General features: G+C 31.2%; 7 protein-coding genes across 19 annotated transcripts; 3 read left to right on the top strand and 4 right to left on the bottom strand.

The window, feature by feature from the left end:
* Positions 1-1,305: 1,305 nt before the first annotated feature.
* Positions 1,306-4,346, top strand: LOC137810033 (ADP-ribosylation factor-like protein 8a). Its single transcript, XM_068611152.1, has 6 exons — positions 1,306-1,721; positions 2,514-2,595; positions 2,684-2,716; positions 2,828-2,949; positions 3,804-3,965; positions 4,114-4,346. The coding sequence occupies exons 1-6, from the start codon at positions 1,684-1,686 to the stop codon at positions 4,229-4,231; spliced, it is 555 nt and encodes a 184-aa protein (XP_068467253.1). The 5' UTR covers positions 1,306-1,683; the 3' UTR covers positions 4,232-4,346.
* A 1,155-nt stretch (positions 4,347-5,501) lies between these two features.
* On the bottom strand, positions 5,502-10,814 carry LOC137810028 (telomere repeat-binding factor 2-like). 4 transcript variants are annotated; one of them, XM_068611146.1, is made up of 7 exons: positions 10,554-10,814; positions 9,586-9,861; positions 9,248-9,477; positions 8,663-8,747; positions 7,178-7,261; positions 6,433-6,782; positions 5,502-5,819 (listed from the first exon to the last, which is right to left on the bottom strand). In XM_068611146.1, coding segments are annotated over exons 2-7 (900 nt in total). In that variant the 5' UTR covers positions 9,736-9,861; positions 10,554-10,814; the 3' UTR covers positions 5,502-5,818. The 4 variants fall into 4 exon arrangements, with proteins under 4 accessions (XP_068467247.1, XP_068467248.1, XP_068467246.1 ...); XM_068611147.1 differs by having other exon boundaries at positions 10,714-10,781; XM_068611145.1 differs by lacking the exon at positions 5,502-5,819 and having other exon boundaries at positions 6,429-6,782; positions 10,714-10,789.
* Positions 10,815-13,464: 2,650 nt separating this feature from the next.
* On the bottom strand, positions 13,465-25,280 carry LOC137810027 (probable amino-acid acetyltransferase NAGS1, chloroplastic). Of its 4 annotated transcripts, XM_068611139.1 has the most exons (11): positions 24,770-25,280; positions 20,364-20,975; positions 20,139-20,226; positions 19,560-19,768; positions 19,290-19,441; positions 18,226-18,646; positions 17,791-17,888; positions 16,866-16,977; positions 16,604-16,763; positions 14,042-14,114; positions 13,465-13,743 (listed from the first exon to the last, which is right to left on the bottom strand). In XM_068611139.1, the coding sequence occupies exons 2-11, from the start codon at positions 20,739-20,741 to the stop codon at positions 13,587-13,589; spliced, it is 1,848 nt and encodes a 615-aa protein (XP_068467240.1). In that variant the 5' UTR covers positions 20,742-20,975; positions 24,770-25,280; the 3' UTR covers positions 13,465-13,586. The 4 variants fall into 4 exon arrangements, with proteins under 4 accessions (XP_068467240.1, XP_068467241.1, XP_068467242.1 ...); XM_068611140.1 differs by lacking the exon at positions 20,364-20,975 and having other exon boundaries at positions 24,770-25,230; XM_068611141.1 differs by lacking the exon at positions 24,770-25,280 and having other exon boundaries at positions 20,108-20,226; positions 20,364-20,843.
* Positions 25,281-28,729: 3,449 nt separating this feature from the next.
* LOC137810025 (uncharacterized) lies at positions 28,730-36,355 on the bottom strand. Of its 2 annotated transcripts, none has more exons than XM_068611138.1 (11): positions 36,194-36,355; positions 35,394-35,616; positions 35,000-35,157; positions 34,627-34,772; positions 33,497-33,559; positions 33,313-33,405; positions 30,374-30,535; positions 30,185-30,288; positions 29,508-29,686; positions 29,111-29,393; positions 28,730-29,034 (listed from the first exon to the last, which is right to left on the bottom strand). In XM_068611138.1, the coding sequence occupies exons 1-10, from the start codon at positions 36,294-36,296 to the stop codon at positions 29,143-29,145; spliced, it is 1,482 nt and encodes a 493-aa protein (XP_068467239.1). In that variant the 5' UTR covers positions 36,297-36,355; the 3' UTR covers positions 28,730-29,034; positions 29,111-29,142. The 2 variants fall into 2 exon arrangements, with proteins under 2 accessions (XP_068467239.1, XP_068467238.1); XM_068611137.1 differs by having other exon boundaries at positions 28,730-29,037; positions 36,194-36,354.
* A 4,948-nt stretch (positions 36,356-41,303) lies between these two features.
* On the top strand, positions 41,304-44,553 carry LOC137810022 (heptahelical transmembrane protein 4). Of its 3 annotated transcripts, none has more exons than XM_068611131.1 (4): positions 41,304-41,604; positions 41,669-41,927; positions 43,039-43,273; positions 43,699-44,553. In XM_068611131.1, exons 2-4 carry the CDS (start codon positions 41,695-41,697, stop codon positions 44,350-44,352), a joined length of 1,122 nt encoding a protein of 373 aa, XP_068467232.1. In that variant the 5' UTR covers positions 41,304-41,604; positions 41,669-41,694; the 3' UTR covers positions 44,353-44,553. The 3 variants fall into 3 exon arrangements, with proteins under 3 accessions (XP_068467232.1, XP_068467231.1, XP_068467233.1); XM_068611130.1 differs by having other exon boundaries at positions 43,039-43,315; XM_068611132.1 differs by lacking the exons at positions 41,304-41,604; positions 43,039-43,273 and having other exon boundaries at positions 41,692-41,927.
* An 11,057-nt stretch (positions 44,554-55,610) lies between these two features.
* On the top strand, positions 55,611-59,341 carry LOC137810019 (galactomannan galactosyltransferase 1-like). 3 transcript variants are annotated; one of them, XR_011080832.1, is made up of 3 exons: positions 55,617-58,569; positions 58,677-58,823; positions 58,918-59,341. XR_011080832.1 is itself a non-coding variant. In XM_068611126.1 (2 exons), the coding sequence occupies exon 1, from the start codon at positions 56,130-56,132 to the stop codon at positions 57,480-57,482; it is 1,353 nt and encodes a 450-aa protein (XP_068467227.1). In that variant the 5' UTR covers positions 55,611-56,129; the 3' UTR covers positions 57,483-57,529; positions 58,918-59,341. The 3 variants fall into 3 exon arrangements, 1 of the variants encoding a protein (XP_068467227.1); XM_068611126.1 differs by lacking the exon at positions 58,677-58,823 and having other exon boundaries at positions 55,611-57,529; XR_011080831.1 differs by having other exon boundaries at positions 55,617-58,823.
* A 147-nt stretch (positions 59,342-59,488) lies between these two features.
* Positions 59,489-60,743, bottom strand: LOC137810021 (uncharacterized). Of its 2 annotated transcripts, XM_068611128.1 has the most exons (4): positions 60,553-60,743; positions 60,419-60,482; positions 60,164-60,346; positions 59,489-60,067 (listed from the first exon to the last, which is right to left on the bottom strand). In XM_068611128.1, the coding sequence occupies exons 1-4, from the start codon at positions 60,622-60,624 to the stop codon at positions 59,910-59,912; spliced, it is 477 nt and encodes a 158-aa protein (XP_068467229.1). In that variant the 5' UTR covers positions 60,625-60,743; the 3' UTR covers positions 59,489-59,909. The 2 variants fall into 2 exon arrangements, with proteins under 2 accessions (XP_068467229.1, XP_068467228.1); XM_068611127.1 differs by having other exon boundaries at positions 59,489-60,346.
* Between the last annotated feature and the right edge of the window lie 205 nt (positions 60,744-60,948).

Here is a 60,948-nt window from a genome sequence, read left to right as displayed (position 1 = left end):
CTATATTTTTTTTTGTTTTGGTGAAGAATTATAATTAAAAATAAATAAAAAACTATTAAAATTTATATTATTAGAGTAATATAAAATATTATATTTTAAAATAAATCTCCATATTGTTTGGAAATAATATTTTTTTATAATGGATAAGGTTTATAAAAAATAATGTGAATTTCGTAAAACGTACATGAATATTAATAAATAAGGAGAATATTGAAAATATGTAAAGTGTATTCTGGATGCTTTTATAGGGGAATTGTTACTATTATAATTTATCTTATATAACCAACCATACTAAGTTAAGAAAGACACTATTTCTAATCTCAATTAGAAAAAAATAACAAATTTTCTATATATAGTGTGAATATCTTTAACTCATCATATATCAATAAGGCAACGAATAAGCGTGCTATTATCCACGTAAAGAAATTTGATATTGACTAATCATTAAAAAACTTTTATAATTTTATATATAAATTACATTTGTAGAAAAGTTTGAGAAAGAGTGGTGATGTAATTCTTTATACTAATTTGGTTTTCTATTGCACCTCTGTAATCACATGGTGTGAAATTAAATAAAATATATTTGATTAAGTGTTTCAAAGTATTTAATAAGTTTTCAATTATTTATAGTAGAAAAATTTATGTTGATCACTCATATATATATATATATATATATATATATTAAATAATGAATAATATTATTAACTAACAGATATTTGGTTGTGTCTCGTAAGAAGTTAATTTGGAATTCAATTCTATTTTATTTGATTTTTTATATTAAAAAGTCATATGAATTAATCATAGAAACTATATTTGGTTTGGATTGGTTAAATTTATTATAAAATTCAAACTAAATAAATAAAAGGATAATATTATTTTTATTAAATTAGTATTATTATTATTTAATATCAGAATAAATTAGTTATTTTACTGAAAAAAATAAAAAAAAATTTGAAGCTTATATAAATATTTTTAACAATATTTTTGATAAATCAAATAACATTGATATTTTTCTTGGAAATAAAATTCTCAGATCATTCTCGTTTTTATTGGATGAAATTGGTTAATATTGTATATGTATATGATAAAGACGTATTAAATTTAAATAACAGTATGTGACTTTGATAGAAAATAAGAATATTATTTGAAAATATAGAGATAACGTTTTGGTATGTATTTTAAGTTGAGACAGTGTCCAGCACACAGTTGTGACGATTGGTTATGATAATTTAAGATAGTTATTATTTGGCATTATCCGAAGATGGGTTTCCTAAGAATTTGGGTATGGTTGATTCGTGGCACTGCAACACAGGGTCTAATTAAGGATATAACTGAGTCACAATCTCCTGCATTGCGTAATTATGGAACTCTCCACAATCAACCGATATGATTGACTGAAATATTTGCATCCGTTAGATCTTGGAAAATACTAAACGATAAAATGAGATTATTAAAGATATTATATTGTTGAAGATTAAAGATAAAGTGCGGTTCGTATATTTGGTATATAAGAGTTGTATAGAGAGTGGAAACGGAGGGAAGAAAAGGTTTGAGGGAGAGAAAGGGTGAATTGGATTGCATTTCTTTCTCTCTCTAAGTGCTCGACGAAGAGGGGAATCGTAGATCTCATTTGTTTCTCTCTTTGCATAATTTTGCGATCAGAATTGTTTTCAACAAAAACCAATGGGATTGTGGGAAGCTTTTCTCAATTGGCTTCGCAGGTAATTCTTTTTAACCAAAGTAGTCAAGTTCTTGTTTTTTATCGCATTCATTGGCTCTTTGCATCACTCATCGCCTTTTCATTTTCAGGGTTCTGGTAATTGTGTGTGTGTTTTTTTTTTTTATAATTTTAGTGCGTTGATAGTTTGTAATGTGTATTCTTTATGAATGGCTCTGAGGTTTTGTTATTGTTCAGAGGGAGGACTTGTTTGTGGTCTTATGTTTTCGACTACTGATTTCCAATATTTTTGTATTCAATGTAAATGTTTATATATCATGTGAGTAGTGTTTTCAAGATTTGTAAATGTTTTCACCTTTCATATGCTTCGGGAATCGTTTTGTTTCAAACGAGATATTTTAAATCCTCTAGTTATTGCCTTCTGAATTTTGGATAAGTGTGGGGAACTGCTGGATAGGAAATTTGTGTTCGTGTGTGTATGTATGTAGGATCCTTTTTTTTCCCCAACTAATTGAGAAGAGTATTTTCTTGACATTGTTGGAATAAAGGTAGATATGGAAATCACTGGTGAAAAAATGATGGAAGGTAATTGGTATGGAAGGCAATCACAGAGCACTTCAAAAATACGTTTTTGTGTGAAGCACAACTTTTTTAAATTGCTTTTGATTGCCCTAATATTGCTTTCTCTTTTTAATGACACAAATTTTTACTTTTAGGTTCACTTGGAAGTTGAATTATATATTTTTAGGTTTAGGGTCTATGCACATGATCTGAACTTCGTGAATTACTTTCTTCAAGAAAACATGAGCTTATTATGTTGTAAATTTGTTTGCAGCCTATTCTTCAAGCAGGAGATGGAGTTATCTCTGATAGGACTTCAAAATGCTGGAAAGACTTCCCTTGTAAATGTAGTCGCTGTAAGTACAATAATCACGTTGGCTTTCACTTAGAAAATTTATCTTTGGGGTTGACTCACTGACAATATCTTTTTTTTTTTGTTTATAGACTGGTGGCTATAGTGAGGACATGATCCCTACTGTAAGTGAACCAAATGCTTTCAGTTCTTGCTATCCATTTATTCAATTTTACGGACATTTTCTATGTATCGTGGGCAAATAACATTCTGATCGATTTGCTCTCTGATTTCAGGTGGGATTCAATATGAGGAAAGTGACAAAAGGGAACGTTACAATAAAGTTATGGGATCTTGGAGGGCAGCCTAGATTCCGCAGCATGTGGGAACGTTACTGTCGTGCAGTTTCTGCTATTGTGTATGTAACAAACTTCTTATCTTTTTCTGAATTCTTCTCTCTCCTTATGTGCTTGCGCCCTTGCATGTGTTTCTCTGAGTATAATTTACATGCCTATACTAATACAAGCAACTGATAAGTGTTTAATTTATAATTTTAGAGCTGTATTGGTAATGAACATGTGTGTGTGTACATACAGTGTTCATGTTGTCTAGTGATCAACATGAGGTCTATTCCTGTTTGTTGCAGTTCATAGTTGTTTGCTAATCACAGTGCATAGTCTTGTTTGATGATAAGTGGTGGTTAAGATTATTTCTTCTTCCTTGAATGCGAACAATGTTCTTCATTTATCTATGGCAGCGATGCAAAACCACTTGTTGCTTAGATGACCTAGTAAAGAGCTCCTCCCTGGCGTATTTGTATATATATAATAATAATATTATCTATCCATGAAGGGGTGTAGTTGATACCATTTGTGCCTTCTACAAGCAATATGTCTTAATCAATGTCTTGTCATTAAATATTTTGGTATAATGATCAAATAAATATGTACAGCAAGCAAGGAAGTGTGTAGATTATACCTTCTTGAGACTCTGCGCAGACTTTGATTATCCTTTAATGATCATAGGTCAAAGAGCTAAAACTTTCATCTGTATGCTCTGCTACTGTCTAGTTCTGAAAAGACTTCGTTATATTTCAATGCAATTTTCATTGGTTGTTTCAAAAACTGCTGCTGCTAAGAATTCTCTCTTATATCCATTGTACTTGTATAATTGGATCGCATGCTCCTTGTTTTAAATTTACACTTTGAGCTAGCAGTCTAATGCTGAATCTATTCAACTTAGCAACTTCTCATAATACGATATTTTCTGCAGTTATGTTGTTGATGCTGCCGATTCAGATAATCTTAGCATATCAAGAAGTGAGCTTCATGATTTGCTGAGCAAACCATCATTGAGTGGCATTCCTCTGTTGGTATTGGGGAACAAGATTGACAAACCGGGCGCTCTGTCTAAGCAAGCGTTGACTGACCAAATGTAAGACCTAATATAAGTATGAAGCAATAAAGGAGTAAACTAATTGTAGAAAGTTACAGAATGAAATTGTTTAAGAATTGATTTTCTACTTCAATTTTCTTTCCTATTTGTTTATACTACTTTAGTGCTGAAAAGGACTGTTGTGCAGGGAATTGAAGTCAATCACTGACAGGGAAGTTTGCTGCTTCATGATCTCGTGCAAAAACTCGACCAATATTGACACTGTTATAGACTGGCTTGTAAAGCATTCCAAATCAAAAAGCTGAAAACCTTCTTTCTATTTTGAACTCTAGTGTAATTTATGGTTGACAAATTTCTGGATTTACTAGAGGCATTTGCATGTCTAACTCAGTTGTTGATTAATTTATTTTTCCTTTGTCAGATGCTTTGTAATATAATATCATTCTTGTCCGATAGGTAATCAAACGGGATGACATACATGTGAAGGATTACATTATGAGCAAATCACACTGTGTCATAGGTTTAGCCACATCATTAAAATTCATTTAACTGCGTTCATTGTGCTGTCAGTCTGTTCACTTATTTGTTTCGAAGGTTTAATTAGTTGGAGATTTATTCATAATTTTCGTTGCTCTAATTTCATATTGAATGATGGCTGAAAATGAAAGGTAGGTTTATGCGTTAGTTTATAAACCCAAGCAAATTTCTAACACATTGGTTGAAAAATAGCTGTAAACATCCAGCTCTCTACATATTCTAAACGAAAGTAACTCGACTTCATGTATCATGTTTGGCGAAAAAGCATGATCAGCAAAATACCTCTCAAATATACATTAACTACTATGCCTGATCATTAAGTAATGCTTATCATAAGTGCATCATTCAATCCTCAACTATCGAAAGGTTGTAAACCTTGCTAATCAAGCACCAATAAAGTCTCCTAGAACTGGAGGGAATTTTAGCGAAAGGGGTCAGCTCTTTTACAATTATTGAATTAGGTAAATATTTTTAAAAAATTACATTTTGAAACCAATATTTTTAGAAGTCGTTTTTTAAATCTTTATTTTAGTAAAGTTTCCATTGGTTCACACCTTCACTGTTGAAGTTTTAAATTAAAATATAATAATTCATTTTGTTTTATTTTAAAAGAAGAAATACTTCAAAATTATATTTTCAAATACGACTTTTTTTAAATTGTATTTTTAATCACTATTCGCGTTATTAAAATATGAATATGGGAGCATATATCCCATTATGTCGCTTTTGCCAGTTATACCACCGATATGCGAAACTAACATGCAAAAAAGCCGGATTTTAAAAGTTGTTTTAATAATTTTAACTTAGAAGTAGTATTTAAAGTAAAATTATAAAAATAAAGCTGATTCACACTTTCGAGTTGAAGCAGTAAATTTAGACCACAAAACCAAGCTCTCTGTAGAATACCACCTATCTAAGTTTCACTTCTAACAAATCTCAAAAAGAAGTATTAGTAGAATATAGTTGAAGTAATGAGGCAACAACTTAAAGAAAAGATTTGTGTACAAATGATGACCTACAAGAAAGTGACACTCAATATTGGCACTGGAAAATTCTAATAAAAGTTGTATTCCATTTACTATTAGAGGATGTCTAGCACCCGTTCCATCATAACACTCAATCACTACTTCCACTCTTCCACTAATACTTTGTATTCTAGCCTCATTGTCTTTCTTTAAAATAAGATAAAAAAATAATAAATAATACGCTAAGGACTCCTGACAAAATGTTTCATGGATCAATCCCCGCATATTCCAATTTACAAACCTAAACTATGTACAGTAATTGAACACATGCAGGAAGTCTAGCAGCAGAATTATGAGCTGGTCATATCAGCAATGCAGAAGCTGACACCATCTGTACACATTTGCAAGATCAAACTGTTAGCTAAAAGAACTGACAGAAACCAATTTTCTGCAGGACAATAATAATGTGGTACTAATGAAAGCGAGGAGAAAACCTTTCACTCGTATCGTTTTACTTAACAAAACTGGGATCTTTTCACAAGACACAGGGTTTTGGTTGGCAATTATTATAAGGAAGATTAAGATCACTAGTAATTAGAAACTGGGTCAAAAGAAGGAAGAGATTTTAACTATTAACTAAGACCTTGTCACATGCTATTCTAAGGACAACCCTGGCACAATAATAAAGTTGCCCTTTGTGACTAGTTCGTTGTGATTTCAAATTTGGAAACAGTCTCTGCATTTACTAGGAGAAGGTTGATTACAGTAATCCTCCCCCATACCTTTGGGATGTGAGGAGCCTTCAGGCACGGGGTTTGTTAATTTGGATAGACAATGAGAAATAATGGACAACTACAATAGACATAATAACCACTGTGGGGTTTGTTAAATTGAATAGACAATGGACAATTACAGTAGACATAGTAACCACTGTCCGCAAGCAGGGGAAATGAATCTGTAATAGGCATTAACTAATTTTTCCTGGTAAGAAAAAGGAGGTTTACCAAATGTGAAGCGTCTTGCATTTTAGTGCCTTTATTGCTGCTTTTGCAAACACTCGTGCAGCTTCTGCCTCGGCTTCTGCAGCATCTGCCTCCCTAGCTGCTGCCTCAGCCTCGGCAATGGCAGCTTCCGCTTCAGCAACTGCTTTTGCAGCAGCTGCTGCTGCCTCTTGTGGTGTCACACCCTTCATTTTTGATAGCTCTGCATCAATTTCGGATTTTGAAAGAATGTTGACACCAGTCTTCTCAGTTTTTGGAGAATCTTTGGGCCTCCCTTCCAGTAGTAACAAGGAAGAACATCTTCTTTTCTCAGACATAGTTAAATTTGTTGCAATCCTGTACTTATGCTTTACCTGTCATTACGCGTTAGATATGTCTCACTCAGATCAACTTACCAAATACTGGTTTTAATCACATACCCAATATTTACCTAACAGTAATTTAGTTAATTAAATGGAAATATTTTATCAATTCAAAATTTGAAATAGATTTTTCACACTTGTCAAAGAACTGCTAGATATGCACAGTTCAACTGCTACAAGAGAACAGAATTCTGTTATAACATTGAGTAAATAACGTCAACATGTTAGTAAAGTATCTCTCATTCAACACCAAAAAATTATCCAGGCTGACTCTGCTTCATTACAAAGTTTTTCAAGTAAAAATGCTGCCTATTGAGAAAATAGATTCCAATAATTCAAACAAAATTCTGTCTTTTTAATAAGGATTTAATTAATAGTAAAATCACCTTCATTAATTTTCCACTTGCTACCATGTGCTTCAGTTTTGTTGACAGTAACTTTCTGAGGGTAGGCGTAGAACAGTATTGATCCTGATGAGCACATAATGAATTTTTTTAATTGATACTATTTACAGCATTTAATAATTCTACAAACAAATCAGGTATGTAAAAAAAGAACAATAAATAACAAATTACTATTGGTTGAACTATGTTAAGAATTTGTGAAACATGGGTGGACAAAATAGTTAGTAACTTTTATTGCTTGCCATGTGAGACCACCTATTTGGACCTGGAGTAAAGAAATATTTACAAGCAAAAATCTTTTGATACCCGCAGAAAGAATTCGGAGTTACATGTCATAGCAAGTTGAGATCATTAATAAACAATGAGTATGTTTGGTAAGACCAATAAGCTAATTACAAGTTTATTTGACTAGCTTATAAGCTAGTTTGACCAACACAAAAAATGTTCAGTGAGATACCTCAAAGTAACTTGTTTTAAGAGCTTCTAGCTTATAAGTTAGAGATTCCTTTAGCTAGTTTGCAAGCTAGTTTGACCAGCACAAAAATGTTCAGTAAGATAGCTCAAAATAACTTATTTTAAGAGCTTCTAACTTCCTTTAACTAGTTTGCAGTTTATTTAATTTTCATCTATTACTATTCCTTATATTTTAATACATTACCTATTTTCAAATTTTACATAGATGATTGATTATTGCACAGTTTTTAGTATTTGTTATGAGTTACCTTCTAAATTTTTCTGTAGTTCAAGTTAAAAAAAATTTAACATTACAATTTGCAATTTGAAGTAACCAACGTTTCTTTACATGACGCTATTGGAAGATCACATGCAATGAAAATTATAAAAAAGAAAATCAATACGACAGTAATTTAAATTAAAAAATAAATACAAAATATTTTAAAAATAAATACAAAAGCACTAAAAAGTTTAATAAGAATTTAATTATTTATTAAAAAATCTAAAGTTATAATTATATAATAATATATTTTTGTCTAAAAAACACAAATCTTATTTATACAATAAAATCAATGTAGTTATGTTCATTTACAAGTTGGCTTATCAGATACTAGTTAGTTTTTGCTAAATACACCCAATATATAACTCTATGGACCACAGAGAGAAATACTTCAAAACTTATTTCATGCATTTTGTGTGTGCTGCAAACTTAATTAAGAAAACACGGGTACTGGTACATACATATCCTTTGTCACATAAGTAATAAATCAATCAATGGAAAAGGTCTCTATGGAAAGAGAGATTATTTGATATCAGAGTAATGAACGAAAACAATTTACTCCCTAATTTGTAAATCTATCCATGAGAAATTAACAGGAAGAATAAGCCAAAAACAGAAGAAATTAAATAGTCTTTTAGCATTGAAGTTTACATGCACTAACACTTTGATCATCATTTGTTCCCCGAGATGTTTAGATTCTATGATCATAAGTGAAGGAATTGAAGTACAAATACCTCTATATATGAAGCAATTGCTGCCCTGTCAGAACCCTTTGGCTCCTTCAACTTGATAATAGACTCTAATATAAGAGTATCCAACCTGACATTATTAAAAAGCAAACAGATGCTGTCATTGAAATGCACAATGTCATGATTAACAGTAGTTTCAATATTTCAGCAAAATTACCACAAAATTTGACGGGATGTTGCCATCAGAAGTAACAACAATAGAAGATAACTATTTACCAATAAGCAACTGAATAGTGAATCATATTTTCAGTGTATCTTTGTCTTACTTGTTTCAAAGTCACACCGTGAAATTAAATAAACAAAAATCAATAGAAAATGAAGAATCAAATTACAAGATTCCTCATGGAACATGGAAAATAGCTAATTTCTAGAAACTTGGTTTAATTTTCTATTCATTAAAAAAGTTATATACTAGTGCACTGCATTATGCAATCTTAGAACTAATTACTTGTAAGGGAAGTATAATATAAAATTATACAAGTTTCTTCATACAGTTTTCAAAAAAAGATTAATGCAACTAAGCCGAGTAGACCATTTATTTGTCAAGAGTAAATGGCAGATATATTTAACTGGAAGTTGTTCTGTGGCCTTGATACTTTTTCCTTTGAATTAGGAGATATTCCACCAGAAACTGCCAAAGGCTTGGAATCTGCAGCTCCTCTGTCGCGTTGAACTACAGTACTCAAGGCCATGTGATTATTGTCAATTTTGGGGGATGGTAGTAGGTTCTTTTTAAGAGCAAGCTTTGCCTTCTGCCTTGATCCCCATATTGCCGTCACATTTATGTTCCTCCATTTGTCCTGTTTCACAGTTTAAAGCACACATAATTATACACTAATACAACCCAGTAGGCTCATATCACATTTGCAGTAGTAGTAGTAACATTCTAGGCCCACAAAAAGATTTACCTTGAGATCAACATTAGAACGCATGCGCAGAATGGAACTGAACTCGGGGTCGGTAAGTATGGTGCGCCATTTTCCAGCCCCATGTTTGACAACTCCAGCTTTCAATGCCGCTTCTTCCTCTGCAGTCCACTTTTGCTTAGGAGCACCCATTAAAATAAGTCCGCGACCTTTCTATGAAGCAAAATCTCTGCTTTTGTTTTAGTGGAAGGCTTGGAAGTTGAGTGCTGCCTTCTTCTGCATGTCCATCCACCAACAAAAAACTCTCCCTTAACTTACCTACAAGGCATAAGAGTAAAAAAAAAGATAAATAAAATAACAAGACAATTTCATACTTAAACGCATTTCCTTCTTCAAACATTTGAAAAAAAAAAACAGAACCCAAGATCTTCCTCATCAAGCATTGACTTCAATTCCCAATTAACTTCAATCTCATCCACAAGACATCCAACTTCTGAAAAATGAACAACTCCGGAACACCCAATAACCAGCACTTCATATTATTTATCAGGAGAAATGTTATAAGTTACAACATTGTCAGAAGCATCTAGACCAGGAAAAAAACTGGGCATATTTGTTGCAATGGCAATACAATTAGAACGGTCCTTGCAAAAATAGCTATGCAGCACTGCATATACCCACACAGAAAGAGTTACACAACCAAATACCACCTTTAGTTACCTCTAATTCTACATCTGATTCCATAATTCTCATAACATTAGCAACAGTACGGAATTACCTCCAAGGGTTATTGCATCGCCGCCTCAAATAAAAACCCAAGTGATGCTATTGTTTCGGTTTCAAATTCATTATGCACGCGTAAATTTTACATTAATTAAAGAAACACAATGACCACGAAAAGTGACAACTCTTCAACTCGCACAGGTCACGATTAATGAAATCCGAGTGAATAAAAGTAACAGAGAAAATAATCCGCGATGCATAAACTATATCCGTGCACACTTACTAACCTGGAAATATAGATGGCACAAAATTTAGTTGACTTGGGAGAAAAAAGGAAGAAAATTAAAGAAGAATCAGCGGAGGAAGATGTAAAGCATCGAAGAATCGCGCAAAGATGTGAATTGGGAGACGTTGGAGTACATACACGCAGATAAATAGAATTGGTACCTGCGAGGAACAGGAGAATAACGAGAGAAAAAATAATTGATGTCTTCTGGTTTATTTGTTTTAAGATTGTTTTTTCTCAGACAAAAAACTTGCATTTCCATATTTTTTTAAATTGCTAAAGGATCCCTTTATTTTATGGAAATTTATTTTGAGCTGTCCCGTTCTTTCCCTCTTTTACTTTCCTTTTGGACTGGATCTGGATCCACCCAACTCTATAAAAGATTAACCACCATGGGTGCTCTACTACTCCAGAGTTTAAGCACATTTTAAAGGTGGTTTTTCAATTAAAAAAATATAATAAAAATTGAAGGTAAAGTAAAATGTATTTCTTTATTATTAGTAATTTATTTTATTTATACTTATTATTTTAATTATTTTATTGTAATGAAAAAATATAAATATTAATAAGTCATGTTATAGTTACTTATAAAAGATACAACCGATTATGTAACTTTCTATAGAAATATTTTCATATTTGTATGCAAAATTCAAACTTGCATTGTAGGAATTATTTCCATAACATGATACGATCATTTTAAAATGAAAAAAAAAATGTTTTATCAAATTTAGTTGGCAAGCCCTACAACCAATCACGTCTTAAAAATGATATCTTGGTGACATGATGATATCGCATTGCTAAAATTAGAAGGTCCAAAATCAATATGATATAGTATTTAGTGACTTTAAAGTAAGAAAAAAAAATCATTTTAAAGGATAAACCATCGATTAGATATATATTTGTAATATATAATTATTTAAACATAATTATAATAGTCATTTATCGATTTATTTTTGTTTGTTTACAACTGCAAAAAAGTATATCGATTAAAAAAAAAGTATACATGTTAGAGTTATCAGATATGAATGCATGAGATCTTCTCCTTTTCAACATATCAGCAATTGAAACTCAATAAGGTGTTTCATACTTGTGATGAAAGTTGAAATTTACTCTACTACAACAATTGCAACTCAATAAAGATTTGAAAAGCATAACGTCAACTTGTCCCTTCACTTGGTATTTTTCTAAGTTTAAATGAGTATTATAGAATTCAGTCTTATTGTTGAGAATTTGTTTCAAACCGTATAGTTACATTTCAAAAAAGAATGGTGTTCATTCATGCTAATAGTTATTAGCCAAATTTATAGGTTCATGAAAGGAAAGAAAATTCAATGTACTATGGAACACGAAATCTAACATTTTACACAATATAATGGCAACTTTATAGTTGATCGAAAATCCTATTGGTTGGATTATATAACTTAGGAGATGTTGATCAGAAAAATTTCGAACTCTAAATCTTAAGATAATGAAGGTGCAAATTTTTTTTCTTATATATTGTTCATCTATGTTCAATGTAAAACTCTTAACCCTATATTTGAATTCCTCACTTGAAGAATCAAAATTATACTATAATAACTTATAATTATCCTTCTAGTTGAAAATCACAATTTTACAAATCACACTTGAGAAAAGAAAGAATTATAAGTATATTATTTTAAAATGAGGAGATTAAAACTAAATAAATTAACAATAGAAGTTTACAAAATAAATTCTATAGAAGAAATGGAGGAAAATGTGAGTTTTAATAAGTCGGAAAGACATAGTGAAGTTTTAAGAGGAGTTTTGAAAAGTTGTATTTTAATGAGTCTTTTTTGAAAAAATGTCTAGATCTTATTATGCTTTGAAGATGAATTTGAAAAGAAAAAGAAAGTAAAAAGTGGGGTTGTTTGAACTAAGGAAATAAGAATGAAAAGTGAGGAAGGATGAAGAGAAAGTTTACTAGTAACGTAATAAGTGATTGATATTTTTTTTTTTTAATTAATGAAATTGTAAGATTACTGTATTGGACAAAGTGCTTAGTGCTCAATATTTCTTAATCTCAGGGTGCATGTTAGGACACGTAATGATTAAGTCACGTGCATTGTGGAAAGATAACGTTGCTCCCAAATGTGATTGATACCATTTTTTTTTGCGAGACTTCTCTTAATGTTTTTGTCATCAAAACCGTGTTGAGATGTTTTGAGTTGTTTTTTTAATAAAAATAGTTACCTTTTAACTTGGTATGTCCTATTGGGGCAAATTAATGAAAAGAGGAGATTTGGGAGTCTATTGTTAGGAAGTTCTCATCAAAGTTGGCAGTGTGAAAACATAAGATGTCTTCATTTGTGGCTAGGGTTTGTCGTTTTAATTTGGTTTTATCCATTTTGTTGAGATTAGAGGAAAAGTTGAACCAAAGTAAAGGGAAATGATGAGTTCTCATGATTGTGTTGTGGAATATTTAGTTATGCAAAATGAATGAGATTTTAATTCAGGAACATCATAGACAAGATCCTTTCTTTTGCGTAGTCTTGGTTGAGAGACTACATGGATTCATTTATTTACACAACTAGTCAATGTTGTCTTCCTTGATATTCTGTTTTATATTTAAATGAGATTAGCCTTGTTTTTGTTGAGCTAGGTGTGGTCACTTGGTTTGCTGTACTCAAGTTGCTATAGCTTTGGACATAGGGGTTTTATGTCTCTTTTTCGCTTACTGTATACAGGGATCAAAGTATATTTGTATGGTTACTTTTTTCTTTTTGTTAAGTGTTTCTTAGTTTTATCCAGGAAAAGTAGGGTTTAGGATTTATGTTTTATGGCAGATATTTCTTTCTTTACATGTAAGTTGGTTGTGTAATTTTGTATAGGTATGTCTTATGCCCTTTATCTAATATATTGTTTCTGCTGATAAAAAAGAAGTAGAAACTTAATGCTACAAATGGACGACCTGCCTGAGATATATACTAATAACCCAGATTCCATATTGTTATGTCTATAAAATTTCCTAATATATTGCATCCAATCAATAAGTTAAAGACAACATAAAGTAGTTCTAACTTGAAGCAGATTTTACACGAACAGTAATTCCACTTTTATTTGGTAGAAGTTTCTTCATATAATACTTAGAATTGCGAGAAAGATTGATCATTCTCCTTTTCTTTTCAGGAATATAATCAATTGAACATTCTGAAAATCCACGCCTCACAAACCTGTCAAAAAGTTAGGAATCAATTGCCATAATTTGTATGCATCACAATTCACAACTAATTCTTTCAGGAATTCCATTAACCTATCAACTTTGTAATTCCACTAAGGTACATTTTTGTCAACACAGTTTTTAGAATTGGTAGAAGAAACATGCAAAGACATGCTAAACATTAAATTACTAAAATAGGATAACAAACAATAAGCAGTGTCTAAGAATCAGTGAGTATGCGACAAGCCAAAGTGAAAAATGACATTTATTACAATCGAGGCTTACATGACATGTATTAGGGAGTTACTTACCAATCTGCTGTACGTGTTGTTAGCAGGAAAAGCATATTCAATCCAAGATGCGATGCTTTCATCTCCATATAATCTGCATATATTTTATAGTATAATTAAATAAATCTTGTGAAAACATGTGGCACGCATGATTACAGAGCACCGCCATCAATGATTAAAATCATACAGCTGCCCAATAATATCAAAATCTGAACCCTACACCACTTAATCTTGACACAAACATGTTTAAAATTTCTAACACTTTACTTGAGAGTCCCGAGAACTTAGTGAGTCATACACTATCCACGGATGTATAAAGGAAGGAAATATTTTTTTTTTTATAAAAGCTGAGCAATAGATAAAAGCACCATTGTTTTAACTCTACCCCTCAAGCTAGAGGGTATAGATGGCATGCAGCAAGCATGGAACACATAAATTGAATTCCAAATCTTCCCAAGGATTTAGTTAAAATATATACCAATTGATCACAAAAAATGATAAATTCAGTCAAAATCTTCTTGGACAGCACCTTCTCTTGAACAAAGTAACATTCAATTTCTATATGTTTAATTTTTTCATGACAGGCTGGATTGGAAGCAATATGAGAAGTTTTCTTTATCATCACATTACAATTTCGTTTGAGTTTGGCAGAATTGCAACTCTCGAAGGAATTGTTTAATCAATATAAGTTCACAAGTAATTAATGTCATAACTCTATATTCAGCTTATGCAATGCAACTCTTGAAGGAATTGTTCAATCAATACAAGTTCACAAGTAATTAATGTCATAACTCTATATTCAGCTTCATCAATAGACCGGACAACAACATTTGTTACTTCCACTTCCAAAAATTAATATTTTCACCTATAAATACACAATATTCAGTAGTAGAGCATCTACCTATAGGATATCCTATCCAATCAACATCACAATATCCATAATCCCTTATCTAGAAACCTAACTGTTTCCCTTGTCCTCATAAAATAATCCTTCTCCAAAAAAGGCTGTTTGATACATCTTAAGAATGCATATAACAAAATTTTGATTCAATGAAGGAGAGAAATTAACACGACAAATTCCTCTAGAAGAAATTTTGGACCCATCTGCTAAGGTAACAAGTACCAGTTAAGTGATCAAAAGCACGTAAGTCAAGGATCCATGGACTTTTAGTGGCCATTGATTGAGAAACATTGGTTGTTGAAACACAAGGAGTAGATAATAACTCTAGAAGAATTTTCAGCCTTGGATAGATTTTGTTGTCTTTTCTAGAAAACCATGAAGAAAGTAGCCTTTTTCTTGAGTATGACTCGGCCTCTTGCAATAAGAACACTAAGGACAACCACTTCTACCTCCTTCGACTCCACAACCACCTCTACCTCTAATAGACATCATTGCAAAAGCTTTAACATTTCCAGCTGAATTTTCAATTTTTATTTTGTGGGAACACGAAGTTTGGTAATCAAGTTGTCCATTAAGGGGACTTCATGACCAGTTAAGAGTTGGCCAAGAGCATTATTAAAATCTGAGTGCAAGGTTCCTAGAATCAACGCCATATACAACCTGCCAAGTTTTTTCTCTAGTGCTTCAGCAATAAAAGAAACCATATCATGATTGGTTTGTTTGAGGAAGACTAATGTTTGGGCTGCATCATTCAAACATGGAATATCATGTGTAAATGATTCAAGTTTTCTTCCAAAAGGAGCAAGAGGTTCTAAAGGACGTTGGGTTTTGTAGATTGTCATAGCAAGGCCCAAGAACCAAAGTTCCATAGAGTCAACCCAAGATAGATAATTTCTTTTGTTAAGTTTCTCAGTTGTAATAGCAGAAGTCGCAAAAATAGCCAAAACAAGGTCTGTGAAAGCCATAAAGAGAAAGACCGCCATTTCCCTTTCCTACGGGAAAGACTAGACACACCTGTTTGAGTAGTAGAATGAGGGAGTTGAGATCAAATTTAAGAACAGAAGTGGCCAGTGAACCTTTCTAGGCAGGTGTGATGGTGTTGCGATGGGTGGATGAGGTAGTGTGGGCTTCATACACTAGACAAGGAACTCAACCTCGTTAGAATGTGACTGTGATTTTGACCATGCAACTTGTTGGGTTAGGTTGCACTGGTCGAGGGGCACAAACAATGTTAAACAATGGTTGATGGAAGAGACAATGGATTGTAACTCCTCTACTATCAACTTAAGATTTATAGAACTTAGTGAGTGTTACACTAGTCACTATGTATATATTTTATAAAAAAAAGTGTACATGAGAAGGAAATATAACACAACCTATGACCCTTCGAGATACAATAAAAAAACTTACAAAAGTCAAGCAACAGATACCAGCATCATTGTTTAAACAACTTTAAATTAAAACGTTGCTCCTGTTATGATTTCATTAGCTATAGTTATTACTACCAATAATACATTTACCTAGGAGTTCTAAGGCCAAATTGTTAATATAAAATAATGATGATTACTGGCAGTCCTGATCATAATTTAGGCATACATAACACGGACTTTACACTTCTACTAACTCATGAGGTCTCAATTTGTGTTTACCATCAAATGAGTATACAAATAGAAACAGCATACCAAGCAATTTGTCACCCTGCCCTTGGCCACGACAATCAGGAGATACTGCAATGCAAGCAACCTCTCCGCACTTCTCCTCAAAGTGAGGAAAAAGGGCAGCACAAGCAATTATGTGACCTTCTCTTTCCACAACAACGAATGAATCCAATGTTTGCAAGAGCTATAAACAGACAATGGTTAAATTGTGAGAAATCTTGATAAATTACCACGGTAATGTAACCCACAGTATCCACGACATAAGAAAAGATATAACTAGGAAAACCTCATTATCAGTCCGCTTAACCAATATGCCAGATGCCTCCAAAGGCTGAATAAGTTGTTTTATTCCAGATATATCTTTCACCTCTGCTGTCCGAGTGCCTTCATAAAGGTCACTGCAAATTTTTTATTGAAATATGAGGGAACGAAATAAATGGAAAGGAAAAAAAAGGCTTTATTTAGCATAATACCTTCATGAACAATATGCTGCAGATAGTCTAATGCTAAGTGCATAGGAAGCGCATGAATATCATAGACTTTGGTATTAATTTAATTTTGTAGTGATACAACATATGTCTGTTTGATGAACTTCTCTATAAACACTTCTAAGAGAACAAAGTAAGAAGTAAAAATTAAATAAACTTCTCCATAACCTAAAATTAACTTATGTGTAAATTGATTTGTAGAACTTCTCTCATATTAGCTTCTCTAAAATCAATTTCTAAACTCATGCATAAGCTTGTTTTAGTTTATGGATAAACTTATTTTACCTTTTTCTTCCTTTTTCCCTAGAATTGCTGATGGGGAACTTTACCCAAATAGACCATATCTACTTATAAATATATCAAGTAACACCTATTTATAACTTGTGTACTCTTTAACATTAACATAGTTATTTCAACTAATCCTCCAATCATTTTTAACGAATGGTTCATAGAAGAGAAAAAGGGAGAATGCTCAGAGATGGAGTTCAGATCCAATCCACGTATTTTCAGCCTTATACAATCAGAATCTCAACAAACAGCAATGTGATAATCAGCTACCCATAAGGGGTTATAAATAAACCTGAATCTCACATATGTGGCCTGTATTGCGGCCTCACCATACCTTACCACCTGTTTCTCTTACCAAACAGTTATCAACCCTAAAAAATAATTCAGTCATAGAATAAAAAACTTAATTCAGAGGATTTCATGAAGATTGCTTACCTAGCCACCATTGTTCCCATCCCGTCTCTTTTAAACAATTCCAACAACAAAACTCCACTAATAGTTCCATCCAGCAAGTGAACTCTTTGAACGCCACCCTGACAAATGGCAGTTGGTATTATTAGCAACATGCATCAACTGCAATTTTCAACCATAATTTACTATTTCAATTCTCAAGAAACGACTTGTCAAAGAATTTTGAAAGTCACTCCAAACCAACCACCTTACAGCAGCAATATTTTAAGAGAGTCAAAGTTCTGAGATCCTTCCATATACGATGTAGTTGACAAACAAATGTACACACAATATGTAACTCCTGGCCTGGTCATGATTTGAGAAATATTTTTATTCTCTCAATTGCCCATATACCAATACAGACTTAAAATAAGCACAAAACAGCACGTGTAATAAAAATAAGGTAATCCGTGAACTCACTCTGCAAACAAAAGCGGCAGCAGCCAACTCTGACAGGTAACCATGCATTCGACTTAACCGCTCTTGACCTCCAATAGCAAAACCTTGCTCACTAGATTCTAAGCCATTTCCAATTTCAAAACCAACACCATTATGGAAGGTTGCATTATGCCATTCTGTAAAACGCCCAATAGGTGGTGATTTGACTATTCCATTCAAATTGTTATATTCAAGAGAGTTGAAACCTTCTTCATCAACAACTTTGACATAGTTAGCAGCTGCTTCACTTTGCTCAGCCCGTTTACGAATTAGCATGTCTGCTTCTTGAAGAGGCAAGAAACGAATTAAGCGTCCATTCTCATCAAGTATTGGACCATCTATCAGGCATATCAACTTGTCTGCTCCTATAGCCAAGGCACAAGCTGTTGCGACTTCATAGGTGCTGGAGGAAAAATAAATAATTAATAAATATCCAGGATTCAAGCTTTTGTCAGATTCAAGCCTAGCAACTCATGTGTCAGCAAGCAAGAGAAGCAGGTGATGCACACATGGTTTTTACTGTCCATTTCTTCTCTTTATTAATATTATATTTTCTGTTTCATTATTAGACCATATCCAAGTACTACAAATTACAAAATAACATACAATAAGGGGGGGAATAGAACTCATTGGTAACACTAGCAGCATTCTGATTGACATACTTGCCAAAAAGTCAGTAGTACCATTAAAAAAAATACTTGCCAAAAAGTCAGTACCATTAATTTCTCAGTATTTGCTCCTCCACATCTCACTTAATAAAACCTTCTATTCAACTCCTCTTACTTTTTCCTTGAGCAACCAAAATACTTTTCTGCTTTTACTTCTATCAAAATCCTCACGAGGCTGCTTTTACAAATCTATTCACAAGTCTAATTCTTAAAAAAAATCCTAGAAGAATTTAATTTTCAGGTGGAATATGGATACTTGAAAGAGACTGAATAATCACAAATTACAATAAACATTAAGATAACAGTTTGTATTTCAGCAAGCAATCGTTTACATTAAATTATAGAAATCAATCATCAGAATAAAGCTTCAAAGCATACTTGCAATTTAATACTTCTCCAGTGCTGGAGTAGCCCAAGTTGGTTAAAATAACTACACAACCACCATCAAGTCTCTCACGCATGCGAGATACGTCTACTTTTTTAACTTCCCCAGTTGACCCAAAATCAATTCCTTTAATCACCCCTCTTCTCTGCCAAAACATAAAAATAACAAGATGTGCTAACACATTAATAAAAACATATAGGGAGGGACAATTTCACAAAGACCACCGTCACTGTATAGCAGTGATCAAATCACAAAACTCAAACCTTGGCTGCAAGAAAGTTACCACTGGCAACACTGACGCCAACTTCATGCCATCGACTATTGTCACCATGTCGACGAATATTGCATATGGAAGGTCCAGGAGAAAGTTTTGCTTCGATCATCAATCGTATTCCCCCAGCGGCTTCCATCGCAGCTTCTAGAGATTCTTCATCAGTTATCCTATATCTACCAACATACTTAGGCTGGCACCCTACGAATACAATAATAAGGTCAATCACTGAGACATTGCTCTAGCTAACAATTTTCCATTTTCTCTTCTTGGGGAAAGGGATAGATTGGGCTTTGCAGGGAACACTACCCAAGGTTAAAATTAACACTGATTTAATCATTTCCACTGGTGTAAGAAAACTAAGCAACCAATTAATTCGACAAAATTTAGCTCCTCTAAAGTAAGGGTAAAGTTAGTATGAGAAAACCACTAAATTATATCCGAACACATTCGTAATTTATGTATGTTCAACATCAAAAGACCGTTTGTTCGTCGACAACTAAGATTACTTAGTTTGCCATTTAAAATGAATTTGCTTACTTTAGAGGAGCCTGATCCTATTTTGACAAACCTCTCTCATTCAGAAGCTTGTCTATCTGCACATGTGTCCCCGGAACAAGAACAAACCGGATTCCTAGGTGATGAAGGAAAGCTATATCCTGCGCCCAGAATTAGAAAACATGCTTTAAGTTTAATGCATACTTACTATATAGGCATAGCTAATAGTTAATGCATCAAAGACAATGCTAACAGTAAACAATCATGGTTCTGTGAAGATAAAATTTGAAATGCGTGCCTTGAGAATAGGATCTAGGAAAGGACTAGAAACAATTTCTCCAGAAATAATGACAACGAAGGTGCTGCCACGATAGGCCCACAAGTAAGGCCAGGCCTCGCGAAAGGATCGCACGAATTGCTTATCTTCCACCGACCCATGATACGCCTCTGCGTCTACACTCCCATAACCATTCGCTCCTTCGCTCAACGCAGTAAGCTTGCTTGAACTTCCCTTCTTTCGGTTACCAAGTGGCCGCGCTTCTGGGTTCCAACGAGCCTTAAATTGCGGGTTTGATTTTGGTGGGTGGAAACATAAATGGTAAGAGGAAGAGTATAGTTTGCAGAAATCAGAGAAGGTGGAAGTGTTCGGAAGGGATGGGCATAAGGAACGTGCCATTGAGAAGAAACTGATTCGACACCGTGCCGGTGATCGCGGTGGCCGTGGCAGAGAAACTCTCAAACTTTAGCCGCCAAGCCACGGAAATTATTGGTCTAGTTCATTCCCATGAAGCGTTTTTTTTTTCTTTATTCCTGTGTCTCGCGACTTTCAAATTTAAACGAATGGAAAACTTACCAGAAGTTTTTCACTCAAATAGTACTTCCTTAGAACGAGGAAATGCAGATATTTACTCTGCAGGAGTGAAACACGAAAAACATAATAATAAATAATAAAAAACACTGAAAACAAAACCATTTACACGTTTAAAACTTTGTTCTCGTTTTAGGTTTTAGGTAAGAATTATTAAGAAAGTTATATATATATATATATATATAATTATTTATAATTTACTTCATTAGTCTTTATTTTAAACTCAAACTATTATTATTTTTATTTAAAATAGGATTACAATTTAAATATAAAGAATATAATTAAAATTATAAAAAAATAATTATTATAAAATAACATAATTAATCATATTATATATATTAAATTATAAATATAAATAATAATAATAAATATACTTTTTAATAATAAAAAATAAAGATAAAAATAAAATTTTTATTTAATATACAAATAATTTTTTATCAAATATTTATAATTATAAATATTTAAATTTAAATATAAATAAATTTATAAATTTATATTTTTATCAATTAAAAAATATAATTTTAATCACACATACATCAATCATAAACTTTTTGTAAATTCGTAAATTTTCTCTACATCTACTACTCTATTTATCTTAATCAAAATAATCTCAATCTCTTTTTATTCAAATCATCTTAAGTTGCTCGTATTCACACCCTAATTCGCACAGCATTAAACTTCCAACAAATTCAAAATGGACTTTCCTTCTTAAATATTAATTTTTTCTTTCTAATTTATGTTTTAACTAATTACTTTCTTTGTTTGAATCAAAACAATACATTTATTAAAAGGTAAGATGAATAAATTTAATAAAACAATTTAAAAGGTAGTATATTTATTATTATTTGTGAAAAAAACTTGCGGAAATGAGAGGGAGTGAGTATGTTTTTAGTCAAAACAACAATGCTAATACTATTAGTCAAGTTAAATATTAAAAATATACTATCTCCTATAATAATAATCTTTAGTCTTTCTTTAAAAAATTTATATGTTGTCATTCTCACAATCCGAAAAAATTATGTAAGAGGTCATATTAGTAAGTTATTATTAATGAGTGAAAAATATTATTTTATATATATATATATATATATATGTTAATGTAACACGATTTATTTCTTTAAAATTGTATTAATGTGGTACGACTTTCTTAAAAATAGTGTAGTTTCTACACGATTTTAATTATAATAATAAGACGTCTAGGGCTAAGACAATTTTGTTTAAAATTTTAATTAAAATCTAGACAATTTTGTTTAAAATTTTAATTTAAGTGGAATCCTTTCAAGGGGAAAAGATTTCAATTGTTTACGTTACTATAAAATAAATTGAAATTCAATTGTTTCGTTCTGTTACAACATTAGTAAAACAATTTCTAAAATGTTTTAAAAACTTTAATTACCACATTCTTTCGAATTTGAAATTCAAATGGTACTGTTTAGTAAATTGTATTTAACATAAAAAGCAAATTTATTATTGATCGAATGCCACGAACTAGATGACAACAAATTTATTGTAGATTCAATACCACTAACTGAGTCAAACATTGGAACATGGTATAGCAATTCATCGAAGTACTTTGTGTTAGGTTATTATATGCAATTGTCACAGCAATCAAAAGAGAAATGTGAAATTCATTTTACCTACATTATTTAATGCCTCCAATATATGTGAAACCTTAACAAACTTTGTCATTCTATATATAGTTTACGAGAAAAAAGGACAGAAAGAGAACGCAATAATAGATATGACATATAGTAATACGATGAAAATTGGAAATACGAAAATAAAATAAAATTGGGATAAGAATAAAAGAAAAAAAATTATGTCACTTTCAGCCGACTTATCTATATACCCTACTTATCTATATAAGTAATACAAAAAATTATCATTTCAATAATAATGGACTAAAATTACTCCCTTTCACATAAATTTTCCTCGCAACCCTCCTTTTTAAAATGATTTAATAATAATACAAAATTATCACTGTTTTATAGTTTCGAACTAATTTATGTAGTATATACTCAATGCTTTCTATTAATGAGAAATAATTAATAACATTAAGTTAAAAAAGACTTTATAATATCTAAAATTGATTGTTAAATATATAAAAGGAAGAATATTATGTTAAAAATTAAAAAAAAAAATTAATATATATTTTAAAGATAGTATTAAAAATTCTATATGAAAAAAAGTAAACCATAACTTATGAAGTCATTGTTTGGATATGAGTTGATTTAGTGTTGAAGCGAATTTGCGAGCAAAAAGTGAATATATCGTTAAAGGTTAGACTTCAAATTTTCCGTTACCTTTCTTATACAACCAACTTTCCCTCTTCCTGCTATTTCTATTTTCTTTTATTAACACTAACATGCATTACCCATTATCAAAGTAATATAATACATTTCACTTTCAAAATAATATGCCTTATCTATTTAATAAAATATTATATTAATAGCAACTTATAAATATCTTATATTAAATAGAGACTTATTTTTTATAAAAACATATTAACCTTAAAAAAATCAGTAAATGATATTTTAATAAATCAATAAATTATATAATTAAATTTTATTTATTTTCCAGTCACATCAATTACATTAACTATCTATAAATTTTTCTTTATTTTCATTTAATTTTAACTCACTTTTCGTACATCCAAAGAATCTCAATTTTATTTTTTTCTACTTTCCTTCACTTTCGTCCAAATGCTAATAAAACATACAAACTCATTCTCGACCACTAATCTGACACCTACATATTAATAGACATTCCTGTTGTATTTGATTTCAATGATTACAATTCATAATTTTATGTGAAAAAATATTACAATTCATTTATTGAAAATAGTAAAGCACACGAATAAAGTTAAAAAAAGGAAATTTTCTATATGAACCTAAACTGAATATAAATTGAAGTTCTCAAAGACATATTTTAAAAAGGAAATTTTGAAAGTGAAAGGAGAATATCAGTGTTGATGATAATAATGGTTTCTCCACATTTATGTTGTCCTGACCTACTTGTATAAATTCAGTTTTAATTTATGTTTATTCAGCTTTAACTGCAAATAAAATGAAAAATAATAATTTTAATAAAGAAAATTTAATACAGGGTGGTAGAGTTGCATCTAAGGGATCGTCATGCATGTAAACTTAAATATATTTTTAAATTAAAATGACATAAAAATAATTTTATATTGTTCTGATTACCTTTTTATTCAAGATCGTATTTACCTCCCTCCTAGTAAAGACACGTCACTTCAACGTGTGATGCCAAATGCGACACGTGGTTCTACCATCTCAGTCTAGGATACAATAATATTTTCTGGAAACTACCTTTTATTTAATAAAGTTTGAGTAATATTTGTTTGCTAACACTAATCTTTTTTATTTTTTAAATTTTCTATAAAAAAGAAGAAGCCAATAATTTAACATATTTGTTTCAAATGGTTACTCATATCTTAACCATGATTAAGACTTTTTAAAAGGAGTTAGATATTTATGCTGCGTCTTCCGAAGAGATTAAAGGGGGATAAAATAAGAGAGAGAGAAATAAAATAATGTCCTTTTTCTTTCATTGATGAGAGAAAAGTGAAAAAATAAACAAGAGTTGACTTCAAGAATCAAAAGTTGAAAAAGAAAACTGTTTTGAACTTGAATTTTTTTTTTCGTTTTTCTGTTTTTTTTCCTATAAAATATCTTACAAAATCAAATATTAATATTTTGTGTGAGCATTGTGGGGGACATTTTCAATAATGAATCAATTGCAGAAAAGAAAAGGGTTTGTTGAGTTGACAGGGATAGAGAGAGAAGAGTGAGAAGAAGAGAGGGGCGATGTGATACCTTGAGAATAGGATCCAAGCAAGGGCTGGCAACAACTTCTGCAGATACGAGCAAAACGAAAACCCTGGCGCTGTGCACCGAAAAGTAGGGCTGAGATTCCCTGAGAACCTTGACGAACTCTTCGTCTTCTTCCGAACTGCCGAAGTCTTCGTCGGCTCGACTCCGGTGACAGCCGCAGCCTCTCCGCGAAAACGCAGTCGTTTTGGTGTTGTGTGGCCGGAAAGTACAAGAACGGCGAGGGAGGGTTGCAGTTGCGAGTGGTGATAGAAGATGGAAGAAGTGGCAGTTAGGAGTGGAGGCATGGGAGAGGAAAGGCACGGATAAGGTTGGCTTGGAAGTGGTGGTGGCCATGGTTGTTGAGCTTCTTCTACCTTTCCCTTTGTATATGATCTCAAGAAGAAGAGACTGAGAATCGATTTTGGTAGTTAGTTAATAATTTATGTGTGTTGTGACGTGACTGTAACCAAGAGCTTTGCCTTTTGAAGCAAATAAAATAAGGACACAGCAGCGCAAAGGTCGACTACGAGCCGCCACGCTACCCTTCCATACAGACTCACACAGGATCAAATACACTAATACTTTAATTTATATATTCGAAATCCACTTTTCATTAATTTTAATTTTAGCTCTTTAATAGTACATATTAATCATATCAAATGAAAAATATATAAATAATGTACTACACATAAACAAAAGGATTCATAATTAATAATTAACGGATGAAAACTGTTAAAACTTATGATGAATATCTTACAAAACTAAGACGTATCGGTGGGGATACATTGGACATCGACACTTGTATGATATTCGTATGATGCGTATTTGTAAAGCGTTTAATTTAAAAAATATTTGTTGAATTTTTTTATAATTCTAGTACGATTTTAACACAATTTTAAAAAAAAATACATTAATTTTTTAAAACTCAAACTTAATTGTATGAATTTTTATTATAATTATAAAAGTAAAAAACAGATCATTTCGAATCAGTCATGAAAAATATTTTTTTCTCCAAAAAAATATTTGTAACATACTTATGCACATAAATCTTTATTATCAATTTATATAATTTATAATTATATAATATATATTTGTGTCTCATGTCTTACCTTTTAGAGATTATACATATTTTCGTATCTGTATTACTATCGTTTGTAGAGATTATACATTTTTTTCGTGTCTACAAGTAGTTTGACACTAATATAAGTTAAAATATTGCAATAAAGTAATTATTTTATTGGAATTTTAATATCTTCATTTTCTTTAAAAAGTATTATTTATTTAATTACATAAAATTGCTTATATTTTTAATGATTTGAAGTTCGAAAATTTGAGTTGTAACATCTGGGTCGTGTATGTTGTGTTTGGGTAGGACCATCAATTATTCTATTGTTCTACTTTTTACATAGCCAGTTATTTCAACAAATTAAAGCATCCATGACATGACAAGTTGAAAGCTATTGGAGTAAAGTACTATTCTTTTTTATAAATAATTATATCACTCGATTCAAATTTTGTTTTATTTTATTTTAATACCTATATGCATTTTAACATGAAAATGGAACGACTGAGTTTCACTATTTCACCTTAACATTTTATCTTTATCTTTATTTTATAAATGTAAACTGTTGTCTCGTTTTTAATTTTATTGGAAAATTGTATACTCGTACATGTTCATTTATTATTTTAAATTATTATTTTATATAAAATAAAAATCACAATAAAAAAATATAATATTATTAAGTATTTAATATCAAAATAATATATATTTTTTTCAATATCAAATATTGAAAATAAAATTACAATTATATAAATATCAGTATGAATAATAATTAGATAAAGATCAAATAATTGTAAAAAAAATAGTGAAAATGATTGAGTATAACACTTAGAAATAAGTTCTATGTTGACTCATTGGACATAAGTTTAGTTCTCTCCGACCGTTTGTTAATAACATTAATAAAAAATATATTAAATATAACACTGAAGTCATAAGGATTTTTTTTATTAAATGAATTGTTTTTCCAAATATACTAAAATAGATAAATTTTTACAAAACTATATATATAGATAAGTCATATTTTTTAACTACAACTTCAAAGTGGAGAATTGGTGATTTCAAAATAAAACTCTATATATAATATATAATGTTCTTCTGTTATAAACATTTATTTTTTCATTTTATCTTTATATCAATATTTTATTTTATTATTTTAGAAATATATATTAAGATTTTTTTTTTTGGTATTCACTCTTATTTTTTTTTATTCTATAATCTGAAAACTAAACGTAACTTTCTTAACAACTTCTCATCTTCCTCCTTATATAAAAAACTTTTCACTTTTCTTTTTATCAAAAACTTTTTACCTCTCTCTTAATCTGTTACAATATTAATGTATCTGAAACCTCACTCCCCCTCCTCTCACATCCTTTTCTCTTGGAGACACACTTTCTCACTATTCTTCTTTTCTCTTTACTATAGATACTTACGTAGTCTCATCCTCATTTTTTTTTTCTCTATTTTGTCTGGTTTGTTCCAATTGTCCATCTTCTTTACATGCATTGTGTTTTTTTATATAGTTTTGTATTGGTTTACCGTCGTTGTCATCCAGTACATGAAGTTTGGTCCCTTTGTTGAATTAAGATGAGTGATTTTTCATCCAACACGCTCTCTTCTCCACTTCCCCTCACTCATTGTTTCCTCCACTCTCAAATGCGTTTCAGATATCCACATGGCGTTGGTTTCTTATTTCTTCACTATTTTTCCCCTAAATCCTTTTTCTTTTTATTAAAGACTCAAATGTTTTTTTTTTTCTTATCAAGAACACTAAAATGATTGTTTTATAAACATTTTGTGTTTGAAGATAATTTTTTTAAGCCTTTAAAATTAAAAAAAGATAAATGTTTTATTAAGCTTATTTACATGTTTCTGTTTTGTTCTTAGACTTATACGAAGGTGTAGAAGTCATTAATCTAAAGAGGTAAAGAAAACCCAGAGGAGAAAGCACAAAAATGAAGATGAAAACAAAAGTGCTGATTTATTTATCCCCATTGATAAGAAGGAGATGATTACTGGAAGATGATGCGATCATACATTTGAGATGTAACATTATCAGTGACACTAAAGTTATTAAAATATTATTTCTCATTTGTATATTTAATTGATGGATTTAGTTTTATTAAATCTTATTAAATATATAATAGATACATATAACCTCTTATATTCAATTTTTAATATTAAACATAACTATATATAAATAATAAAATAAAAAATATGGATACACATACACAATAACAACTGTGTTTCCACTAGTTTAAATAAAAGTTGTGTTTCAAATACACTAACCGTATAACTTTAAATGATGATGATGAACTTCGTAAATTTTATAGTGACTTTGTTATACACTAGTGCAAAAAAGGTTAAAAATGATGGCTATTTTAAATGTAAAACAACGACTTTCTAGTTGTTGTTAATCAACGTGTAGTCTTATGTTTTAAAACAAAGAAGATGGCTATTTAGCCACCTTCTTAGATTCAAACGAGGACAACTTTTAACAAAGCCGCCATTTTACACCTCCCTATAAGATGTATATATAATATATGCATTATCAATAATTTATATTAAGTTAGTTGTTAGGTTAGAATAGAAGTGTATGAAAAGGTAACGGTGGTGGTGAAGAGCGACGGCAACGGCAGGAGCGACGACAACGGTGAAGAACCAACGAAAACACAAAGAACAGTGTGCAAGACAATGAACCAGTAGAAATGAGGAAAAACTTTCACAACAATGAGAGAAAAGAAACAAATAAGAGAAATAAAAAAGAAAAGCATTGGTGAAAAAGATGCAGAGAGTTCGAAAGAAACTTACACAATGGATAGCAGGGTGTGGTCCTACTTTTTATTCACATTGTTATGTATATGAATCAAACAAAAAACATCTATACGTACCGGAAGAAGTAAAAATAAAATAAAAAAATGCAAGGTTAAATACTGAGTCATAGAATCTAAGTTTTACTACAAAACGTATTCTTAAAAGTAAAAACGAAGTGAATACATTCTACCCATTTCAAAATTAAAACTACATTTATGAACCGGTATGGTCACCGTTGGATGCAAATTCAAACATTTCCTAGAAACTTCCCAGTAGACAAGAATTGAGAAACCACCAGCGTGGAATGAATATCTATAGTACACCCTACAAAACATTAGTTATCACAAAAATTTACAATATTTAAGTTTGTTATTCTACATTGCTCTTCTGTTTGAACCTTCTGCAAAGAAAAAACAACCGTTAGCCCAAAGGCAAGAAATCCTGTAGGATTTTATCAAGTACTTCGATCAAACCTGTCATGAATTTGTGAAGAACGTTAGGTGCCTCAAGCCCACAACAGCCATCTACGCCCACGATCAGTTTTCGTGTTGGGCGTTACACTTATCCTATCTGCATTGGTGGACAACCATTTACTGAAATCAGGGGATGCAGCAAGTTCTTCCAAGGCTTTTTCAGTTGACTCCTTTGTGAACGCATCCCATTCCGCAGCTGAATATTTTTTTCGCTCCGGCGTGTTGTGTATGATGGACGGGTATAACGCCTCCTTCTGTGTTTTAGGTAGTGTCCTAATGAAACCTGGAAACGTACATGTTTAGCGTGTTAATCACCACTCATCTCAATGTTTTTCTTTTCTCCATTGATCAATCGCGAGAAAAAAGTTGTCAAAAGGTGACACTTTTAAAAGCAAACCTGCAGCAGAAGATTTGCAAGGCGACAAGGTAGGGCTTTTCAGTTGTGAATGAAAAAGTGGAGAGGCCTCTTTGTTTTGCACCTTGTTATACATATGTTCATCGTGTGAATCATCAAAACGTGATGAGTCAGGAACCTGAGATCTCCTTCTGTTTTTCTTGGGTGATTTAAACAAACGCCTGCAAAAATTTTCCACAATCAATACAAACCAAAACTCGAAGAACGTATTTATTGGATCAATAGTCATAAGAAGAAACTCTCATGACGACAAAGTGTAGCAACTCACAATAGGGTATGGGTAAAAACAATTAGAAAATGTAAATCTGCACATATATTTTTATATTTAACAAAATTTGCAACATCCTACTGAAGATTAAAACACAACACGGTTTTAGAAAGGGAAAATGCAACTGGTAGGCCTTGAATTTAGTCTGTAAAAGGCATTGACCTTAGTAAGCTATTTAGGATAACTTCTGAAAACAAGTTACAACTTCGATGAAAACAGTTTAAACCTTACTTCCGCTTCCATTATAGAAACAACTTGAATTGCCATTGACTGATTTGATATTACTTTCGCACTAATAACTGAAATCACTGCCTAATAATGCTAATGTTATACTAACAAATGAATGTTATATATTTGAATTGTACATATAATTAAGAAATTGTGGACTAACCTGCGTAAATGACGAAGGAATCTCACTCTATGCATCCTCTTCAACAAGGAGAGGAGTGATCCACATAATACAGCAAATGTTCCCAACAGGGGATCCATAGAACACTAGAGACAACATCTTATCTTATGTGCTTATCTTGAGCATCAACAACATAATAGAAATGTTGGGGAAGCAAATAAATAAACAAACCTGAAGAATCATAATCACAGCCGAAATCCGTATAGCCCACGCAACAAATTGAGCAGTGTTTATGTCCACCGATCCATCTTCAGTCAAGACAAGCTTGTGGACCACCCAGAACCCCAACCAAGCTCCAACTATTGCAACAAAAGTCAGCAGAAACAGTGCCAACTGCAGTTGACATTGCATAAGTTAAGCGTTGAAAAGATCCTCATATTTGAGTATTTGTACTTTGGACAAATATAACCAACTACACAACATATACAAGAATAGGCAAAAAAAAAAAAAACTAATAAGCAATGAATACCACAGAAACCAGGAAAGAAATGACAAATTAATGAGAAATTGCAATAAAATATTCATTGCGTACAATGGGATCAACTCTAAAGTTGAAGTTGTTGTTCGATAGCTGAATATCCCAAATTCAGAGCCCATCTTAACCATCTAGTTTTTTTTTCAAGATGGATCCAACTTGTATTGCATACAATAATATATTTACTCCCTCGAGATCATTGTACCCACTATCCATAGCATCTTGAGACTCATGACTAAATTGCATCAGGAGGTATACTAAAATTTAAAAATACAATGTTTAATTAGTGACCACCAAATTTCGCTAAGGAAAGGTTGCAAAAGCCTAAATATTTTGAACTGGTATGCAAATAAAAAACACTATGGTAGAAAGGCTTGCTGCATTGGGTACTGTGCACTCACAAACTAAACCCATTGGAGAAATCAATAGTTCTCCCTTGGTAGAGGCAATTTTACAACTTAGGTTATATACTTAGTATTAAATCCAAGTGTTCAGTATCTTTTGTTTTCCTTAGGATTTGAAGATCCACAGACTACATTTTTTCCACATTGACAAACCATTCTCTTTGTGAAGTCTCACATTAGAAATATAGTGTTCTTTCAACACCCCTTCCATCTCCTTTATAAGGAATCAAATTATATATTAAAGCCCTCACTCTTGACTTCTAATCATTCATATCTTTAGCAAGTCACATGCCATCCTTTACATCCAGCATCTCTTTTTTATTCTCATTAATTTTTCTCTCTTAAATGGGAGAAAAAAATGAGATCAATCTGACTTCAAATTTTAGCAAAAGAGGAGGAATGTCACTTGGAAGTAGAAATGGAAGAAGATTACAAACCATAGGTTTCTATGTTTAGATATCTAAGATAAATATTACAAAATGATGGGATCATTGGTAATAACGTGTGATGAGCATAATTTTATTCACATTTTAAAGCTTTTAATCATAGATTCTTGGACGGTAAAAATGAATAAATTCATTGTTTTACCTGAGATTCATATAATTACGTTTATTTTGACCATAACTGTTATTTCTGTTGATTTTGTGTTTTTAGCCAAAGTAGAGAGTCTGCCTAGACGGTCTAGCGGTTACACGCAGTAGACGGTGTGATAATAGCGTCTGACTAGACAGTCTCAAGAAAGTGTTTACCATTGTGAATGAGCCGAATAACACAAAAGTCCAAGTTGCTTCTTTGATAAATCTGAGAAGAATAATAAGATAATAAAATCTACAAAATCTCATAAATAAAATTGGAAGCAAATGTTCAACAAAGATACGAAAAAATAGAGTTATGGTCTTGTTGATAATTCAATTTTTTTCTTTAAGAGGAATTCTTGATTAATTTTGCTTAGTCTTAATCAATTTGTTGTTTGCTTAATTCAAAAGGTACAAGATAAATATCTCACAAGTAGACGTTGAAACCAGTGAGATACTAAATACATCCGGTGGACGCTTGTTTTGCTCATAAGTTACGTTGAATTTGATTGACGCTTGTTTGATTAAGTTTGACACTGTGTGAAGATTGAAAGAGTGAATATCTTAAGAAAATCAATGATGAATTCATTGTCGAATAAACTTGAGAGTCAACATGTTTTCTTTTACTATTTTTCAATTGTCTACTTTATTTTTTTCTGCACAACAATCTCAACCTCCATTTTATTTTCATTGTTATACTATCATCTTTTTTATGTTAGACGGTCTAGCACTACGCTAGACAGTCTTCACTAAAATCATTTTAATTTGATGGCTACATGACAACTATCAATGTGTTACCCACAAAATACAAGTGAGATGACTAAAATGGAGAAAAGCATTGTGGGTTATCATACTATATGATAGTGTATCTTGAGATTTAGAGTGGCAAGAAAAAAAGGTGGGAGTACAAAAAAAGAGCATGTTAAGATGGATCACGCAAGAAAGGACAAGATACAAAATGAAAGTATACAAGAACACATTAATGTGACACCAATCGAAGAAAAGATGAAAAAAATAGTTTAAGGTAATTTCGGGATTCATGTATGAGTAATAGGGCCTGTAATGGATGTGAATGGTTGCAACCACAATGTACAAGCATAGCGCAATGTACGTTCCAATAGTGGAGGGGGGTTGTAATGGCATGAAAGAGCCACCATCATACCGTTAACAACTATGACTTTAATCACATAACTTTATTCCTCCTGGAGTGCACTTTCTAATTCTTATTCCTTTTGCTGAACTGAACTCGGGCATGTTCCTAACATAGTATTAGCAAATTTAATTTGTCTATTATTCCTGTCATAATATGGTGATATAGTTTTATAGATGGCAGGCAACCAAATGCCAACCTTCCTCTATGACCTAAACTCTGGAGCAGTAGTGAGAAATTAAGTTTTTCATTCTTCCATAACTTTTAATTTTTTGGATGAACTAACAAAATTGCAAAAACTGGAAACCCAGCACAATCATTTGTTATGGAATTTCTTTAAGGTCATACACTCGTCGATAGCTAGCCATTCAAATTTACAGACTAAACAAGTGAGACCAACCAACACTACCATAATTCCGAATACATATGAATAAGTGAAAGATATTTTTAACCAGCAGTCTGATGTCTAAGCAAATCAGCAGAAAACATATAGGTGACTTACATACAGGATTATACATCTCTTCATCAATTCCTAACTCTGTAAGTAGGGAACGAACTAAGCCAGGTATGTAACGAAGGAGAAAAGTCCCAAAACCAACCTGATTTAAAATAATACCTGAAATTGTTAATTACGTGATCCACATTGGTTAGTATAAAGAAGGAAGAGAAGTGCATTGAGGATAAACTTACAGCACTTGAATACATGAATATAGCAAGGGAACTCTTGCGACCAGTTGGAAGAAGTTTCATTCCCTGTCAGGTTATAAGAGGCAAATTCCACGTTAATGTCAACAAGAACTTTTCAATAGATACTTAATACAAAAATTAGTTTGCAACTGAGAAGTCAAATTAATATAGAGAGAACAAGAATTTTCACCTCAACATCCACACCACAATATACTTTTTAATTTAGATAGGTATAATCCTCATTAGTTGTTCTACTCTTTTCTTTTACTTTATACTGAACAGAGTTTCCTTCTAATATGAGTCCAACTTTCTTGAGTTGGGAGGAAAATTTAATCACATGAAAAGATCACATCACTCTCTATCTTTCTTTCTCCTCTTTCTTTCACATATTCCCTATTTCTTCACTAGTGGCTCCACTGTGTCATATCTCTATCTGGAGGTAGCACTTCTGTGCACAGCCTCCTTCAACCACCATGTAGACTACCTCCTATGGATTTGCTGGTAACAGGTCTCACCCCATCTCCTCCATCTTACGTTTTCAGATAAAGGGTCTTTGTATTCTTTTTCATAAGCTCACCCCCTTTTTTTGTGTTTCCCTCTGCTTTTTCAATAAATCTTACAAAAAATATTTTGCTGAATCCATGTATCTTGAGAATTTCATATTTTACTTCAAATGAGGTCCATGAATTGACACTAATCATCACATAGTTTCATCTTATTTTCCATTTAAGCTTTATCTTATATCACTTTATTCTAATGTTAAAACAAAATGCTATTAAAACACTAAAAGAAAAATGTAATAAAAGGAAAGAAAATTGGTTTGCTTTTACATTGTAGTCACTTTCTTGATTTAATTAATTTAGATCGTTTTTTTGGAATCATGTGTGATATTGCTTTATTTAATTAATTATGTTGCTATGGCCACTGAGACCACAGAAGATGAAGAAAAAACAAAAGACAGCATCATATAAGATAATCTACAAACAAGGCAAAAGAATAGTTATCTTGAGAGGAAGAATTGAACTTTGAATGTATGATTCACTACTCAACAAAACAAAAAGATTAATCAGAAACAGAAAATGAGATTGGATATAGAAAATTTCAAATTGAAAATTGAGGAACAGAAATGTTACCTGATAAAGAATAATCAATACAACGAGAATTATTCCAACGGCCATTGCACTGCTATAATAAAATACTAATGACTTGCTTATAAATGACGCCAAGCTCATCAGAGTAATACCCAATATTAATAACACAATTCGATATACAAAAAATTCTGCAAAGGAGGGGAAAAAATATTATTAGTGCTGGATGTTACTGTTCTTAAATGTGATCAACAGAACTTAAAAATACTGAAACTCATCTTCATCAATAACAAATTCAACACGCACACTTGGATTAGATTTTCTTTTCTTTACTTCCCCTTCCTAAAAGAGATTTTGAAAAATAAAACAATTATTTTCCAAAAATAAGATGAAACAAACCCGCACAAAGAAGATTTACCTTCTTTGACAGAAACCTCAAAATTTTCCAGTGTGGAGCCAGCAGTCCTTATGTCTAAGATCTTGTGATCAAAAGGAGACATTGATCGAGTCCAAGAACCCTTAGCAACCTTCTCCCACTGGCCATGCGAGCACATCCCGGCTACAAGAGACACATTCCTGAACAAGACGTATAGAAATGACTTATTCCAATGATTATTTTTACAATTCCAGTTTCATAGATGACAAATAGATATAAAACAAAGTGATAGTCCTTGAATAACCAAATGCACAAAGCATAGAATGAATGACTGTTCATCGGGTTCACTCACCAACTAAATACACAATAAGACCCAAGGTCATAGATAGTCTCATACACCACACACGTGTACAATGTATGATGTATAAATACTCACCTATGGAAACAGACCTCTATGTTTGGCAGGCGAACATTTGAGTATGCAGGCAGTGGCAACACATTCACTTTAAAGGAATGTGCAAATTTCCCCAGGCTTTTAAACCTAGGCAATCCATGTATATAAACTCTTTCAACAACCACAGTAGCACCAGGCTTAGAACCAGGAGAATTTCCCACAGGCAAGCCAGGTGATAGCTGCAGTGAGGCATTTTGTGTAAGAGCTGCAAAAGGACATAAGGAGAAAGATAAGTGGAATTTCAACATTTGCATAATTATGATACCAGATAACATTATATATAACATCAAATCCAAAATTCCAACAATATACAAACAACAATCTACGTTACTTGAACGACAAATTCGTACAGAATATTGATATTGATTTTTATGTTGAAAGGAAAAAAAATAAATGTTGTGATCAGATAATCACCAGGAGTTTACAGGTTATCGTAACATAAGAAAGCTTAACCACATAAAATAACTGTGTAGAACGTGTTTTATAGTTTTGTTGGAAAGGGAAACATAGAACAGATATTATTGGCTTGTAGCAGTTCCAAATACAACGTTTCAACATTTTAAACAAATTTAGGGCATCTTTCTTTCCACCTTTCGTTCCCCATCAGTAATGGAGATATTATCCTATGCTATCCAGCCAATATGCTTCAAGTTCAACAATCAAAAGTGTAACCAAACTCTCGGGGAAGAAAAAGCACAACCAAACCAAACCCTATATTCGAATCCATAAAACAAAATAAATATAACAAAATTAATCACGGAGGAAGGAGAAGAATGGCATACACAAGGAATGTTGATCGGCGAATACCAGAACTGCAGAAGCCCAAAGACAAAGCAAGTGAAGAATCCAAGCAGACTGCGGAGTGTGAGAGCCCGCCATTACCATGTCAGGGTTGGCAATTGAGAGAAAAGGAGAATACAAGGCACGTCTTCTAAATCTGCAAAAGGTTGAGGGTAATTCTGCAATTTCATCGAGCATAAATTAACTAACATTTTTTCGGCAATTGCTATTGGTCATCCATGGTTTCTTCTCTCACCTCCTAAAATGGTACAGTTTTGGATTATATATTTTTGAAGGTAATTTTGAAAAAATATATTCTGGAATTGGGATTCTATAATGCATTTTTTAATTGATTTTTAATCTGAATCGTATATTCGAGGACACTCTATAATACGATTTAGAGTAATTTAGAGTAAAGTATCGAGATATATAAGCACGGTGTAATTAGTCTTTAAAATAACTGTAATGTAATGACACTTAAGTTACTAAGGAGGTGTATTTTTTATAAAGAATTTTACATATTTACAAATATTTAAATACTTTAAATATGAATTAATTTTATTTTAAATTATTTAAATAAAAATTATTACATTTTAATTTTATTATTTAAATATAGTATTTCAATTTCTACTAAATATAAAAATTATCATCAAATAACATTCAACGTAGAGATAAAAAAAAATATCTTATAGATATTAATAAAGAATAATTATTAAAAAAATTATTTAAAATATTATTAATATTAACAAAAAATAACTCTTCTCAACGTTGAGGAAAAAAAGTCCAACTTATGTCAGTTAATATGTCACACAGGTATCTTTTGTTAGGTTTAACCTTGCAAAAGTTACAGTGAAACTAATTTCATTATCAATAAAATTTTTTAAAAAAAAACTATAAAAAAAAGGGAAAACGAGGTAGGTTGATGGATATTTCAACCATGAATGTATGGGTGGAATTATAGGAAGATGTCCTAATTTCCATTATATATTTTTTATAATATACAAATATATAACAAAATAAAAACGAGGTAGGTTCATGGATTTTTCAACCATAAATGTATGGAAGGGATTACAAGAAGAGGTTCTAAAGGTCTTAGATTAAAAAGTCTCACTAATGAAATAGTTAATAAAATAAATAAACAACTTATAATAAATGTCGAATAAGACATATATATATATATATATATATATATAATATTATATTTGAGGTACAAATAAAACTTCTGAACCATGTATCCTTATGCCTAATAGTTTTTTTTTTACTTTATGTTATTAAGTCTTTATTATCTGTTAATTTTTTATCTTCAATTTTTAATTTATTTAGACGTGATTTAATTTTTTTTTCCTTTACTTTACAAATCGCTCTATTATTTTTTAATAATTTTTTTATAAGAGTTTTTATGTTAAATATCATCATGCAACTTTACATTTTAGACTAATCTTTCAAGTAACAACAATAATCTGCAATCACATGAAAAAAATATAAAAATATGAAGAATTAAATCAAAACTCATATGTTAACAAACGATATTTAAGTAGACTATACATATTCATAAAGAATTTTAAGAACTACCTAGATGAAAACATATTGTACCAATGAAATGATTCTCTATGAATAAATCATAAATTAGTCAACTTATCAACACACACATTCTCTTTATGAAAAATATGAATAACCTTAAACCGGATTTTCCCACAGTAATTAAACACAAGTATTCAATCGATTACAAAACATCTATGGAGCATTAGTCATAACAGTAAAATAATACAAAACAAGACAAAATTACATTCAAGTCAAACATTAGTAAACTTCATCTTTTTTATAATCTAGTTATGTAATTTATATTTTTGTAAATCTTCTTCATTTAATTTTTACACTATTTTAAAGTTATATGTATTGTTTATAATTATTAGTTTTTGTCGATTAAGTTAATTTAAACAATCTTTTTCTATTTATTGTAATTACTTTGTTCTTTAGTTTAGTTTAACTTTTTTTTTCTCTTAAATCTTAAAGTTTTTATCATAAAATTATTAAATAATAAAATTCGGTTATGTTTCACTTATATCTTTTTATCAAAACGACGAAATAATAATAATATAAATATAAATTTTGATTCTTATTTTAACTCATATTAAAATTAGTTGCCTTTCTTGAAATTTATAAAACCTCAAAGAATAATCATAATTTAAATTGAAAATGGTATGTCATTGTTAACCTAAAAGAATAGTATAATACTTATAACCTAAATAAATAAAAAAAGTGACTATCATTTTTTTTCAATATATTTAATATTTATTTATTTTCACCAAAAACAACTTTACAAAATCAAAGACCACAATAATTAAATTCAATTGCAGGTGTCAACCAAATATACGTTATCCTCTTATTCTCCTAAAATGTTTTTGTTTTGCATTATGTGTACAAGTTTTCCAAAATATAGTAAATATTACCAATTAAAATTAGTCTATTAGAAGCAACTCGGTTTCTTTTAGAACTTAAAAAAAAAACGAATAAATAAAAGATATAAAAAATAGTCATAAGATGAGTTTTTTTTTTTTCAACACTCTATCATCAAAACAATATAAATGAAAAATTATAAAGCTAAGTGAAAATAATAATTCACATTGTTTAAAATAATAATAAATAAAGGGAAAAAATGAAATATTTTCCAGAAAATGCACATCACCACCATGAATACCACAAACTTGTCCATCAATCCACACTATAAACAATACCTCAAATATTAGCATGCAAAACGTCAAAAGAAGGTTTTAACATAAAAATTGTACAATTTAATTTTGCAATTACGTAAATAAGCAAAAGAAACATATTATGAGATTGGATAAGTCATATACTCATACAAAACTTCATTTTTTTTTCATTTAATATTAAAGTCATGTTATTTATGCACAATTTTAATATTATTTTTAACAAAAATCTTTATCATTATATGATTTTAGTTTCAAAATTCATCAATGTTAAAATCGTTTTTGTTTATCACAATTTTTTTATAAAATTGTGTTTTCAAAATATGATTTACGAATTTTTCATATAAAATTATATTTTTGGAACACTATTTATTTAATTTCATAATAATTTTTATTATCCATTCTCATAATTACGAGATAAAATGATATTATTTTGATTATAAAAAAACTCAAAAGAAACCTCCTAGCTTAATCTATTGTGTGTGTAGAAATCTGTTATAAGTTTGAAAATGGAATCAGACACAATATATTTGTTACATGGTCAAACATTAATTAACAACAAGTGGATGTTGTTTGTGTCCTTGTAAAATGTGGGTCTATGACAATCCTTGATATAAACATCACTACCTCACCGTTTAACCGTAATCATGAAAGAGAAAGAAAACAAGAACAACGGTCACATTATATATTCGGTCAACAACTATAGTTTCATCAAGCACCACCCATTCCCTATTCAACCCATAGTTTTCATTTGAAATACTCAATTAATTTTCTTCACACCTTCCTTTATAACATTTTCAACTAATTCAGAGTTTTTACTTGTTTGAATTAATTCAGATTTAATATCAATAAATACCTATATTCTCAAATTAAATGAAAAGGGATAATTAATGTTCTTTGATTAAATAAATAAAATATATTTCTCTTAAAGATAAAAACTATTTTCTTTATTATATTTTTTAATTTTTTGAGTACATCATTAATTCAAATGTAGTATTTATTTAAGTATATTTTTTTCTATAATCTTATCTTAATTTTCTTCCAATTTTTATTTTATTTTTTTGTGTAATTTTAATTTTTTTTATTGTCACTTTACATATTTAACAAAATTAATAATCTTAGTAAGTATCCGTCGTTGGGTACTAGAAGCAAAATTGACATGTTTAGAAGAATAAAGACAAATTCAAAAAACTCTATACTAGAATAGAAAAGGTTTTTTTTTTCAAGGAACAAAAGTAATTTGGTTAAAAAATATTCTGAAAATCATTCCACTCTTTTTTTTTTTTTATCTAAACATGTTTTACTTTTAAATTTAATTTTGAAAAGTAAAAGATTGAAAACTTACTGCATCCTGAACAAGACAAATATTAGACATGTGTTGTAATTAATTATTGACAATTAAAACTGTCAATAATTTTCTTAATATACACTATAAAACTTACATTTATTTGTTAATCTTCACATTAAATATTATCTTTACTGTAACTCATCATATTTATTAAATATTTTCTTGACATATTCGTAATTGTAATAATTATACTAAGGTAATCTTCATTTTAAGAATCATTTTATGACATCTTAATTTATTTTTAGTAGATGATAACTAGTTATATCACCTTTAAGATTTTTTTATAAACTTTCTTTTATTTAATTGGAAATATTTTATACAAAATTACTTTTTAATTAATACTTTTAATTGTTGAAGTTTTAAAGATAATAATAATAATAATTTTTTTATGATTAAAGTTTTTATTTAAGATCACGAATCTTAAATTTTGGGTCATTCATTGAATATATTTTACTAAATCCAAATTTTAAACTTATCTTTAAGATGTCATGAGAAAAAAAAATAATTAAAAATGATAATGGTAAAGCTAATATTAATATTATTAATAATAATGAAAATACTAAAAAAAAAAAACTAAAAGTAACAATGATTTTTTTAGTTTTAACTATTTATCTTAATTCTAAAATTGATATAATTTATTCTTTTTCTCATTATTTATATATATATATACATAAAATTGAGGAAAAAAATAAACGTGGTCTTTACAACAACAAAAAGAAAAGTATAAACCAACATTTTTATCCTTTTTCTAAAAGTATATAAAAACAAAGATCATTGACTATCTCCTTTCTTATTATTAATTTTAATACAGACATTAATAAAAGCTAATAATTGTTATTCAATAATTGAATTGCTAAGATTATACTCCATACAAAATTATGAACTATATAAAAAAATTGATATTGATATAACCACCATGTTTAAGTTTAATTTAGTTCCAATTGAATAAGTAACCATGCGTATTAAGTAACGTGACTCATGACGAGTGAGACGTGCAGACATTATCCACACAAAAAAAATAGGACCTAAATAGATTTGAACCGTGCTTAAGTCGGTGTGAGTCCAAACCCGTTGGTGTAATAATATTTTGTGAGGTAATTAATTTGGGGTTTGGAAAGTTGTAGCTGGCGTGGCGCTTTAGGCAAAGGAAATTGTGTGCCTAAACGTAGGAGGCACCACAGCATCTCCTTGAAGAATCTTCCTTCGTAACATCACCTGTTAACGTCCAAATTTCTTGCAACTCTAATCAACTGCGTTTTCCCCAATCACCTTCGTTACATTTCTCGTATCCTCTTTTGTTTTTTCTCCCCTCCCTCCTCACAATTATCGCCATCTCCTCTTTCTTCTTGAATTTCAGGTATCTTTTAATCCTATGTTATTTTTATTTTTTTCGTGTTGGTGTTTAATTGTGTTTGTTTTAGGTTAATTGTCGTGGAATTGACAGAGGATGGGAAGCGAAGATTCGAATTTGATGGAGAACGAAGGGGCGTGTCGCGGAAGGGAAGGGAAAGGGAGGAGGCTGTGGAAGAAGGTGAAGTACCAGCTGGTGGAGTACCACTCTTTGCCCGGTTACTTGAGAGACAACGAGTACATTCTCGGTCACTATCGATCTGAATGGCCCATCAAGCAGGTTCTGCTGAGTATGTTCACCATCCACAATGAAACTCTCAACGTTTGGACGTAAGGATTTCTTAATTCTTGTACATGCGCTGCTTCTGAACATTTGTTTTCGTTCTGGGAATCTGATTTGCTGAATAATATCCCGTCATCGTATGAATAATTCATTATTATACGAGGAAGTCAACCATTTTTTGAATGAGAGATAGATAGAAAAATAAAATAATGAAAAAAATGAAAGAAACGATAATAGATGGAACGATTGAGAATGAAGAGGGATAGAAACAAAATTGGGATGTAAGAGATATAGAAGAGGAAGTATATGCATGAATTATATTACTACATGTATGTTTGTTTCACCGTTCATGGTAACACGAATTCCTGTGTATTTAAGCATAGAAGCAACAAAGGGATTGTTTTGGCAAAAGTAAATTGGAAACACCTCCAACAGTAACCTAGACAAGCATTATAACTCTGCTTCATTTTCCCCAAAAAAGAAAAAGGTTACAGTATCTTTGTTGTTATTAGCTTTCAGAAAGTGATAGCTAGATTGATGTTATGGGCACTCCAGAATGTAGGGCCTTTACGTATCGTCTTCAGCTTTGTTTCAAGTATTAATAGAAGACCCTTTCCTTAAGTATTTGTTATCAATGAGGAAAGGGACTGTAACTGTGAGAGCACAGTTCAATTTGGACTGTTTTATGAGGGAAGCCTAATGTGCTTGGCTCTCACTCTTAGCCCTGTGAGCAGAAAGGCAGTTTCTGCAATCAGAATCCATGATCAACAGTTCACAGAACGTAAATATCAATCATGTCTCTTTTATATTCAAATACTTATTTCCTCTTTTTTGAGATGGAAATATCATGTAAATAAATCTGTCAAATCTTCAAAAATGTTTTAGAAAAAGGTTGTCTATAATTGAATCATATTCGGTTAGCTCTGCCTTTTTCCTATCTGTTTTGTTTTCGTGGTCTTTCCCATGTCTGTCAATTGTTGGTGTTAAATAACTATTGCCTTATAAATTTTTACTTTATATTTTTGTTTCTCATTCTTTGCTTTTTTGTAAGAACATTGGCAACTAGAATTTTGCAACCAATATTTGGATTGAAGATGTATGTTTTTAATTTAGTTCCTAGTTCTCAACCATTAAATGACAAAATGCTATCTTTTGAAGGCATTTGGTCGGGTTCTTCATATTTCTGGCATTGACTGTATACACTGCCATGAAAATTCCGAAGGTTGTAGATCTTAATTCACTACAGCATTTTCCTGACATCCTCATGAAGACCGACCTGCAGAAATTACAATCAGAACTCTTGACGTGTCTCCCTTCCATTCCTGATTTACAAAGACTCAAAGAGGAAATCTCAAATTGGCATATTAAAGAATATCTGTATAATTGTCTGCCTGTAAGATTTTTCAGTAGCAATCATACTGATGTGTGTGTTCTGGTAATTGCTTTACTACTGAATACTTGTATCGTTTCTCTTTTTCCTCTGTGGTTGGGGGAGAGACAGTGAGGGGTTAAACTAGCCCTCTGGTTGATATCTCAGTAGGGTTTATCCTCTCTTTTTCCCTACTTGATGATAGATTCTTTTTACAGATACCCACAATGCTGATTAATAATCAATGTGCCAGTGTACAATTTTTTAATCATATGCTTGAGGAAATTTAAAAAAATAAATTCCTGGACTTAGAAGTTAGACTTGTTTGTTTTACTGAATGATGGATTAATGATGCTAGTTCTTGCATAAATTTCTGCTGTGTTATTTCGCGTAGTTAGACTTGGGATCTAATGCAGGATTGCTTGTTTCTTTGTTGTGATTATGTGCAGCATAGCGTAAAAGAGGACCTGGCGAACATTATAGCACCACTTATAATTAGACCAATTACAAGGTGGCCATTTTTCGCATTTTTAGGGGGTGCCATGTTTTGCTTGCTAGCTAGCAGTGTTTGCCATCTTCTATCTTGTCACTCTGAGCGCATGGCATACATCATGCTCAGGCTTGACTATGCTGGAATTGCGGCCCTGATATCCACCTCTTTCTATCCTCCAGTATATTACTCTTTTATGTGTTATCCTTTTTTCTGCAACCTTTACCTAGGATTTATCACTGTATTGGGTATTGCCACCATCTTGGTTTCTCTGCTTCCAGTGTTCCAAAATCCCGAATTCCGCACCATCCGAGCATCTCTCTTCTTCGGAATGGGTTTGTCCGGTGCAGCACCTATACTACACAAGCTTTATCTATTCTGGGGCCAGCCAGAAGTATTTCACACAACGGGATATGAGATTCTGATGGGTGTTCTCTATGGACTTGGAGCACTGGTTTATGCTACTAGGATTCCAGAACGATGGATGCCTGGGAAATTTGACATTGCCGGACACAGTCACCAATTGTTTCATATATTGGTGGTGGCTGGAGCATACGCTCATTATCGGGCAGGGATAGTTTATCTCAGGTGGCGTGATCTTCAAGGTTGTTGATTTAATAAACATCTATGAACAGAACAGTGGTTGAATACTCTGCTTTGATATTACCAGTAAGTATGTTTAGCATACACCCCTCTAACGATGTGAATTTGTGATTCCAGTAGGGGATCTTTACGCATCCATAGGCATTATGTACACACTTAGAACCCTCAGAACAAATCATTAGTAAGGAATAATAGTTCATTTGCTCTCTCATGGCATTATATTCAGTCAACAACTATAGTTTCATTAAGCACCACCCATTCACTATTCAACCCATAGTTTTCATTTGAAATACTTAATTAATTTTCTTCACATCTCCCTTTATAACACTTTTCAACTAATTCACAGTATTTTAAAACTTGTTTGAATTAATTCAGATTTAATATCAATAAATACCTATATTCTCAAATTAAATGAAAAAGGATAATTAATGTACTTTGATTAAATAAATAAAACATATTTCTCTTAAAGATAAAAAACTATTTTCTTCATTACATTTTTTAATTTTTTGAGTACATCATTAATTCAAATGTAGTATTTATTTAAGTATATTTTTCTATAATTTTATTTCAATTTTTTTTGGTGTAATTTTGATTTTTTATTGTGACTTTACATATTTAACAAAATTATATATCGATGGTGTTACTAATAATTAAAGGTGGTAGGTGGTCATGCATTAGATTTTGGGTAATCTAAATCCAAATATTTGGATTAGATTCATAATCCAAATTCATATTTTTAATAAAAACAATTTGGATCATATTTGGATTGGATTTTAAGTAAAAATTCATATTTTTATAAAAAATAAAATTGTATTTTAAATCAAAAATCATGTTTTCTTAAAAAATTAACATAATATTAATATAATAATATATATCAAAAAGTTAAAATATTATATAAATATTAAAAAAATATAATAAAGTTATAATTTAATAAAACTAAAAAAAATTAAAGATAACATAATATATACATTTTTAATATTAAAATATATCTACCTATAATACTTTAATTAAACTTTGAAAATATTATATTCATTTATTATGTAAAAAATATTGGACAAATAAAATTATAAATAAAATGTATCTAAAATTAGAAAAGTGAATAAGAGGTGAACCAAGAAGGTGCAGGAGATTGAGAGAGAGAGAGAAGAGAAACTAAATTTTAAAAAGTAAATAAGAGGTGTAGGAAAGAGAGAAAACCAGAAACGAGAGAAAGTATAAAAATATGATTTGGATAGAATAGATAATTTGGATTGGAAATCTGGATTTTCTAATTTTAAAGATCCTTATAAACAAAATGGATATCTGCTCTTAAAATATAATAAAATATGGATTAAACTAAAAACTGGATTTAAATAAATAGATTTTTAATGAATTAGTATGGAACAATTTGATAAAAGTGGATTTTTGCTTAGCCCTACTAATAATCTTAGTAAACATAGTAAGCAAAATTTACATGTTTAGAAGAATAAAGACAAATTCAAAAAACTCTATACGATAATAGAAAAAGTTTTTTCTCCAAGGAACAAAAGTAATTTGGTTAAAAAGTATTCTGGAAATCATTCCAATCTCTCTTTTTTTTTTATCTAAACATGTTTTATTTTAAATTTAATTTTGAAAAGTAAAAGAGTGAAAACTTACTGCATCCTAAACAAGAGAAATATTAGACATGTGTTGTAATTAACTCATCATACTTATTAAATATTTTCTTGACATATTGGTGATTGTAATAATTATACTAAGATAATCTTCATTTTAAGAATCATTTTATGACATCTTAATTTATTTTTAGTGGATGATAATTAGTTATATGACGTTTAAGATTTTTTTATAAACTTTATTTTATTTAATTGGAAATATTTTATACAAAATTACATTGTAATTAATACTTTACTTAATTGTTGATGTTTTTAAGATAATAATAATAATTTTTTATGATTAAAGTTTTTTATTTAAGATATATAAAAGGATTCTTCTCTTTAACTTTTTTAATTTTTTATTTATTTTATCTTTAAATATTTTATTTTATTTCAATATTATGTTATTTTCTATTTTTTTGAAATTTTAAAATTTAAATTTTTTCAAATCTTAAAGCCTTCTGGAAACATTTTAAATTTTGAAAAAAATATAAATTTTTTAAAATTTCAAACTTTTAAATTTTCAAATTTTCGAATTTTTAAAATTTTAAAATTTTCAAAATGACCTTTATCTTATGGAATTGTAATTGAAGTTTGTGAGCAAATGGAAGGGAAGAACTTAATAAAAGGAGTTCCGGGCACTATCACAACCATCGGTAATTCTCTTTATGTGCATTTCAATTTGTGAAAGACTAATTTGACATTTTTCTTATGAAATTGTGATTGAAACATGTGACCAGAGGTATAAAAATGACTCAACAATAGGAGGCAGAGGGTAAGTGATGAAAGCTTGATCATATGTTTTCTAGAAACAATTTTATGGATTTAAATAAAATCATACAAAACATGACTAAAATATATTCTCATTTTCTCATGTTTTACGGAAAAGTTACTTCCAATATGATTTACTCATTCACAATCTTCAAACATGAAGAAACTCAGTTAGAAAAACTTAGAAAGAGTAAGAATGTAGAAAGAGGAAGACACTTAACCCCAAAACACTATTTCCTGTGGTGTCCTATCATCGTGCTTACACCCCAAGTGCAAGGTTTCAATGCGAAGGAACATTGTTAAGAGCGATGTGTAATATGGATTTGGTGCGTGTTGCATCATTGAAAAAAAGTTGCATGTACTTCTACATCCACGGTAGAGTAGGAAAATGTTCATAGTTTTGTTTGTGAATAGAAAAAATAATGGTTCATTTTGGAATTTGAGTAGGAGGGTTAAGAATAAGAGGGTGATGGTGATAGAGGATATGGAAGGGAAGTAGTTGACAGTGGTGGTAAATGATAGAAACGATTTGACTAAGTATTTATGCGGGTCCAAGGCAAAAAAAAGAGAAACATATTTCATTATATTTTCTTTTTTTTATATATGTACCGGTATGGGCGAGGTCGAGGCCCACCTGGCTGCCCGAGGCCGAGTCCACTTGGCCGAGACCAGGGGAACCTGGTTGAGACTTAAGAAGTTTGGCCGGATGACGAGGCCGATGACCCACTTGGCCGAGACCTCAGAAGACTTGGCCGAGACGGCAAAGACCACAAGGATTTGGCCGATGGCCGACCCATACCATGGGAACTTGGCCGATGGCCGAACCCTATTACAATTAACGCTCAAACCGAGATCAGTGAAGCTAATCTATCATCAAGAATTAGGTAATGCAACCCAAAGTGGTATCAACCTCGATAAACGGGCCCAACAAGGTAGGCCCATCACAATAATATAAATAGCGTGCATCCCAAGGAGCAATGTATGTCATTTATTACTGTTCACCTACCTGAGAGCTGACCACCCGCTTTACTGACTTGAGCGTCGGAGTGCCTTCGCAGGTACCCCCACCATCTGGTGTTCAGCCGAAGCCGAGTGCCGAAGGAGAGGCAGGAGGACGAGAAGAATCCCAGCTCACCACCCAGTCACCTGACCGACCGAAAGAAGGAGAAGAAGACTTCAATAGTTCTCTAGGTCCCATCTCCCTAGCAGGAACAATATATAATATTTTTCATGATTAATGTTGATTAAGTCGATGATGAATTTTTGGTTTATTGCTTAATGGTGTCGCATATGTTGTAATGTTAAAAATAAAAAATGCGGATATACCTATATATAAAGGGGATTCCCCTCTTTAACTTTTTTCAATTTTTTCCCTATTTTATCCTTATATTAATATTTGATTTTATTTCATTGTTATGGGTATTGCGTCATTTTCTAATTTTTATTTGAAATTTTTAAATTTTCAAATTTTTTAAATATATTCTCATTTCCTCGTGTTTTATGGAAAAGTTACTTTGAAACTGATTTACTTATTCACAATCTTCAAACAGGGAGAAACTTCAGTTAGAAGAAAGTAGAAAAAGGAAGTAACGTTGAAAGAGGAAGACACTGAACCCAAGACACTATTTTCCATGCGTGTTCCTATTATTGTCGTGCTTACTCCAAGCGCAAGGTTCCAATGTGAAGAAACATTGTTAAGAGCGTGTGTAATTTGGATTCGGTGCATGTTGCATCCTCCGAAAAAAGTTGCATACGTTCCTACATTCACTGGAGAGTGTAGGGAAATGTTGGTAGTTTTGTTTGTGAATAGAAAAAAAAATACACTTATTTTTTTTTCATTTTACTCTTATAACAACCCTTCATTTTATTAAATTATTTTGGGAATTTCGTAATTTCATAGAGAACAGTTTTCAAATTGATTTAAGAAACAATTTTTAATTCCTCTCTACTTGGTCCCTATTGAATTTGAATATCTTCGTATAAACCCACGTAACCACTGGACTTTCCATTTTCATTCTCACTTCCTATTAAGAAGTGGACTTGTCCACTTCGTAATACTTCTTTTTCTCTTTTTATGTTTTGATTAATATTTCTATAACTCTAATTTGACCTTTATATTAAGAAATTGTAATTGAAGTTTCTAAGTAAATGGAGGGGAATGACTTAACATATCATTCCATTAATACCTCTTTAGGCGTTGTCTCTATCATTAGAGGGTTTTGCTTTAGTCTGATCCTCATTATTTCATGAATTCTAAAAGAAATGAGTTGAACTTCATTTTCCTAGTAATTCCATTTTGTAATATCTATTGATTGATTTATGCATTACTTTTTAAAAATGGATGTCAAAATGAACGTTTACGACGAGATCTAATATCATTTTTCGCATATCTTCAGAAATTTAGAGTAGGTGAAAATTCTCCTAATTTATGGTCTACCATACGATCTATTATATAAATAGGTAAATGTTCTTTTCCATTATGGATAGCGATTGTATGACCAATCATTGTAGGTAGATGCTTTGGACCAAGTGAATATTATATCTTTTTCCGCTTTTGAGTTAAGGAGAAATTATTATTTTGTACTCATACCGTGTCCATTGAAAAGAATGGAAAAAGTTAGAAGACAAAGCTTTTGGTTCAAGATCTCCATTTTGAGACTTTGGTTCATGTTACCAATGAGAATGAAAGTAATAAAATTAACAAAATGTAATGTTGAAGGAGGGTATAAGAGCAAATACTATACACTAATAATTGTTTTGCATCTATTTTTTTTTTTTTTTACTTTTACTTTACAAGTCTCATTAATCATATTTATATTTTAGAATTTTTTAAATAATTTCTCCTTTATTATTTTTCTAGATTATATAGCAAAATGAAAAATATAAGTGATAAAAGATTAACACTATAATGAGAAAGACAAACTTGGAGACTAAATATTGCAAATAAAAGATGAAGCATTGAACAAATACTTTACTTCTTTTAAATGACCGAAAAAATGAAAGAAATCTTGAATACTAATATTTATTTGGTGTCTTAGAATTTATTACTACAAAACCATGACATGGTAAATTAATGTTTTCTTCTTTAGTATATATATATATATATATATATATATATATATATTTTATATTTTATTACTAAACTTTTTAAGACTCAAATTCATGGTTAAGTATTATGTTTGGGTATGTAAATTGCATGAGATTTATGTAAATTTAAACAAGAGAATATAAAACAATAAAACAATAACATAAGATAATGTTACAACATAACAAAATAACAAACATACGTTAAAGTTACATATAATTTTCAATAAATAACTTTTATTTTTTTATAAATTAGAAAAATTGATAATTTTTTAAATTAAACTATACAAATTTATATTTTATTTATATAAATATTTTTTATTATAAAAAATTATGAATTATTCCCTACACAACATCCCATTATAAATTTAAAGATTGTGAAAAGAATCTCACTTCCACTTTATAATTTTTTTAATGATAAAATATTGTGTTTTCTTAATAAAAATTAATATAAACAAAATTTTAAAATAAAATAGAAATATATTTGATTTATAATTTTTTAATGATAAAATATTGTTTTGTGAAATAATTTTTTTCAATTGAATATTTATTTTAGAAAATAAAATTTAAAACCTTTTAGAGTACTCTATCTGGATTTTTTTTTCTCTCTCTTACTTTTCTTAAAAAAAACATAAGATTTTATATAATTAATTTGACTCTTTTACTATAATATAATTTTTAAATTATTCTATTTTAATAAAAAAAGTATTTTTTAATGCAAATTTATCAATATATTATCACTCTTTCTCCATATATATCACCAATCATCCCACGTGATTTCAAGGTGACTTTTTTTTTTCTTCTATGTTCTTCTCCCCTTCTCTTTTCTCTTACTCCATGATATCTGTGATCAGTCAAATGAAGGCACAATTGTAACAAAGGAAAAAAAAAAACTCTAGTTTATTCATGTTCCTTCTTTTTTTTTTCATTTACTATTCTTTTAGTTTATCATTATGTTACCGTGTAATCTATATAAATGACTATTTGTTACAATAATAAATAAGAAAAATCAATCATCTTTAAAAAAACAAACTACGATGATGCAGGTTTATCAAAATAAAACTTCAAAAAAGTTCTGGAGAATTTTTTTTAAAGTTTTTCGATTTTAGAAGACTATAAATTTTATATTTTAGAAAAACATTTTGAAGTGTATTTAAATTATTTTTAAAATGTCAATGTGTAATGTTTATTTTATAATGAAGTCTTTAAAGATAATTAATTCAAAATAATTTTAATTATTTTAAAAAAAGTCTTTTAAAATATATTTTTATAAAAATGTAAGAATTTAAAAAAAATTATGGTTATCATTTTACTGTAATGGAAAGACGTTGAAAGAAATTAGGAAGGTGCATGAAGCAACTGTCCAAAAGTGAATAGAAAAAAGGTTTCTTATTAGGCCCTACGAAGGCACAAAAATGGGCATATGTATTCTACACCACAATATTTTCAAGTTGCACCTCATCAAATTTAAAATTCTAATTTTACTAAAATAAAATATCAATTGTGAGCATTTAATTTTGAGATGTGCATTCTAGGACATTTTTTTATTGTATTTTTTGAGAGTTAAAAGTTAATTTTTTTGTATTCTAAAACAGATATTTCTATTTTAGATTATAATTTAAAATGTATTACTATATAATTAATGCATTTTAGAATGTGCACTTTATAATTTATTTTTAGATTTGGAAATATATTTTAAAGGAAAATTCTTCTAAAACATCCATAGTTTTTCCTACTACTCGTATTTTTAGAAATAACAAAATTGCTTATTTCAAATCTTACTGCAAATTTTATAATATAGAATACAAATTTGATTTTATTTGGAATTTTACTATCTCAAATAATTTTTTTGATTTATATAATAAATTATAAAACTTGGAATACATTTCATTCAAAATTCTAAAATTTATAATACATTAAATTCATTAATTTATATTTTAGATTATACAATCCGTAATATAATTTTTTTTATCCTTAGATGGGGAAGGTGAATGGCTGTAACAACAGTGATACTGGACATGGGAGGTCTTATGGTAGTGACATTAGAGGTGGGAAATATTGAGACGGTGGTGTTGGAGGTGGGAAGCTACTGCAACGGTGAAAGTTGAAGTGGAGATTGTTATGACTAAAAAATGAAAGATGGGTGTTTAGGGTGTAGGTGTTAAAGTAAAAAAAAAAAGTTAAAAATATTATTTTGCTTTTTTTTTGGACATGCAGAAAAAATTGTCCCATTTATACATTTCAGATTGTGTATTATTAAATGTATTAATATATTTCAGATCCTACGTTTCAAAATATATTTTAAAATAAAAAAATACACTGTAGGATGTACAATCCTTAATATTTTTTAAAAGATTCATAAAATTTATATTGCATAATCTGCTATTTATAATACAAAATTGTATTTTCCATAGTGTAATATGGAATACAAATTTCAAAAGGGTAAAATTAAAATTTAAAAAATTTATGAGAGTGCAACTTGAAAAATATGGGGGTACAGAATACAACTGCCTAGATCTGGTGGCTGGAGCGTAGGTTCACGGACCGGCATGATGGAAGTTCATGGTCCCAATAGGCCCGTACTAGGACCACAGACCTACGGTCCACTTGTGGCCCAATATTGTGTACGGATAAGAAGTCAATCAAACGAGGAAGAGTGCTGGAAAATAATACAATCCCTAGGATATCACTTCAACACGATTTTTTATTAATTAAAATTATAAAATTAAAATATACTTATTAAATATAGTGTGTGTTCAACAACTTTTGCGATTTTAATAAATTTTAATTAATAAAAGAGAGTATACTAAAAAACTATTTTTAAGTCATTTTAGTTATTTGACTTAATCTTAATTGCAGTCATCTTTGACAAAATAAAATGAACACACAATCTGCACCAATGTCTCAGTTCAAGTTTTTTTTTTTGTCAAAATCCAATGGCTAAATACTGGCTTATAAAAGATGTTGAGGTTGAATTCCTCAACAAATTTTGTTTTCACCTGCATTAAACTTCAGATTTTGATCATACTTCTTGGTCATTGTTTCATTTTGTAAATACTCTAAACACGAGTATTCATAATTAGTTGTTTTTAGATAGAGATTTTAAATCTATTTATGCAAATAAAATTAATAATAATTTAATTTTTTTTGTAGTTAGCATGAAACACACATTTTTATTATTTGGTTTCCAAAAACATTATATGCTCATTTATCAAATTATCCAGTGTCATGATTTCAATAAGCTAAATTAATTAATAATTTATATTTATATATTATAATCTGTATCCCACATAACTATAATTATTTTAAATAATGAAATATAAGAGACTATGATCAATCATAATAAAAAAATAATAATTATTAAATTATACATAATAATTATTGTATGTAATATTATATTGTATACTCAATTATATATAATTAATTTATAATTATAAAATCAATCTCATGATTAGCTCTTATCTAATTAGATTGAAATTACTAGTATAATATATATATATATATATATATATATAAATAAATAAATAAATAAATAAATAAAAATTTATTAAATTTTTTTACCATCTTCTTACGTGTACAATTTTCTTATAAATTATGATTGTGTAGATCAAATTCCTATAAGTTGTTTAATGTTTACATATAACTTTATTTTTCAGTTCTTTTAAATACTTTTGAGAAAATTCCATATATTATATTTAGCTTATGTTAGTTTTTTCTCCTAGGAATATTAACACGGATTAAAAAAAATTAAAAATTAAAAAATATCAATAAGATTAAATAAAGTATATATAAAATCCATATGAATCAAATTTATATTTTCTTAACCTAGAAGGCTCAAAGTGAATCTGAATTTTCTGTTGGAATCAGTTTAAATTGATGTAATAAGTATTATATGTATTTGGTCTTTAAGACTAAGAAGGTCCTTGAAAGAAGCGCACAAAAAGGGCTTGAAGAGGTGGCCTTTAATTAGTGCATGATTGAAGGCAATTACTTACGTAAAACAATCATTTCGTCGCCCTATAAACTGTTACGTATCAAAAAGATTGGCTCGAGGAGACCACGTAGTTACGTTCTTTTTCATCGTAAGAAAAAGGAAACTGAAATGCAGCACAATGTCCCTCACCTTGTACCCAACCACATCACCCTTTCCTCGTTTTTGACCAAACTGAGAACCTCAAAAAGCGACAACAACAACAAAAGATGCACTCATTAATTATTTTATTTGCGCCTTTCATTTATATCTTTTGCAGATATATGAATTGCTCTTCATACTGATTTTCTTGTATAGTCTACCATTTTTCACACACCCTTTTGCACATTGATTCCTTCTTTTATCTAAAAGAGTTATTGTTGACTCATTAAAGTTAAGTCTTAGCTTAAATGCCGGAAGCATCTCATCATTAATGGCATCGCAAAAGATAATGCGATAAGAATTTGCATTATAAAATTGGATATGTAGGATAAAAAGAAAATTTTGTTCGGTTTTGAAAAACAATAGTTAAAAAAAATGATTCTGTTTTTCTCCTATATCAAACACACTAAAGTAGTTACTTTCTTACAAAATACATCAAAAGTGACGTGGTATACTGAAAAAAATATAAAGAATATAAGTCTTTTTTACTTTGATCTGGCAGTAGAAGTTAAATCGCGAGTGTGAGTGCCGCTACAGCAACATGTGATTATAAGAATGTGTATTGTTTTATTTCAACTGTAACCGGTCAATAACCAATACTGTGTCTGGCCCAGAGCAGAAATTCTTGAATTGATTGGAAATACTTGGACCACAGATTAACAGTTGAATTCTTTCCACTCAGAACTGTGAAAAAATATATAAATAAATTTTCTTCCTCGCTAACTTGCATGGTAAAAATGAGAAAACCGACAAAAACAATTTCACGTTGAAGATAACTGTATTCTTGGTGTTTTAACACGTTTGAGATATGGAGCATTGTTGTAAAACATCCTAGGTATATAGTGAGATGATTTATAGTTTTTAAAAAATGCCTAATTACTTTACAGAGAATATTATAATTTGATAATGTATGCGCTTTTACATGAAGTTAGTTGCTTATTCTGTTATGTTTGTGAATGTGAATAGCCTTAACTGTGAGGTAGATAGAGAGGGATACTGGGAGAGGGGAAGTTGGAATGGACTTAAGGAGTTTTTGGCGGGACCAACGTGTCGGTCACATTCCACGTGTCTATAATATGATGAAAGGCACGTGAATTGCAACGAAACAAAGTAAATGTACGTACCCTACTTCGGTAATCCCTTTGAAAGGGAATTAATATCTGCAGCGGAGCAATATGCAAAACAAATAAATGGTGCAATGAACTCGCGTTGAGTCGATCATGTGATAGAATGAATTTAATGTTTGATATCTAGAGTTAATAAAAAGATTTAATTTTTTTTCATAAAAGGAAAGTGTGTTAATCATGGAGATTGACTAAAATTGTAATCAATTTAAAAATATACTTCAAAACAAGATGATGACAAAGAGGAGAAAGAGGAGAACACTATATCTTATATAAGAGAAAAAAGATAACCTAACAAGAACAACACAAGAACTAAAAACTATTATTTTTGACTGTATGTTTTAATAAGAACACTGGTTAGAATAACTACCATAACCACCATTCTGTGATCTTACATAAGTAGCATTATACCTGGCTTGGGTAAAGAATAAACGCTTTCTACTCCTATAGTCTCTTTAATTTGAAGTCATCAGCTTCAATCACGATAAATTTATAAAACCAGTCAACTTAGCCAAATGGTACTGTACATGATTTAAAGCTTTCACATGTTCATCTCATTATCTCATCTTTCTTCGTCCATCACTATCCTCCATATATACGTGCTTGAATGAAACAGTCATCAGAAAAGAAATTAGAATCTTGAAGATCAGTTTTCTGATTCTTTTTTAATAAAAAGGCAGAATAAAATGTAGATGCGTAACATTAAATTAAATTAGAGCAAAACAAAGTCTGTAAGTTAACGTTTAGAAAAATGTCATTTATTTGTTTGGTTAAGCTCCTTTAGTTGTTTTTACTTTTAACTTTATTTTTCTGAGTTCTCCCATGCCGTAGATGGCGCGCTACCTCTTTCTTATAAACAGCAACAATGCCCATTAAGATAGTCCCAGGGAGTTTCCAATGTTAGAAACCTATAGTATGCGTTACTCTTTTGCTTCCAGTCACAAACTCTGCTAATTTTATTGTAACCAACACCAGTAAAGTGGCCAGAATTCTGCGATATCCCACCAGCACGCACCGTTTCCAGTTTCCACGCTTCACTAAAATGGTAACATCTGACCTCTCTAATCATCATCATCACCACAACCACAATAGCATCAATTCTCCTATGGCGAAGCCCAATTCCCGAAACAAAACCTCCTCTATATTCCTCTCCGACGGTTGCCTCTTCCTTGGAGGAGCATTCTCCGCTCTTATTCTCGTCTGGGGTTTCTCCTCCTTCACCACCTTCCCGAACGACACTCTCAACCTCGAAACCCTTTCCCAAAACGACGCCGCATCACCCCGCACTCCCGACTTAACCTTCGACCCTCCAGACAAAACCTTCTTCGACGACCCGCAAATGGGGTACACCATTGACAAGAAAGTCCGGAACTGGGACGAGAAGCGTGAGGAGTGGCTCAAACTCCATCCTTCGTTCTCTGCCGGAGCAAAAGAAAGGGTTTTGATGATCACCGGGTCGCAGCCGGAGCCTTGCCGGAACCCTATCGGCGACCACCTTCTCCTGCGGTTTTTTAAGAACAAGGTGGACTACTGTCGGCTACACGGGTACGATATCTTGTACAACAACGCACTCTTAGACCCCAAGATGTTCGCGTATTGGGCCAAGTACCCTGTTGTGCGGGCCGCAATGATGGCCCACCCGGAGGCCGAGTGGATCTGGTGGGTTGACTCGGACGCGTTGTTCACCGACATGGAGTTCAAGCTCCCTCTGGAGCGTTACAAGGGGCACAACCTTGTCGTTCACGGGTGGCCCCACCTGATTCACGAGAAAAGAAGCTGGACGGGCCTGAACGCCGGCGTCTTCTTGATCCGAAATTGTCAGTGGTCGTTGGACTTCATGGACTCGTGGGCCAGCATGGGCCCGCAGACGCCCAATTACGAGAAATGGGGAAAGACGCTGCGGTCGACTTTCAAGGACAAGTTCTTCCCGGAGTCGGACGATCAGACGGGCCTGGCGTATCTGATCGCAATCGAGAAGGAGAAATGGGCGGACAAGATTTACCTGGAGAGCGACTACTACTTCGAAGGTTACTGGAAGGAGATAGTGGGAACGCTCCAGAACATCAGCGACAAATACAAGAAGATGGAAGAAGGGGTGCACAGGTTAAGGAGGCGGCACGCCGAGAAGGTGAGCGAGAGCTACGGTGGCATTAGGGAGGAGGATTTGAAGGATGCCGGGTTCGGGTGGCGGAGACCTTTCATCACGCACTTCACCGGATGCCAACCCTGCAGCGGAAAGTATAATGCCATGTATTCTGCAGACGATTGCTGGAACGGAATGCACAAGGCTCTCAATTTCGCCGATAATCAGGTCTTGCGCAATTACGGTTTCCTCCGCCCCGATCTACTCCTTAACTCCGTTTCCACTCTCCCTTTTGATTATCCCCATCCATGACATCATCATCATCATCATCATCATTACGACGATGATCATGACCCCAGGTAATTTTTTAATTAATCCACTAATATTCCTCACCATGTCAACTAATATTCCCTGTGCTGTTACTCTGAACCATTAGTTTCTTTATAATTATAATATTTTATTCCAGTTTAAGTGATAATTCAAATGAAAGGGATCATTTCATTCTTCCCAAATCCCTAAAATCTATTACTTTACTCGGTGCTTTGTTTGTCCCATATTCTTTGGTAATTTTGTCTCCATCACTTTTTATTTTATTTTATTTTGACTAAACAAATGCTCTTTTTTTATTACTATTATCTTGATGCTTGTCATGAAAATTACAACCCAACTATTGGGGTTCTAAATGAATCCATAAACCCACGCTGAAATATCCTCTCAAACCACCGTTGAAACGTGGAAAGCATCCGAGCGAAATCCTCTGTAGTCAACAAGTTTTACATTTTACAGCTTGACTATTCTTCGTATAGTTTTAAACTTTTTCTTAACTATCCTGCAAGTGAAGTATTAATTTTAATACATTGTTATCAATTATTGAAACCAACATAACAGGAGCATCTTGTGAGTATATGAAACTTAGATATGGAACAATTATTATTAGCAGAGTATTATTTTGTAATGAAAAATGGTATTTCATTTTATCTGAACAACATCAGTCGTTGTAGAGATAAAATAGTAGTTTTAGTTAAACAATAACATTAACTGTGACGTATTTTGTAATAGAAATCAACAGTTTTTGCGAAGATACTAGAATTTTGAAATTATAAAAAAATATGATGAAAAATATATTTTGAAACAAAGTAGGTTTAGCGGTAATTGGAATACTGAACCCAGGATTTTCGTAATTGCATTAAAAAAGCGTATTAGCGAGCTGTTCGTGTGGCTATGATGTAAACATTCACCGTTACAGTGTAGGCAAAACAGTAGTGAAAGGTGAATGAAGACAAATTGGAAGAGGTGAACAAATGAAGGAACTTGTGTTTGCGCACACTGACAAGATTTTGATATTATATGGAATGGGGCAATCGAATGAAATGATACCTTGTATCATTGCAACATGCGGGTAGGGTGCCAGTTACATTGTTGATTGTCGCTCAACCACCATGATCTTCAATTATTTAAATCCAAGGAAGTCAATCTACAGTAGCCAACCATGTTTTTTTCCTGCAGTATTGGTTCTGACAATCATGGCATTGGCTAAATGGCCAATTTTACTAATTGTTTGCATAAGTCTGCGCATGCACTGATACAGTTGATAAGCTGATTTTGAAGAACCCTTTCTTTATTTTGAATTTTGAAGCGTTTAAAGTGTGCAAGGTAATTCCAAAAAATGGAAAACCTTACCTTGTTTGTTGTTTGTTGTGGAAACATTTTATCGTGGATCTAATAAATGCTAATTTTGGATCTGCAGTGTGAAGGACCCAGTGAGCTTGGATGCATTTTACTTCGGACCACTAATTAAGATGGATAGATGATCAGCATGAGCATGTGCCTGCGTACAGAGCTTTCTTTCATCGACCTGTATTATTATCGGGGTTGTGGGGTCACACTCACCACATATACCATATAGTACCATACCCACCCATGTCCAATATATTAGTTACTATGGTAACGGATACCGCCACTGAGGTTTACCTCACAGTTTCCCTGTTTTTGTTTCCCTTTCTTTTCCCCTCCCCTTTCCTCACCAGGCTAGTGGCTTGAAATGTTACATATATACAAGTATAGCAAAATAACAGTATTAAGCTTTGTGACGTTGTTATGGCAGATGTTTTAGTGTACCCAATATCAACATGACCCAATAAACGTATGGACTGTGACGTGCATTTTTGGAATATGAGTTTCTTTCTCCGTTAGCAAACCTCTAAACCCATTTCTAAATACACTTTCAGTTATTGGATGGACATCAACAACAATGGAAAAGAAGATCGGAATAGGTGAGAGAATGAAAAATTGAGAGGAATTGCGAAACTTGTAACTGCTAGACGTAAAATCATGCATAAAATAGATTACCATCTTAAACCAGGAGGTCAAGCATGTCACCGAGAACATGCAGGTTAATAAAGGAACCAACATTACAGGACTTTTCCATTTTCACCCCATGGATGCAAGAACTGTAAACCCCATCAAATGCGTCTACCACTTACTCCTCTCGTCATCTATGATCTATTTTATACATTCCCTACATAAATTGAGGGGGTAATAAATGAAATTATGAAGTAAACCACAATCAATCACAGAGTGATGCTGATAACCAAGGAATTTTTTTAGTTACAACGAGATAAATCGTTTTAAGACAGCCATCCAATCGAAAACTACTTCAAAAAATTAACCACTATATTACGGGCTTAACTGTAGTCTAAAAAATGACATCTCTAAGTTATGATTGTTTCCAGCATATACTTATAAACGAGCTTCTTTGAGGTCCTCAGCGGAACTTTGATTTGTGTTCTCCGCACTAGAGGCATTTCCCTTTTGTTTGGCAAGCCTTTTTGCCATCCTCCGCTGCTTCAGTTTCACTGATTTACCACAATCCGCCTCATCACCTAAACCAAGGTGTGCTGCATAAAAGTCAGAGACAACATACATAACGCGATCAGTAACATAACAAGACATTGATAAAAGAATAGCATTTGATCGAACAGGTGGAGCATCACGTGCAACATGGGTGGAGGTCAGAGGCAACAGCGGTCCAATAAGATTTCCGCGATGAACGGCTTCTTCCTTTAGCTTCTTCTTCCGAATTTTCTTTCGCTGAGCCCTGCTGAGCTTCTCCGCGTCCGAGTCACACTCTTCGTTGACGCTGGTCGAGGAATTGTCGTAACCATCATCCAAATTCCCTACATTTTCAACAACGTTTCTTTCAATTCTTACGATTGTTAAAGCATGGTGCCTGCTGTCCAAAATCGTACCTGAAATAGCGTCAGAAGCAGAGTCGTCGATCAAGGGTTCCGCAGGTTCCAACTCTCGTTCGCGCTAGACGACGACAAAAGTATATTGTTAACCTTTGAATTGAAAGAAAATAATGAGAGGCAGAAAGATATACCTGAGGAGAGGAGGGATAGAGCATATTAACGATGGCTTCATTGAACCTGCGTTTTCTGTCATCAGGGTTCATCAAACCAACGTCAAAATTTGAAATTTAATTGCACGCTCGAGAAGATGGATCTGCTATACAGTGTCGAGGGAGGGGTTCCTTTCAAATTAAGGTTAAGTCTTTCACAGTATTTTAGGGTCTATTTTTCTTTAGTACCAAAGTTTTTTAAAATGTTCTTAAAAAATTACGTTGTTAGTATCCAGTACACCAGAGACAACCCTAAACACGGACATTAATACGATACGGATACACATACAAAGATACGTATAATTTAATGTAAAACACGGATCTATATATTATATAATTATGAATTATATAAATTGATAATAAAAAATTATATGTATT

Source organism: Phaseolus vulgaris, chromosome 2 (genome assembly GCF_000499845.2).
Source record: "Phaseolus vulgaris cultivar G19833 chromosome 2, P. vulgaris v2.0, whole genome shotgun sequence".
In the NCBI taxonomy this organism is placed as follows: Eukaryota; Viridiplantae; Streptophyta; class Magnoliopsida; order Fabales; family Fabaceae; genus Phaseolus; species Phaseolus vulgaris.
This window is presented reverse-complemented; position numbering and strand designations above follow the sequence as displayed.

Bases quoted from the DNA above. Each gene is read 5' to 3' on its own strand.
- LOC137810033 (XM_068611152.1), top strand. From the start codon at position 1,684: ATGGGATTGTGGGAAGCTTTTCTCAATTGGCTTCGCAG. The intron at 2,596-2,683 runs GTAAGTACAATA...TTTTGTTTATAG, and splicing joins CCCTTGTAAATGTAGTCGCT to ACTGGTGGCTATAGTGAGGA. The intron at 3,966-4,113 runs GTAAGACCTAAT...ACTGTTGTGCAG, and splicing joins CAAGCGTTGACTGACCAAAT to GGAATTGAAGTCAATCACTG.
- LOC137810028 (XM_068611145.1), bottom strand. From the start codon at position 9,735: ATGGGTGCTCCTAAGCAAAAGTGGACTGCAGAGGAAGAAGCGGCATTG. The intron at 8,748-9,247 runs GTTAAATATATC...TAATAATGTCAG, and splicing joins AGGCCACAGAACAACTTCCA to GTTGGATACTCTTATATTAG. The intron at 7,262-8,662 runs GTATTTGTACTT...TGTGCTCATCAG, and splicing joins CAATTGCTTCATATATAGAG to GATCAATACTGTTCTACGCC.
- LOC137810027 (XM_068611139.1), bottom strand. From the start codon at position 20,741: ATGGCACGTTCCTTATGCCCATCCCTTCCGAACACTTCCACCTTCTCT. The intron at 19,769-20,138 runs GTTTGTCAAAAT...TTGTATTCGTAG, and splicing joins CAAGCTTCTGAATGAGAGAG to GGTGCCAGCCTAAGTATGTT. The intron at 13,744-14,041 runs GTAAGTAACTCC...ACTTTTTGACAG, and splicing joins ACAACACGTACAGCAGATTG to GTTTGTGAGGCGTGGATTTT.
- LOC137810025 (XM_068611138.1), bottom strand. From the start codon at position 36,296: ATGGTAATGGCGGGCTCTCACACTCCGCAGTCTGCTTGGATTCTTCAC. The intron at 35,617-36,193 runs GTATGCCATTCT...GTCCTTTTGCAG, and splicing joins CGCCGATCAACATTCCTTGT to CTCTTACACAAAATGCCTCA. The intron at 29,687-30,184 runs GTTAGTCCACAA...AAATTTTTGCAG, and splicing joins TTCCTTCGTCATTTACGCAG to GCGTTTGTTTAAATCACCCA.
- LOC137810022 (XM_068611130.1), top strand. From the start codon at position 41,695: ATGGGAAGCGAAGATTCGAATTTGATGGAGAACGAAGGGGCGTGTCGC. The intron at 41,928-43,038 runs GTAAGGATTTCT...TATCTTTTGAAG, and splicing joins GAAACTCTCAACGTTTGGAC to GCATTTGGTCGGGTTCTTCA. The intron at 43,316-43,698 runs GTAATTGCTTTA...GATTATGTGCAG, and splicing joins ATACTGATGTGTGTGTTCTG to CATAGCGTAAAAGAGGACCT.
- LOC137810019 (XM_068611126.1), top strand. From the start codon at position 56,130: ATGGTAACATCTGACCTCTCTAATCATCATCATCACCACAACCACAAT.
- LOC137810021 (XM_068611127.1), bottom strand. From the start codon at position 60,624: ATGAACCCTGATGACAGAAAACGCAGGTTCAATGAAGCCATCGTTAAT. The intron at 60,483-60,552 runs GTATATCTTTCT...GTCGTCGTCTAG, and splicing joins TCTATCCCTCCTCTCCTCAG to CGCGAACGAGAGTTGGAACC. The intron at 60,347-60,418 runs GTACGATTTTGG...TTGAAAATGTAG, and splicing joins TGCTTCTGACGCTATTTCAG to GGAATTTGGATGATGGTTAC.